Source organism: Pinus tabuliformis, chromosome 3_2, assembly GCF_031772625.1.
Source record: "Pinus tabuliformis cultivar Carrire ecotype Pingquan chromosome 3_2, CPIR1, whole genome shotgun sequence".
NCBI classification, from domain to species: domain Eukaryota; kingdom Viridiplantae; phylum Streptophyta; class Pinopsida; order Pinales; family Pinaceae; genus Pinus; species Pinus tabuliformis.
Genome location: NC_142302.1, coordinates 657,645,157 through 657,717,245, shown reverse-complemented (window position 1 = coordinate 657,717,245; position 72,089 = coordinate 657,645,157). Strand labels below are relative to the sequence as shown.

Below are 72,089 nucleotides of genomic sequence, written 5' to 3'. Positions count from 1 at the left end.
AGACCTCCCACTCGATGACTTATTTTTGTTTCTGTTCTGGGACCGTCCTCGTACAAACAAGGCATCACCATTCTGGATCTCCATATTTTTCCATCTCATTTCCTTCGTCAGCAAGGATGAGACTATTTCATCAAACTGCAAGGCAATTTCATTTCTACCTATTGCAATAACCAGAATATCCCATGAATCTTGTAGAGAACACAACAAACTGATTCACTTATCTTCATCTGAAATTTTAATATCAAAAAATGATAACTTACTTACCACAATATTAAATGTGTTCAGATGCTCTGTCACCGAGTCTCCATCTTTCATCCTCAAGTTATACAGTTTTTTCCGTAGGAACAGTTTATTCACCAAAGACTTAGATTGGTACAAAGTCCCTAACTTGTCCCGTAAATCCTTCGTCGTAGCTTCCCCTGATACATTCAACAATACTGAATCTAAGACACACAATCGTATTGTGCTCTTTGTCTCCTGATCCAACTTCTTCCATTCTTCATCGGACAATCCTGTTGGTTCAGTACCTGGATCTAACATGTGCCACTAATCTTTATCCACCAAAAGATCCTCCATCTTGAGTTTCCATAACTCAAAACTCTGACCATTAAATTTATCGATCTCTATCTTTCCACTGTGCGCCATCTTCTTTCACCACCAGAATCAATCCCACATATCTCCCACTGAACGGGGTCTACCACAAGCCCGAGCGAAACCTCTCAGCAACAAAGGCATCCCCTTGAAGCCAAAACAACTCTGATACCAAATGTAGGTTTTGACCCCGTACAGAAATTACCTACATACGAATTCTAAAACACAGAAAATAAACAATGCGAGAGCATAACACATAAAACACATATACACAAAGATTTTCCCTTGGATCCCAAAATCGGGGCTACTAGCTTGATTTTTCATTATGTTCCTTTCAATGTTACAATACATATTTATACATGTTGAAGCATCTAATACCATGGACCGAAAACCATCACGTCTAAAACCATGGACCAAAAACCATCGCATCCAAAACCATGTGCGAAAAACATGCACAAAACCATAGGTAGGTCCGCCCAACCTAATATATGGTCCAAAACCAAAATTTTCCGGGGCGCTACCCCAGACCCCATAGAGTGGGGTTACCTGCACCCCTCAAACCCCCTGTGACTTCCCCTGCTATGCAATCGGCGCAACGGAGGGGGGTTTCTGCCCCCCTTCTAAACCCCTGGTTAACTACGTGGGCTAGTCGTGGAAAGAATATAACACAACCCAACATGTTTACATAGCATAACAAGACATGGCATTACAACATCTCTTCCAATTGGGCTTAAGAGGCCCATGCATTTGTCTAGTTGAGAAAAAGGAGGTCACTTGACAAAGAGGCTATATCTAATGATGTTGAAGGCCTAGAGAGTGATAATGGTGGCCTAAGGGCATCAATAAAAAGTATAGAATATCTCCCTAATACAATCAAGCATGTTGATATAAGGAGGGAAAGGGGACACGAGGTTTACACATAAGGGAAATATCCACTAACCCTTAAGGAGGTGATAAATATCATCAAATATGTGAATAATGTTATAAATAAACTCAAGTAGTTGTAGGTAGCCCATTGTTTTCGGGGAACTTCACTTAGAGCTCAAAAATACCCTATTAGAGGTTATCCATAGTTTAGAAGGCATCAACATGTGTTGTTAAGAGAGACAAAGAAAGAAGAGGTATATACACCACATTCCTCTAAGGTATAAGATAATGTGACTTCTCCTTAACCTTGTCATGAAGAATATTATGATCTAAGAGGAGAAAAGCTTGCTAACCATCTCATGAATGAGTCATTTTTTCTTGGAGCATCCACTTGAAGTAGAAAAATTAAAAGATGATGTCAAATGGGAAATTGCATGGGAATGCCACAAACAAGCCCCCTAAATTCTCTTTGTGTTGACCATATGCTAGCAAGAGTGAGATGAACCCTTGGCTATTTGAATGTGTATTCCAAGCAAAATTGTATGGTAAATATATGGCTTGCGGCACTTTGTAAGTCTGGTTCCAAAGTGGGAGGTTGTTGTTACAAGTTCTCACAATCAAAGGATTGTAGTCATAGAGTAGATTTGAATAAGGTCTTTAATTCCATCTCTAGATTTGCCATGGCATTTTTCAAGACACTTTGCTTTGAGATTAATGATCACCATTACACATATGGAAGTCATTCATGATAGCCATAGAATTTTGTAGGGTTTGGGCATGTGTAAATCTTTCTTCGATACCAAAAATTGAGGTGACATTTCACACTTAGTCCTTATTTTTGTTCAAACAAAATTGTGGAAAAATGAAAACAATATAATTTCTTTGTATACTTTGTTAATACAACACTTCTAAGCTAATTGCAAAGAACCATTGTCAAATAAAGAAACCACTGCTAAGAAATTCTAGGTAGATATTTAGTTTAAATAATCAAATCATTACCACAATCCAATGTGCATTATAATTAGTGCAACCTCGCTTTAATTCTTGTACAAATGGTCAAAGGTTTCTACTATACCTTATGTTATCAAAATTTAATTTTTGCAAATACCAATGAGTCAACGACCACCAATGATCCTATAAAGAATTAGGGGAAAGATAGATTCCCTTTGAAGAGGAGGCATGGTCTACAGGCACTACCACTTTCACAATGATCCATCTGGTGTATTTTATAAACTATGATATACCCAACATGATTTTCGATTGGCATTTTGGGCACCTTGACCAATCTCACATTTATTGAAAGAAATATCATCACGCCGCATTTTTTGGGGGGTTTATCTATTGTAAGTGTCTCGTTAATGGCCATTTTCTTACCCTCAATAACTTCTTTCCACGCCTTCAACATAGCTAGACAGATATTAAATTTTTCACCTACAGGTAAGGGTTTTCTAGGGACAGATGCAATCCCTCCTTCTACATCTCCCTTATCCTCCATCTGTACAAGCTTAACAGGGCGAAATTTATATTTAGACTAAATGAGTTGTTATGTGACTTAGCAAAATCACAAGACTCCTAAGGATTTAATTGGGTATCACGAGGAGGCAAGACCACTTGGGCACTAACAATTTGTAGTTTATCATTGAGAAAACCAACTAAATTACAATATCTTCATGTGCCTTGTGTCATAGATGGCTAAGGAAAGGTGTCATCAAACCAAGATGCATCCATGAATTACATATAGATCCATATCACTTGGTTTGAAAATTATCAATGTGACAAGAATCGTAGGGATTGATGACAAGCTTAATGACAATGATGATGATGATAATGTTGGGTTATGTCTCTAAAGTCCCACGTTTGAGGAAAGTTTTGATAAGGATGTTATAGGAATTATGAACATGTTCGTTGAAACTTTGTCACAATATGATGACAACGAAGATGAAAATTACAATGACAATAAAAGTGACGTCCATGATGTTATAATTACGTAATGCACCTGGAGTTGACAAGGAAAATGATCATGAGGACAACAAGCACATGATGAATTCATGATGGAAATGAGGATGGTGTTAAGGGCTTAAGGATTAGGGGTTAGAAAATTTAGGTGTTAAGGGGGTTCAAATCTTAGGGATACTATGAGTTAAGAGGTTTAGAGGTTTAGGAATCAAGGGTTAAGGGTAAAGGGTTAGGACTTAAGGGGTTTAGGGGTTGGGGGATTGAGGGCCAAGGGGTTGAGCTCTAGGGGGTTTAGGGGTTAGTTTTTAATGGCTTAGTGGTTAAGGGATTCAAGGGTTAAGGGTTAAGCCAAGGGTTTAGGGGTTAAGGGCTTAAGTATTATGGGATTTAGGTGTCAATGGATTAAGGAATTAGGGGTTAGGGGTTAAGATGTTTATGGGTTAGGGATTAGGGGTTATGGTGTTTATGAGTTAGGGGTTAGGGGTTAAGTTGTTTAAGGTTCGTGGATTAACGATTAAGGGTCAAGGTTTAAGAGGATAAGGGGTTATGGCTTAGGGGGTGAAAGAATTCTAGGTTAGGGGTTATGGGTTAGGGGGTTAGTGACTTAGGGTTTAAGGGATCAAGGGGTTAATGGTTTATGAGTTATGAATGTAGGGGTTAAGGGATTATGGCTTGTGGGTTAAGGGGATAAGGGATTTAGTGGTTATGGTTAATGGCTTATTGGTTGTGATAATGGGGCCCCTAATCCCCTTCCCTAACAATTCCTTTGGGTTGGATTTAGAATGTATCTTGCAATCAATGCATTTTTCGAAAATATTTAGAATTTGAAGCATATTCACTATTGTCCCAAGATTTGTAATGGCTTTATTTCTCCACTCTACAACTTAGATTTGATAAGGAGTGCCCCAGGTTCTCCCCCACAATTATGGTTTCCTTGGAGTTGATTAGTAATAGATATATAGCTAAGGGTTTATTCTAGTTCCATGGTAGAAGTGAGTTGGAGACAACTTCACAACAAATATGGATCTCCATAAGTCTCAATACAAGGGTATTCATGTAATCCAAAGGTCTATTGGTCTAGAGCTATATTTACTCGTCCACACGTTATGGGGGTTAGTACTTTTAAAAATATCCCAAGACCCAACTAGGTCACTTCCCAAGGTTATAAAATGGAGTCAACTTTGGGCACAAGAAACTCGTTTATTCATGTCAATATTCCATCCCTTAAATTATCTTGGATGTTCATAGGTAGGATAGTAAAAAAACCAAACCAACTACTACTACTCAAAGAGAAGAAGGTTCATTTCGACAAAAAATTTCACATGAAGAAAGGTCCATCCTGATGTATAACCCACATATACACCCAAATCCATTACATAGATGAATTAAGCTACCACTTACACCAAGGAAGGGACAACATGTATGACACCATTCACCATTATTATATTCCAACCTCTTCATACTAAATACTAGTCAACAAGGAATTTTCTAACCTCAACTTAGAAAAAATCATATTTGATTTAAAAAATAAAGCAACAAAGAGGTAAGTACACAAGCACATGAAACACAAAACTAGCTATACATATATCCTTTTATACAAATAGTAGATATTAACCATGATGATGGACACTAGCCTTGAAACAGTAACATTAATTTTTCTCACCCTTTGAAATTTGTGTCATATGTGGTCATGCTAGGGCCTAAATTCTATCTTTGAAAACCATTTGGTTATAAGTATTTTTGTATACTTGGGTTTTTTCACTTTTAAGTTTTAATTTTTTAACAAAGGGATAGAATCAAACAAATAATAAATCACAAACCTAAATATCCCCATTCTTCATGGTTCCTAGTGACAAATTCATGGTGTGATTAAAGATCCACTGCACTTCCCTACTCAAATAAACCCAAATAAGTATAAATTGTTAGTTATTGTTGACTTATGCACTTGTACTTGAAGAGTTGATCTTTCCCTGGTTTAATCCTTAGTAAACCCTTTCAATATATTATGATGGTTGTGCATACGACATTGTATGGTCTTGTGTCTACCAACCACAAGATCAGGGATTATAAGTTGGATTTCCTAGCCCTTTTACTGTGTTGTTTGGCCCAAAGCTTGCAATACTAATAGATAAATACATATAGTATCAATTATTTCTTTTTGTGGAAGATCCTCTATTAGACATTAACACAAGTTGGACAACATTGCAAGTAAACACTTGGTGAGTGAAGCCTCTAGGCTCAATCATGTCATGCATTCACTAACCCAAATATTTCTCAAATTATAGGCTTGAGAACAAAAATTCCATGTATGACTACCTCTAACACCTTATAGGTGATATTATATGTCTCCACAAATAATTAATAAAATATAATTAGTGATTTGAGACATGAGAATATTTGATTTATATGTAAAGATGGTTTTTTCATGCATATTTATTTTTTTGATGTATAAATATTCCCATTGTTTATAGATAAATAGTCTTTTTTTACATTATCATAGTTTTTTTTCTTCTATCCCTAAATGGGATGATCATCGAGGAGAATTAGCTCACTAAATCTTGATGTATTGCATTGGATATGATGGCCACATACATCCACGGGGAAGAGCTATTTTAACACCAACGTACCACCCCATGTAGTTCCAATGCATGAGCATAATGAAGAGGTAATAGAGGTCGCAAGTGGAAGTAGCATGAAATACGAGCCATTAATCCTTCCTTTGTTCATGAGATGACATCTTAATTTTGAACATAGCCACTCCCAACGAAATTTATAATTGATAAAACCACAATTTTACTCCAAATTTGGTATTTTGAGGAGGGAGAGATATATGGTATCCTTTTACCCATTCTTCATTTGACTGGTGCAAACTCTCAATCAATACAAGTGTATAAATTATTTTTCTAGTCCTAGAGTTTATATGAAATCATTTTAGAGGAGGTAAAATAGGATGAAAAGGAGAATCATTGACTTGGAAAGTGGAAGAAAGAAGAACATTCCAAGCAAGAAAATCATACCAAGGTAACACACAAAGCTATGGAAGCTATTACATCATACAAAAGGAATATATCACCATTAATCAAGTGGGAAATTAAATAAATTGAAGATAAAATTTAATAACATATATAAGGGATGCATGACCTCCATATTGATGATGATACTTTAGCATGAGTTATAGATTGAGAAAGTATCCAAGCACATGACACTAAATTCAATAGGCAACTTGAGTTGTATTTTCATAAGAAGGTGTTGGTTACATAATCCTCCATTGTAGAGGCAATAGTCTGCAATAACATTTAGAAATAGTTGGGTTCCATGTAGAAACAAAAGATGGATATACAACACAAGATAACATGCATGGAGAATAATAATGATATATTGGCTTGTGATATATGGGGGATTGAATTGCGTATAATGCAAGGCATTGGATCCAACTCAAATCACCCCATTAGCTTACACTCCAATGAGGAATAAGGGAAATCAAAATTTTGGTTTGAAAATTATTTGTTTAAAAAATATTTTCTTTTCTTTTTTTAACGAAATGGATAGATTGCTATTATAAATCCTGGATTGCATCACTAGAACCATTTACATATGGATATACAAAACTTTCTTTTGTTATATTTGTTACTTCAATATTCCAATAGATCCATAACAGAGTATTTTTTACCCTACAAACTCTCTGAGCTATAATTCTACATTGATACCTTCCATATAATCTAAAAAATTGCCCCCCAAAAAAATGTACTTCCAATACATAGGCTATAGAAAATTAAACAACATTTGAGGGTTTGGCTTCATTGGCTCCATTTCAAATATCCTATTTTCCTTTTCTCACTCCTACACAAGCTACACCACCGCCAGAGTGTTCTTGTCGCTCCTTATTATCAGCAATTGTCTCGGCGAACATAAATTCTTGAATGTCTGCGAAGAAGTCAAAGCTTGATGCCTCGATGTTACTAGTCATTAACTCTGCCTCCAACTTTGTGAATTTCCTTTCCACCATTTCCTCAAGACCCTGAAATTTTGCTTCATCCAATCTATCCCTTGCTTCTCTTCCACTTTCCATCAAGTCCAGTCTTCTGGAAAGAAGATCAATCCATACCATTAACAGTTGGAACAAAAGCTCCATCATTTTCTTCCACCTACCCACTTTGGACTCCATGGGCCGATCTCTTCCTGTCACTAACGTTGGACGATCTAGTTGTGCACATATGTGAAGTGAAAACTAGGAAAACTAGAATGAAGATGGAAAAGGACCCAAAGAGGCCTTCTTAAATAGGAATTCCCCATCCTTTCTCCTAAAAATATCCTCCTTCGTCTCCATTAAGACCTGGTCTTCACGAACTCCCAATATGTTGCAGAATTGTCCTTCACAAGGAGCCGAGCCAAAATTCTTCTCAGCAAATTTATGAATAACAGTGGGAGGGGTTGTGATCTACCTTGCTCCAATAATGCAACTAGGAGGAATCTTAAAACACCCATAATCCAAACCATCCAACTGTCCATTGTCTCAATTCTAGAATGTTTGGAGAATATCACTTTGTACGAGAGATTATCACATATAAACCTGATTTTATTAAGGCCTCCAAGTAGTCTCTCCTTAATTATTTTTAACAATGCCTTTGTCGATCCGTAAATCATTAATTCATATGGTATGTTCTATGCTTGCAACAATTACTTCAATGTTTTATCAACATTGACAGTAATTGTAAATAGAACATCAAAAATACGTACAAGAAGATATGAGATGATTTAATTACAACGGATGGTCCCAATTATATACCTAGGTAGGTACCCATTCACGAATGGTCATGTCCTTGGAGACATGACCCTTCAACACTAATTATTAGTTAATTATTCATTATTTATGATTGTTAATATTTATATTATTTTTAGATATATTTTATCCATAACAAACTTCTAAGAAGGGGAATTAGCCCCTAGTTGCACTCTTTAACACTCCCTATCAACTTGGGAGGAATTCCACCTGTCAACATCCATCCATTGTTATTCCATTGTGTCTATCATGTGTCATTTCTGCAACTTTTTTTGTCTCTGCTGAAGATTGAAATCATAGTCCGCTAAGAAAGGATTGAAAGAGGGTGGATAACAAGACCCAGCCATTCTCGCCAAAATAACAAAGGCAGGTCCTCATGTCCAGGGATAGAAGCCATACTAGTCTTGATCCTTTGGTGATCAAGTTGTTGAACATCATGCACCCTAGTCATAGGGAATACAAAAGTACCTGATGTGTCCATCAGTAGTACTAATTAACCCTAACCACTTTTCCCAACTCATTGGCCAAATGGGAGGTACTTCCTAAGACTCCCATACTTGCAAGGGTAGGATGTATGTTGGGGTATCCATAGGAGAAGGTGAACCACTCACCTTGTTCTCATACAGTGTACTTCATAGGGAAAGGTGAACCACTCACCCTGTGCTCATATAACTCCAAGAAGTACCCTAGGCCCCCAAGAGCTCCCAGAGCTCAATGTTTAACCTAATCAAGATCCCTACATATAGGGAATGTTGCTCTCTGAAGGCTAAGAATTTTTCCTTCCCAAAGGCTTTGTGAGGATATCAGCAACCTGACCATACGAATATGGGAGCCTCATTTCTCCTCCCAACAGCATATATATGATGGCACACAACTCACTAAAGAGCTTCTTCAAAACACACTGTCTTACAACTAGCCATTCTAGCAGCAGTGATTTTAGAAATCCTTTGTTTCCTATACATCCATGATACCAAATCAAAATTTATGTTAAAGAAAATATTTAACTAACCTTACTCCCTCTCACTCAAGGAGGCCACAAGCCTAAGCTTGTATAATTCATGAAAGTTCCCCAGTGCATGTTCTTCACAATTTTCTTTCATACGACCAGACTCCCTCTGCTTTAAGGTGCATGGTGTAATACAAAGGATCCACTTGGCAACCTGCTCATCATGGGATCCAATAACCTAAATAATTACCAATCAGCATGCCATTCTTCTAACAGTTCACTTCCATAGGGAAGTACTTTTCTATAATTACCAGGAGGGTTCAACAGACAACTCCCTCTGAGAATGATGAGATAAAACATTCTTCAATTTGTAATCATGAGTCCTACTCATCTTCTTCAAGACTCGAAGGTATTTTCACAGTATGTGCTTCTTAATTATGAACATCAGAAATTCATGCATGGATCGTATCTTCCTTTTGAATACTCTTCATCAATTAGGGATACTTCAAATACATCCTTCTCAATGAAAATTGGAACAAGTTCATCTCTCTGGTGTACTTGATGTTCCAATCAATGTAGGATCACACTGTGTGCACTATCTTACTTCATCATCTAATGTTAACATAGTGATCCAGTCAACTATCCAGGACATATTGTAACTTTTGAGTACGTTAATGACTATAAGTTTTTAGTGTAAGGAGATCTACAAAGTTTGCATAGTGCAATAATCTAGACATCCTCAGTCCTTGCAACAATGTCATTCTTCTTTTCCATATTAGACAATCTAATCATACAAAGGTTCGAATAAAAACACCAGTTATACAGTATGCTTATACTTATGATCTTTCAATAGAGAGGATTACAAGAAGTAGACATCGGACTATTTAGAGACTGTGACATATTATAACCACAGTAGTATAACATAACAGTATTTTGAGTTGTGTTAAGATGGTACCATGATGGTGATCTAAAATATACTCCTAATTGAGATTAATAAGGTTCTAATATGTGTCATTATTAGATTCCAAACTTGTGTTATTATAAGGTTTTGAACTACCTTCAACAAACCATAGAAATCACCAAAAGGGTACCATAGGGATGACTGAGCTTGAGTGTCATGATAATCCTCTAAAAGATCTGAACTTATCTTGTCAATGCAAGGCATATCATTGTAGTATATGTAATTACAAACTTTGCATATTTTAATCATTTCTTTTTACACTCACTCAAGTTGCCCATACCATATACCATGATGGTTAATATGTTACACACCAACAACTTTTCTTGAAGGGTTATTAAAGGATTTCTTTATAACTGCATACAATTTGTAGATCATTGACACAACCCTCTAATGTATTTTCATTTTCAAGTATTTGACACAGACCTTTGGTATATCATAGTATTATGATGCAAGTCTTCAAACTTCTGACAGAGCTTCTCTTATGATGATAAGATATTATCTAAGAATACTTCAAACAAGATTGTAGTGATGATGCATAGCTCTCATTCCAATGGTTCAAGAAGTCATCAATCTTTAAACTTACTTCTCACATTATAGTATGTTATGCATGGAAACATTTATGTAGCTAGGAGCCAAGCAATATGTCAAGTTGAAAGCTATTCAACCTTGTCACCTATTTATTGCCAATGCCACTTAAGGTTAAGAGCATCTTAACCAATCTTATTTGAGCAAACTCACTTCAAAAGACATATCCTTGAATCATAGACTTTCAATTATGCCTTATTCCATATTGACATATATAGTCTTCAAGAGAGTTCAAACAAAAATTACTATTAGCAGATACATACTTTATATTTATGTAATTAGACATATTTACCAGTAGTTATTGCCCCCTATAATTCATGGAATTCTTTGCATTCTTTATATTTCCGGTAATTAGACATATTTACCAAGAATTACTACCCACAATAATTCACGGAATTCTTTGCATTCTTTATATTTAGGTAATTAGACATATCTGCCACGAATTATTTTCCACCATAATTTATGGAACTCTTTGCATTCTTTAGATAGGAGTAAAAAATTAAATATGTATGATGTAAAGATTGTAACAATCCCAAAATTCAACACTACGTTGAGGCATTTCTCCACCACAATTCTAATACCATGTTAATTTTTATGGTATGTTCTATGCTTGCAACAATTACTAGAATGTTTTATCATCATTGGCAGTAATTGTAGATAGAACATCAACAATATGTACAAGAAGATATGAGATGATTTAATTACAACGGAGGGTCTCAATTATATACCTAGGTAGGTACCCATTCATGAATGGTCATGTCCTTGGAGACATGACTCTTCAACACTAATTATAAGTTAATTATTTATTATTTATGATTGTTATTATTTATAGTTATTTCTTTTATGTTTATATAAATTTTATTCGTAAAAGGCTTCTAGGAAGGGGCAATAGCCCCTAGTTGCACTCTTTATCAAGAATTAAACTCCCTTAAACAAATTATCAAGTGACTATCAGTTTTCTTCGATCTAGGATCATTTTCATAGTTATGGCATCGTGGTGAATCCTCCATAATTTACATTAATTTCAATGGCTCCACTTTCAAGCTCCACCACGAAGTTAGCCAATCTCTCTACCTCTCCATTTAGGTGCCTCAAAACGTCAAAGAGAGAGACTTCTTCAAAAAAAATTAATTGGAGTGCAATTCTTCTTACAACAAGAGGATTTAAAAATATTTTCTTCCAAATGATTATTCTCGCAATAAAATTTATTATAATCATCATCACATCAAATTATGAGAGAAATGTTTCATAATACTATAGGAGTTTTAATATACATTGATTTTTATGCAATAAATAAACTATAGGTAGTCCCTTCTATTAATGTGATAATTGAATGGGTGGAGAATAAAAAAATTAATATCCAGTGTTTACTTATACAAGAAAAAAAAAATATTAATTAATTTGTTTTTATTTAGATAGGTTGAAGTTATTTTATAACATAAATAACTATTTAAAAAATTATTTCAATGATGAAAATTATTTTTTTTAATGCAAAATATATATGTAGAAGAAATCAATATTATTGTTTTCTTAAAAAAAAAAACACCATAACACAATTTGTTTATTATTTTATAATTTCAAGTTAAATATAAGTGAATTTGTAAAATAAATTAATCATATTCACCTTTTAATCATTAAATATTTTAAAAATGTTATTATTATAATTAACATAATAATAATTTATTATAATTTTTCTCACATTGATTTGTTTAAAATAGTTATAATAACATAATTTGCAGATTATTCTATAACTCAAAATTAAGCATAAGTGAATTTGTAAAATCAACTGATGAAAAAATATAATTATATAATTATTTATTATATTAACATGTTATTTTACAACTTCAAATTAAATATAAGTGAATGTGTACAGTTCAATTTATTTAAAAAAATAATGAATTATGCAAAACTAATATACCTCTTTCCTTAATTTTAACTTTTAATATACACTTTTAATATACTTGTATTGTTATTATAATAAATTTGATTGATCTAAAAATTACACAGTTACATTTTCATTTATTTTGATTTTATATGTATAATACATATGTATAGATATTAACTTATAATTAATTTGGAATTGTAATTATAAATAAAATAGGATGAATATATAATTTAATATATATATATATATATATATATATATATGAAAATGTATAAATATAATATTTATTGAAATAGGTGTAAAGAGATGAAGATTATATAAGGATATATATTATTTTTTTCAAAATATATGAAAATAAAAATAATATTATTTTATATAAAAAGTGTGAAATAACTTTTATTATGAGTATTTTACTTTATGACTTTAAAAATACTTAAAACACTATAATGGTTAACTATGAGTTTTTATCCACCATTGAGAATGTTACAAGTACCTTCAACTCAAGCAACGCCGCGTTAACTATGAGAGATGATGTCATCCCCTAAAATGTAAGTGGTTCTCATAAAGTGAATTTTAATTGCACATTTGTTTTGAGACTTATTTTTTACCTCAAAATTTCTCTAATACTGAGATATAATCTCAATCGTTGAGATTAGGGATTTCTCTTGAGATTGAGATTTGATATATTTAGTAGGAGGTTCGAGCCAAAGGAGATGCACATTCAATTTGGCATGAGATGGGATTCAGTGGAGTGCAATATTTGGCAAAAAGAGTGAGAAAAGGCTAGATTGAGCTAGCTAGAGCAATATTAGGGCAAAATGAGATCAACAAAATCTGAATTTTCTCTTTCGCTGAGAGGCCGAATTTCTTTGTACATGGAAGTTTTCTATTGGGATATGTGTGTGGGTCATACAAGAGTTGAGTGAGAGAAAAAGGGTTGAGATCTTTTGTTGGGTAGTTTCCAAAGCAAATTCTTGTGTAATAATTATAAGAAAATATTTCTCCTGAAGCTGAATAAGAAGCCCAATGTTAGTTGGTTTTCCCCACACTGGGGTTTCCAGGGTATATATTTACTATTCTATGTTGCATGTGATTGGTTTTGAGTATTTTTGCTTATGTTGTTTAATTGGTTAAAAACCCAAAATATTTATTATTACAAACCAGATCAATTTATTTCACATATGTGATTATTTATTGAGACGGTATATTTGTTAATGGGTTTAATAAAATTAAGAATTAGAATGACTCTCCTCTTTCACAAAAGAATGCCCAATTTGTATCTTTGTATCCATTTACCCAATTTTCTTGTGGAGGTTTGAGAAGAACCATTAGAGGATTGTTCAAGGACATATTTGAAGACCATTTTAGTCTAGAAAAATGTATTGATAACAAACAATTAAGCAAGCAAAAAGGATTCAAAATCATATCACATGGATGCATGACGTAATATTTTTCTACTTAAATAGGATCCCCTTTCATCCTCCCATGATCCCCACTTCTCCTCCCCACCACCACCCACAACCCATTTTTTCTCATTATTGGTTTTATGTATTTTATTGAATGCTTTGGTTTCCTTCATTGAACTAATCAAGTAGATCTTGAAGGGTTTTCACTTGGATTTATGAGTTAGAGATAGAGTTTCGTTACTTGTAGAGTATGAAGGTGTTTAGCTTGTCTTGTGTGCATTATTCTTTGAGTTAGGGCCTCCTTATTTTGCATATTCATTCAACATTCAAAGATCTGTCAAGGAGTGTAAATCATAGGTTATTATCTTCCTTTCTTTACTAAAACCTTAATTGTTTCTTGTTTACTTCACTTAGTGGAAAACAACTTACTTGTGTGTGACTAGCATTCCACTCAATTAGTTAGAGTCAAGTACAACCACACAAAAAAATATTGTCAACTCTTAACAAGTCTAAGGTCATTGCTTCAATACTTCTAAGAACATTGTTGGATTTCAATTTCTATTTGAAAGGGGGAAAGTGGAGACTAATAAAACATATATCTACTCTAGGATTGAATGTGTGACTCTAGATTCAAAATTAAACTATGTGCCTCCTTTAATGCTTGAGCATCAACATTTCCATTTGCATTTTCAAGACTTTGTAATCAAAATGCATCTTTTAGACATTCTCATGAAACCTATGATTTATCATGGCGCCATTATTTGGGTGTCTAATCAATAAATTTCAATATATCATGCTATGGCTCATGATCCATTATAAACATGTACTCCACAAGCCATTATGCACACCGGGTTTGGCATCATCCTTTATGCCTTGAGAGTATTTTCAAAATTGTATTTTTCCTTCACAATATTTGATACCTAGGGGACTCAATGATGGGATGAAAGAGATACCCCTTTTATCCCTTTGGTCTTAAACATGGATTACATTCATAGGCCTATCTAGATGTAGTCAATGTTAGTTCTCAAAGGCCTCTTTGCTCCAATGCATGAAAAATTCTATTGAGGGCCTCCCTCCCTATAGGTACTCTTTCAATGTTGTAGGCAACCTCATCCCCTTGAAAAGGGAGATCAACAAGCCAATGAAGGATGCCAATTGTTGGGAGTACATTTTTCTTACTCGGATCACCACCCTCTCCTGTCCCCTGCCCAACCCATAAAATCTTGATCCCAACATGGGTTTGAAAGTCTTGGTCCCAAGAAGGCCTTTCATGACAAGCATTTTTTGCAATGAGAAGATTGTCTCATTATCCAAACCAAATACATTAAATATCATTATCATGTGGTCTCAAGATTTTTTTTAACTAGTTGAGGGTTCGATCCCATCATTTATATTTCAAGTAATATCACCACATCCCATGGATGGAACTTGAGAGGTTTTGTAAGTTTTTCCTTCTCCAAAATATTTCCACTCAAGAAAACGTTGTATGTAGATGTCCCATATATTACAAGATCCAAGGGGGATGCCATTATGTGTTTAGTTATTTTGGATGGTTTCTTGTCACCCTATTTACCTATGAGTCAATAAGATATGTCTAGCTTTATATATTTGTGAGAAGATCACTCACAAATGAGAGACCTAATAGGGCCTTTACAAACCTTTTTCCACTAGGCTCATCAACTCTTCTATTTTGTCAATATTGGTCATGAGGGGCATAAAGCATCATGTAAGCTCCCCAAATATGCATGAGGATGCATTGATCTATGATACAATTCTCCCACCTACTTAGTAAATGCCTCACCTCTAGGTGGTGGCAAGGTCATCCATTTCTTTACATTGTGTTATTTACCATCCCAAAGTAAGCAATGAGGGAAATACTACCAATTCAACTCCTTAACCTTCGATACTAGGAGGGTATCAATGGATCAATTTTGACCTCGTCCTGAGTTTCCTTAACTGAGCCTTCTTAGTTCCCAATATCCCCCTAGAGGTCATTCATAGGGTTGCATGAGCTCCTTCATGGTGATAAATGATGACAACAATGTTTATAGTCCCTTTCTATTTTTACTTCTATTCATCTCATGTTCAGTGAGTCTTATTTTTTTTATTCACTTATTTTCATGTATTTACTTTTATATAAAAATTTAGGAGTGATATGATACTCTCATATCATTGTAATTTATAAATCCATTAAAATAATGTTACTCCTTTGTGGACATTATTGAATTATCTCTAGTAGACATTAAGCTATCTTTATAGTAAAAATGAAATAAATATTCAAACGAAAAAAACAATAATAATGATATAAAAAAAAATATGCAAATCCAAAATATATGCATATGATTTAATAACAAAATGATTATATGTGTTATTTAATTATTACAAATGTAACTAAGAACTATTGTAATTTCACATTTTGATCTCCAAACATATTATACTTATAACTTCATTTTACATGTTAATTTTTAAATATTTTATGCTTATAATTTCATAATATATTTTGTCATAATATACATCAAATTGATCAAACATCTTAGTTGACTCAAAATGGAGTATTTTAGATCTATCATTTATTTTGTTACTTTATGAGTAAAAAAAAAGAGTTATTGGCTTATAGTGCCCATTTATTTTGTTACTTTATGAGTAAAAAAAAGAGTTATTGGCTTATAGTGCCCATTTTAGGGGTAGGCCTTGTTTTGATGATTCAAAGTCTTAAAACTCTTGGAGCTCATTTGCAAATTAAGTGGTTGTATTTTGGGCCAAAACTTGTGGACATCATCTTTGGATTCTTGATGCTATTCTAAATATTGAGGGTTCTCCAACAGGATAAATATCACCTCAATTAAATTTTGCATGAGAAACTTGTTTCCCACAAGTTAGCCATCATTTTCACCACCATGGTACTTAGTGAATGTCATGTCAATGCCCAATACTTACACAAAAGGAGCTAGTCACATGTGGACTTTCAAGACGATTCTTAAGGGTCCAAAACAAAAACACTAACCCTAGTTGAGAGTTGAGGTATGCAAAATCAGTAACCTTTGCTCTAAAAAACTATGAAAACATGATAAATATTGGGTCACAAGGAAGGAAGGGGGTTCCATTCTTATTGTATTTTTTATTGTTTCATAGTTGAGTAGAGCAAAGGATTGAAATATTGGAATAGAACAGAGGAAATAGAAGACCTTATGGTATCCATAGAGGCTATAATGTTAATGAGAATATATTGTAGAGAGGGGAGTTCACAATGGGTCTAAACAAAGTATTCAGTGTAAATCTTGATGTAGCTAGTAACCCAAACAACACATAAGCTCACACTTTATCCTGATGAGCAGAGCATAGGAAGGATCATTGTATGTGCACATAATTTCTACCCACTAACAATTTAATCAAGGGAGAAACCAAGATATGGGTTTTTCCATTGATTCACTTAAATGTTAAATTGTTGTAGGATGTAATTATCAACAAACATAAGTAATGATGAGACTACACCAACAATCCAACACATTGATGATAGTGTTGTGTATGCAATCTAAACAATTTGATTTGATGAACAATTGCAGGTAAATTTCAGGGAATTACAATCAACAATTGGAATTTATATTGAAAGGTATACACGGGAATTCACCAACCAAAGAAAACAACAAAATCAAAATCGCACGATCCATTATACACCCTAGACAATATCAATTACCATAAAACCTAAATGGAAAAAAACAACAACCAATGGCTTCTTGACTCTTTTAAACACAAGAGGAACACATGTGAGGGGGATACACTCATTCTTGAGCATTCCTACTCACCTTTCGTGATCTTCAAGATAGTTTGCAGCAATCCTAACCATGGGAAAGCAATATCAACTTTTCAACTATTTCATCCTGTAGAACAAACCTGTCATTATTACTGTCTCTGTAATCCTCTCAAACCAAAACCATCAACTTAGGCACTAGTGTTTGTTTCTTTGCCCTTCATTTTGGAATCCATTTATGTGCATGAGTGAAATCACTTGGAATCCATTTAAATAATTCCCCAACAAGGGGTATCTCCTTGAAATAGGTTGCCTTGGAATGATAATCAATGTCCTTCAACAAGTGCTTGATTCATATCGTTGTGGGGTCAACATGACATCAATGAACTATTGTTTTCTTCAATCGTTCAAATCAACCTTTTACATTAGAAGCGAAGAGAGAATATTTTCATGGCCTTTTCAAATCGATTATGTTGTCTAACATTTGTGTTGCATCAAGGCAAGTGACAAAACTATAACAAAGTAACTTGATTCATCTTCTTGTAGAGCCAAAAAGAGACCAATAAATTGTTCACTTCTTCAATTGTTGAAATCAACCTTAGTGGAGAGAGAATAATTCATAGCCTTTGATCAATTTCAAATCCATTTTGGATCAGTTTTGTTGTATAATATTTGTGTTGCATCAAGACAAGTGAGAAAATTATGACAATGAAAATGTTCGTTACCTTAGGAATATCTCAACAATTTACCTCTTAGTGTTGCATGTATTTTAATGACTAAGTGGCATCTAAATTTATGTCACTTTAGCAACATTCCAACCAGTGGTGTCTAATTTAGTGTCATGATACTCCAACATGCAACCAACAATGAAAATTTCAATCTTTATTAAATGTAGACTTATGATACTAACTTTGATCATGTTTCACGGCTTTGTTAATACCTAAAATAGCCAACATCCATGATACTTATCAAATTCTTTAAAACTTTTGATGTATTTCTCCATATATTCTTAGATTGTCTCAAAAAGTGGTGTCTAATTTAGTGTCATGATACTCCAACATGCAACCAACAATGAAAATTTCAATCTTTATTAAATGTAGACTTATGATACTAACTTTGATCATGTTTCACGGCTTTGTTAATACCTAAAATAGCCAACATCCATGATACTTATCAAATTCTTTAAAACTTTTGATGTATTTCTCCATATATTCTTAGATTGTCTTCATCTCCCTCGATAGGAATTATTTTATAATGATTGAGGCTCTCGTCAAAAATAATTGGTAGTCCAAACTATGAATACAATGACATTTTTGCTTACAAGAATTCTCTACCAAAGGTTTAAAGAAATGAATAATTTTATAATGAACTTCAATGATGCTAAAATAGAAATACATTTTACACAATTTACAACATATTTTACATATTAATTATGGCATAAAATTGTGTTGGCCTTTTTACAATATGTTGTGTTGTTCCGTGTAATATCAAGATTAATGATCATGCTTATGCTTCAAATTGCTTGGAAACCTTGTCATGTTGCTAACCAATGTCTTCTTATATCATTTCCATCTACTTGAATAGACATTATTTTATAATGATTAAGCATCTTGTTAAAAATAAATTCATAGGGGTTGCGGGAGGGGGAGGGATTCTCTACAATCCTGAAGAAATAATAGTTGACAAGTATGCTTGGAGATTAGGAAGAAAGTCCAATAATCAAGCAGAGGTTTATGGTCTCTACTTGGGGCTCCTCTTAGCCCAAAAGAGGGGAATTAGAGACATCACAATCCTAGGATATTCTTTTCTTGTCATAAGGAATTTACGTACAAGCTCCACTGCTCAGGATAACAAGCTAAACCATATGCTACAACGAGCTCAAGGTATCCTCTCATTCACTAGCTCTCAAACTTTGCATACCCTAAGGAACCTAAATTCAAATGCAGATATATCGGTAAACAAGGCTTGCCACTTGGAAGAAGTACAAACAAAAATCAATGGTGTTGATTGTTTCTGTCACATCCCCTAACTAGTTACCATGAAGACCCTCTTTGTCAACCCCCCTTCTAGACCTATCCCTAAAAGGAACCATAACATTGTTACCCTTATCCCCTTTATGAATTCCCCTTACCCCTTCGTCCCTCTGATTTGTATCTCCATGACATTGACCCATAGTACCTCCCCTCTCAAACGTATGATGATGCCCTCCCACTTCACCGTGATGCGAGGCGCTCTCAGTAGTCCCCACGTGACATTCTCCGGGAAGGATCTGCAGATAAGTGTGGGAAAATTCTTGTCCTCCCCAACATTCAAGGTTCATCCTAGGTGTCTTCAATGGCTCCTCATGTGAACTCTCTCAACTGGTGAGTTACATTTACTCCCTCTAGATCATATGAGACTGCCCAATTGTTTGAGATTCAGGTTGTGTGAGGAGGAAGTCCCCTCACTATACAGAATGATGATGGAGCCGCCTTGGGATCCTAGTGGCTCGGATTCCACTCTTCATCACCGCACGAGGCATCTACATGGTAAATTCTATAAATCACCTTGGTGTTGTTCAAATTCTCCCATTTTGTTGGATGTTAATAGGTCAGAAGCTAGCAAGGATATGGTTTCACCCCCTATGTGTAGTGATGTCGAGTGAGTCTCATATTAGAGAAACTTCTATGTCAGTTCTTGGTTTTGCCTCTCATATAAGGAGAACTCGCTTTGTTCAAAGAATTTCGCGGGTTGAAACAAAACTAGTAGAACTTGAAATTCCTTAAGGTCGTTTCAATTTTTCCACTCAATTGGTTGCTCATCAGTCCCAGTTTAGCGTAGCTCTGCGGTTTGGTCTTGGTGGTGTCGTCCATCGCAAGAAAAATGGCTTGGTGAAGAGGAGTGCATCTGGGAAAGAGCGTTCATGCATTTCTGTCAAGGGAACAAACAAGATTCTCTGCCTCCCCTTCTGTGTTTTTGTCTCATTTCTGCGACATCCTTTCTTCCTTTCTCCATGGCTTCTGGTTCCAGGGGTCATCGTCGAGCACGCTTGGGTCAGGTGGCGAGAAGCAATTTCAAAATTTTGGTTATGTACAAGATGTATACATACGCTACATCCCTGTTCCCTCTGTCTGTGACCAATGCATTAATGAGCATGCCGAGTTGAGAGCTGAAATATTTGACCTTCAGGTTCTGTTGCATCGACAAAATGAGGCAGCCAGCTAAAATTTAGACATCATAGAAGCTAAGAGCAATCAGATAGCTCGTTTGGAGGATGAGGTTGGGGCACTCTGAAGCATGATAGAGGACCTCCAGTTGCAGGTGGCTAAGTCGAGCACCCCTCCAGAAGAAAAGACCTTGGGCTTTGACTTAAATTGCCAGGTAGATCCTGATGTCTAATCTACAATTGTAATGACTGGTTTTTATTACATCTTACTTTTGTCACACTTTTGTCGGGTTTATACTAGTAGCATAATAAGAGTATTATCGTTTTTTGTGATTAGTAGTGACAATTGAGCATGGCTTGGTTTTCTGTAATTGCCGAAATTGAAGCCTAGTGATGTAGTTGAACTGTAAATCCCTCGTGTATTTGCCGCATCCAGGTGTGGTTTTGATAGAAAAATACTCATTAAAAAAATCATCAATAATTATAATTAAGTATTCTAGCATGTATTGATTAACCCCCACAACCTTGTCTTCAATTACAAATACATCGGTGTTGTCTTTACATGAGAATCATGAGTCATAGCTTCAAGAAAAAAGATACTAAAAAAATAAAAATTGTTCACCATGTAAGTGACTTCCAATCACCCTACATGATTGTGAAAAAAGATTTATCCTAGGAATGTTGCTCACAACACGAGGATTTATGCATAGGTGTATGCAATACAAGGTATGTTTAGGTGGTGCACATGTATGGAAGTGAGATGTGTATGATCTAAGGTCCCCCAAATGCATGTAGTACTATAAGCTTTAATATTAAGTGACCTACCAAATGCTTATCAACTACTCGATGCATGGCTCCATTATCGACAATTTAACATTGCTATCCACACCTATGTAACAATGGACCTCCTATTAAGTATATAAATTAAATGACAATGCAAGCGTCATGAAGCAAGAGATTCATTAAATGGTCCAAATGCAGCTACGAATATTCAGTGGGGTGGTGTGTAATATAAATGTACTAAGTAGATGGTATGAATCTCTAGTCAATCAATTAAGGTGGAAAGGATAAGCATTTGCAAGTAATGTTATGACACATGAAAATTGTTGGGTCCTATAAGGTGGAAATTATGGTGGAAATCCATGCAAATGGAAGTAAGCTGTTGAATCAACTAAGATAGATGGCAATGGTGGAAATTGTGTCCAACTCTAGCAATAGGGTGAAAAAGGACTTGGAAAACAATTCCAAATGAGAATAAGAGGGAGAACTCAATAAAATAAAAAGGCCCAATGCTCATAGCAAAAGTATTGCTATTTTTCATTCAAAGATGGAGGTGATACCAACTCAAAGACAATGTGATCACAACTATTTTAGGAAAACTAAATAAAATAAGTATGTTTTGACAAGAAATGATAGATTAGGAAGGTGAATTAACCAAGGGAGTGGCATAGGCAAGTCATTAGGGCGAGAAATGTGAGCTATAAAATAATGTGACAATCACATTAGGAGGGATGTTATTATTACAAAATGTATGTGGTAAGGTAGGTGGCAAGGCAATAATGCTAACAAGTAAATGCATGGTGCCAACACTAAATATAAATGTAAGGGAGGTTTGGGATTTGATACTCAAGCAAATAAGCAATAAGTGAGACCAACCTAGAGTAGAAAGTCCATGAAGAGATTACATAGTGGTAAATGTGATGAGAAAGCCCACCCAAAATAAGAAGGTTTGGGCATCATAAAAGTGAACTTCTAGGTAAGGATGTATGAACACAAGGAAAAATTCTCACAAGCAATGATGACCATAAATGAGGCCACTAAAAACTTGAATTGATGGATAGAAAGGTACACGAGATGAGAAAAATGTAGAAAAATATAATTAAAAATGTATATATTGGATAAAGGGATCAAGAAGACCTTCCAAAACTATCAATGGTGGCTTGTTGGGTCAATGAATGTAGGCACTGTTATTGGCCCGCTAGGGTTCAAGGCTCTGCTACAACACAGTCCCTGTGCTTGTCATTTAAAATTTTAGGAGTTGTGTTTCACCCATGGGCTAATTTCCGATGTTTTTGGCTTAAAAAAGATTCATCAAATTTATTTTCTTCCTAAAATGAATCATCCAAATTCTATAGGATAAAATCATTATATTCTAATAATCACCAAAATATTCTGGAAACCATATAAAATCCTTAAATTTTTGAATATTTTTATAAAAAATACCGCCAAAATTTGAGGGTTGACATGTTAAGAATTAATAAGATTCATTATGGTTTCTACATTTTAAGAGATAAGTATGGATCCTGAAAATTTCCCTTCATGCTCATGCCTGTGTATGCACCGGTGCTTGCAAGACACTAATGGGGTCAAGTATAATTCCTACACAACTTTAACATAAAATATACACCTAGTCACAACCTCATAGGCAAAGCAAAGCTTTGCAATACATGAAACACTTCTACCACATTGTATATCTCACATTGAATAGTTGTAGTCCATCAAGCCCTTTGATTCTATACAACCTTGACAATCATTAAAATCTAATTAATCCTTCAACCATATTGTACTAATCACTATTAGTTTAAATAGAATTTTATCATGTATATCTGGTTATATTTTCTTTATTCTACTATTCTATAATATATTTGTCTCCAAAAAATATATTATAATATATTGATACAATTATTGACAAGCACTTGCATTTTATTTTAATGTCTTCGTAGACTTAACAGTCAAATCAATGCGCAACAGTGGGTCCTTTGTCCCACAAACAAGTGTCTGGCAGCGGTGGGTCCTTGTCGTGACCCAACAACAACAACAACAACAAAAAAATCTTACTCATATTTTCATATTTAAAAAATTAAAATTAAACAATCAATCAAATCAATTAACCATTGAATGAATCAGGACTAATAAATATTAAATGCTTTCCGCGAAATATGAAAATAATAGATTTATATATCAAAATTCGAAATTTTCCCAAACTCATCCATATTAAATGCTTTGCTCAAAATATGAGCATGCTTTACTCAAGATATCACAATAATAGACTTGTATATGGAAATTCGGAATTGTCCCAAACTAAATGCCACGAGGTGTCTAAACATGGCAATAACATTTTCGAATAGGGAAACTGGGAATTGTCTCGAACTAAAGGTTATGATGTGTTTTTCTATGGATCATCGAAAGCTATAGTTGCTCTTGAATTTTTTTGTGTATCAGATTACTTCCAAAAAACTGCTTGATTGCCATTCTGAACAAACCTTGTTAAAATGTACAAATTTGAAAGGGATGGAAATCCTTTCATCTGGCTCAGGACATGAAATTGATATATTGCGTCACAAAAGCACATGATGTAGCGTTACAAGGCCACGAAGACCTCTCCTTCACATTGAAAGTGTGTGGAAAGCATTTTTAATTTTATTATTAATCCAAAGACATTATCTTATCCATCCACTTCCAAAGAACATATAATTTTTTCAACAGAGATATAGCAAACCCCAATTAAATGAAGTAAAAACCTGCCAAGTGGGAAAGAAGTAGTAATTGAAGTATCAAATAGGGCAGTAAGCATGGCTATCAAGAGTATTTCTGGTAAGCAATCCAAGGATAGAAATTAAAATTTTAGAGAGGCCCATAAAGCACTGGAAATTATCCTCTGTAATTTATGTATATGATTATCTTACCACAGGCAGGAGATTAACCCACAGGATGGCATATCATTAAAGTCTTCACGCCTCAGGATGAGTTTCTCCAATATGATTATGTGGAAAACAAAACCCCAACCCGAGATGATAAGCTCCATAAAATTTGCCATTTACATTTACTAGGTTAGTAAGCACAACACAAAAACAGTTCGTCAGTATGAATTTCCTATCATGGGTGTAAACATATCATGCAATTAAGTTCAGCACACTCGTTCTACGGTACCTCTAGAACTTCTACTCTTCTATTCAAAAAAACCTCAAGGGAAGAAATACGAATACAGTGAGCAGCCGTTTTTCATCTTTAATGAGAAACCTTAAGGGAAGACAAATATGAAAATTCCACAGAAAGACAATCTCAAATATTCTAGTTGTTTGTAACTTTGTATGCTTCCAAATAAAGCTATCAATATTCAACCTCATTGGAGAAAACGTCAATCATCTGCTGAATTAAGAATTGCATCATATACAGGAGTTTTTGGTTTCCAAATATGCAGTGCTTTGTCATAAAATGAGCAAGTAGCAACCAATGAGCATGCTCTTTCATAAGGCCTCTCTTCAAAATTTCTTTTTCCAGATGGCCCATCATCCAAGGAATTTCCTGAATCGATTTGCTGTGCAGTAGCAATATTATTATCCTTTTGTTGCCCGCAGGTTTTTGATGAATCTCTATCATCCAAAAGGTGTTCTTCCTGGTCGAAACTGCTTTCAATGCAGGGCACACCTAACCAACATCTTTCTATCTTGGATACATCCCCTTTGAACCAATCTGCACCATAAGCTAGTGAATCATGCCCTTTGTATTCTTCAACAATTTTGATACCATCATCTTCAAGCCTCACAATTGCAAAACCATTGTGCATGCACGCAGCCAAAACAAGGTTTCCATTGGAAGGATGGAATTTAAGCTTCCAAACCCCTCCACCCAGTCCCACAGATTCCTGTAGTACAGGTATTTCCATCAGTCTTGTATCCCATAATCTCAAGCATTCATCATAGCAGCCTGTGATGATACAATTTTCCCGTGCTGGACAGTTCTGAATGCTGCATATTCCCATTCGATGGCTCTTTGTGTTTCGAAATATTGGTTGATAGGAACTTTCTCGCAAGTCCCAACCACAAAAATTGCAATCATCAGCACCACTATACAAGATATCATGCCGCTGGGAGTCATAAGCAACGGTCCAGACTTCAAACATGTGAGCTTTCCAAGTGTGTTCTATTTGCATCTGAGCTTCGCTCAAACTGACAACTGATACTAAACCATCTGAAAGGCCTACTGCAATATTTGAAGAAAGGCTAGCATCAAACTGGTCCCAATCCACAGTAAGGCACATTGAAGAGCAGCTAATATTCTCACTCACAAGTTCCTTTATCTTAACATTGTCAGTCACCTGAACTGTCAAACCAAGCATAAGTTAGTTTATGTGACTCCCACATTAGCAAGCAAAGCGATCTGTACTAAATATAATTTTAGGGGAGGATGCCAGTCCTGTTATTTAAACCTCCAGATACCCAAAAGATCCAATTTCTGATCCACTTAAGGGATTGGAATTCGTTGCCTTTGCTCTAATCGCATATAACAAAAATAAATCAAACAGAAAGAAACCAAAATGACAAGAAAACTTGAAAGAGGGAAGTACTTCTAAGTTCTTATATTATGAAATGACAGAACACATGGTAAAGGAATGACAAAAACCCTAAACACATAATCTATAGGTGCATGAACATCAAATTGACGTAAATATTGTTTTAATACAACACTAAAGCATGATTTAGACTAGTCAATAAGTGACTTTATTAATATGACTGCGTCTATGGTCTGGATGACCATTATCAACTAGATAACTCGAACATTCCAGAGTCCAAACCTTGTGAAAATTGGCATGATATGTCAAGGGAGTTTGGCTTGTCACATTCTAATAGGACAGCATTTCAGTATCTTATCTTCATATACCATTTGGAGCATGTGCAGTGATTTCCTTACTCATAGGATAGGCAATTCCAAGTCACCGCCCAGTACATTACAGTTCATAATGTAATAATAAATTGTATAATGGATGCCAAAAGATAGCATTCTTATCAAATATGGCTCGAATAACGCATTGGACGTCTGAACCACTCAGAATTAATTGTCATATTCTGACTGTCAAGATGTTCAAAGTTTTCTTAATGCAATAGAAGAAAATAACATGCTGTGATAACTTATAAGAAAGAAAACACATCTAACAGGTCTACAACAATCTTGACGAAAGGTTACCCCCAAATTTCAACGTTTGATATTTCACATCCAAATTTTGGACAATGACTACACTATGATTTACAGGCATAGCACATGTCCTGAAATCGAGACACAATTAGGGCAAATGACAAACAAGTGTTCGGCATGTGTTCTGTGCACAGGGCATGTGTCCTAACATATCCATGTCCAACACGAGGAATATGGGCATACAAGGACAAACGAGCTTCTGAATTCTTTTCTTCAAAAAATTTCAGCTGTTAGTTTAGAAGAGTGAACAATTTGCAGAACAGTGTAGCTTCCGTTATAACTTATTGGATTGTCAAATATTCCAGTGAAGAAATGTTCGTTTGTAATCCTTCCGAGTAGATGTAGAATACAAGGGTTTAATATCCAGTTGTTTATATTGCAGAAGCACTGGTACAGGGAAGATAACTAACCGCCGTAGATGGTGCATACAAATTTGTAGTTTTAGCAGAGGATCATCCTATTGCATATATGATATATCTAGTAGTATGATAGAACTGCTGATAATGACCATTTTAAATTCTTTGCAAACTTCTAAAAAAATTGTTGTATTTAAGGACAGTGTTTTGTTGAAAATTGAAATAGTCATGGACATACGAATGTCTTTTTTGTTGGAGTCACGGACATAAGAATGTCAAGACAGGGGCTTAATTTCACTACTGAATGCCATGGGCATCTGAATATGTATTTTTTGTAATACAGGTTCCTTGGAAAAAAAGGAAGAGGCCTGTAACGGGTTCCCATAGGAAAATGACCCACTTGAGATAAAATCAGCATCTCTTTATTATATAGATTAAATGTTTGTACCATATTTTCCTGTCAAGGGGAAATAGTTGCAATTGGCAAATAGCAGTCAATTAGGATAAGCTCCCTCTGAATTTCACTGATTAGTTAAAACTATAGATGCAACAAAGTTAGAATTTGCATGTAACAGTAAATAACTTTATCTCCCATGTCCAAACTTTGATTTTGAGCATCGATTGGTGTGTTAGAAGATTGTTGAGAAGCCCAATACAAAAGTGAAGCCTGTAGATCAAGCATTGGCACCAAAAAGTGCCCGTTCCAAATCAAACATTTACCAAAGGGCCAAACCCCACCAGCACACCGTTCAGTAAGAACAAAAGAAGAAATTATCAATGGCAAAAGATGAAATATCATTGAAACTCAATCTAAAGGAAGACAACAAATATTCCAACATTTGAAAATTTCGTGAGATCTAGCTGTATGTTATAGACCAATCAGGCATTTTCCATAATTATACAAGAGGGTGTGGAATCAAACAGCAGCTCATTCTGCAGTTGATACTTAGGTGTTTAGCCACATTTTCTCAAGCCTAAAATCAAGTTAGCTAACAGCATCAGTTGTTCTAATTCATATTTCAAAAACAAAACCCAAATTTCTTAGTAGAGAAAAGGAGATAAAGAATAAAAACTTCAATACTATTTTTTTGATATGGTTGTTATCCCCGTGTTAGACATTTCAATGCATCGTATGCGTTCCTTCTCCCTTTTCCTGTGAAACATTATGTCTTGGAAAAAACGACATCCTAGGTTAGTCCAAGTGATGAAGAGCAATCGCTTTCATGAAGATAATGTTGAAATTTGGTACCGGAGGACAGGTGGTTCCCTAAGGCTTTGATCTTTGGCCTAGGGAAAAGTGTCCAAAAGAATTTAATTTTTCTCCTAAAGTAACTTTATAATTTTTATAAAGTTAAATCTAATTTGAAAGTGACTTTAAGTGATAAAGTTACTAAGTCTAATTTTAAAGTGACTTTATAAAGTCAATGAAAAATTAGAAAGGAAAAGTGACTTTGGAAATAAATGACTAAGTGGGTCTTTATTAAAGTGGGGTGAATTAAAAAATAGAAAGTGAGATTTAAATGAACATTTAATCTCAGCCATTGATCTAAATCTATTTCAGCCATTGGATTTAGGGATCACCCAAAAGTCATTTAGGGTTGGGTTAAGGGAGGAAAAGGTGGAAAAGATCATTCAATTCTTTCATGAGCAGATTGGGAGAAGGAGAGCAAGAGAGCAAGGGAGATTTCTGGACAAGGAGGAGAAAGAGGCAGCAGTTTGGCACACACACCAAGGCAGCATTTCAGCAAATCTGAACAGCATAAAGAACAAGCAGAAAAAGGCAGATTTAGTGAGCAAAACAGTGAAAAAATTATTTTTCAGCACAAATATCGAGGAGGCGATTTTCTGCACTTTTCCCGAGGGCTGTCCGTACAAGTCCGTACGGCCGTCCGTACAGTCCGTACAGTCCGTACGTCCGTACATCCGTACGGTCCGTACAGCTCTTCCAGCAGTTTTCAGATTGTCGTGTGGGCTGAAAACAGATAAGTTTTGCTTGCTGGAAAAATTTCTGTTTTGCTGATTTTTTGCTGAAATATTTTCTCTGTAAAAGGCATTTTCCAGAAATAAAGAAGAGCTCTCAAACTGGTTTTCCCCAAGAGTTGTAGGGGGTTTTTCCAGGGTCAAGTTGACCAAAAATCACTGAGTTTAAATGTGTTTTTATGGCTGTTTTAATTGCTGATTTTTTATTTCTGCAATTTCCAGCACTCTGAAAAATTTCCAGAATTTGTGTTTTCAGCAATATTTATTTTTTCAGTCTGTTAAATGTATGGCTATGGGAATGGGCATTTAACTATATGGGAGAAATAAGGTGAAACTGAAAACCGGGGTGGGAAACAGAAAATTTTACATGGTATCGGAGCTTGAGTGCTGAAGGGCAGTTTGGGACAGCAAAAGGAAAAAAATACAGCTGCTGATTTTTTCACTCAGAAAATTCCAGCAAGCTGATTTTTCATAAACAGCAGTTTTATCTTTACCACAGCAGTGCTATTTTTCAGTTTTAGGACAGCAAGATGTCATTGGGATTGAGGGTGGAGGATAGGTTGGATGGGCATACAAATTACAGCGTTTGGAAGGAGAGAATGCAGAGTATCTTTGAGGAGGCAGAAGTCTGGGATATCATGGTGCATACAGCACAGCACCCTGTTGTTGTGCCTACTGATGCTACTCAGTTGGCAGCTTATAATAGAAAGAACAACAAGGGTAAGAGGCTGATTCTAGACGGAATCAAAGACCATTGCATTCCTCATGTGAGAGGAAAGAGCAATGCCCATGAGATGTGGACAGCATTGTCCAATCTCTACCAGAGTACCAATGAGAACCGGAAGATGGTCCTGAAGGAGAAGCTGAAGAACATTAAGATGGGGAATGATAGTGCAGCTGGATATCTCACAAAGATCACCAATGTGAGAGATGAGTTGGCAGCGATTGGAGAGGCCATTCCATCCACTGAGTTGGTGCGTATTGCAGTGAATGGCCTCCCCCGTTCATGGTTGAACTTTGCTGATGGGGTTTGTGCACGTGAGACCCTTCCCACATGGGAGAGGTTTTGGGATGATTGTATACAGACAGAGATCAGGAAAGGACAGCTTGGGGCAGCCAAGCCAGTTGAGCAGGATGAGGACGTAGCACTGATGGCAGGAGGCAAGAAAGGCAAAGGGAAGAAGCAGGCTTCCACAAGCGGTGGTGGAGGCAAAGGCAAAGGTAAAGGTAAACAGGGTAACTCACAAAAGGACTATTCCAAAGTGAAGTGTTGGAATTGTCAGAAGATGGGACACTATGCAGTTGTGTGTCCGGAGAAGAAGAAGAAGAAGGGGAAGACCCAGGATGTGGCAGCGTCAGCTGAGATTGAGGACTTTGCAGGTCGTTTTGACCGGGAGTTTGCGTTCACTACATGTGAGTCCTCTAGTGCAGGATCACCTGCCACACAGGTTCAGAGGGAGCATGCTTTTCCCTCGATTAGCGGAGCATCTACAGGTATCTGGTATGTGGACAGTGGGGCTTCACGTCACATGACAGGAGTCCGGGAGTACTTCTCAGAGCTTTCAGAGAGTGGCACTGATATTGAGGTAGTACTCGGTGATGACAGAGTTGTTAGAGCAGTCGGGGTGGGGACAGTGACATTTCAGAGGGAGTCCAAACCTCCCTTGAAGGTGTCAGAGGTTCTTTATGTGCCAGGGATGAGGAAGAACCTCATATCCGTCTCAGCGTTGGAGGACAGAGGATATGAGGTACTGTTCAGGGAAGGACAGGTGTTGATGTATCCCAGGGGCTCTCCAGCTGATTCAGCTAGAGTGATAGGTGTACGCCATGCAAAGGTGTACAAGTTTGCATTCCAGCCCCCTTTGGCATTGAGCTGTAGTACCGACAGCAGAGCTAGCAGTTCTGAGCTATGCGAGATTTGGCACCGCAGGATGGGGCACATGTCTCATGGAGCCTTGAGGACATTGCGGGAGATCACTACAGGTGTGCCAGATTTCAGTACTGATCACCATGATACTTGCAGAGGTTGTGCGATGGGCAAGTTTGCCAAATCCCCTTTTCCCAGCAGTGACAGCAGAGCGACGGGGATACTTGATTTGATTCATTCCGATGTGAGCGGTCGGATGTCTCATGTTTCCTTGAGTGGATATGAGTACTATGTCTTATTCATTGATGATCACTCCAGGAGGACCTGGATTTATTTCTTGAAGACCAAGAGTGAGGTCTTCAAGCGGTTTCAGGAGTTCAGAGCTCTTGTGGAGACTCAGACAGGTCGAAAGATCAAGTCCCTGAGGTCGGACAATGGAGGAGAGTACACCCTTGGAGAGTTTGTTGACTATTGTGCAGAGGCAGGCATTAGGAGGGAGTTCACTGTTCCTTACAACCCCCAGCAGAACGGGGTTGCGGAGAGGAAGAACAGATCCATCATAGGGGCTGCCAAAGCCATGTTATATGATCAGGGGTTGCCATTGTTCTTGTGGGCAGAGGCCTGCAACACAGCTGTTTACTTGCAGAACAGGAGTCCGCATCGTGCCTTGGGGCACATGACTCCAGAGGAGGCTTTCTTTGGGAAGAAGCCTGATCTTGGTCATCTTCATATTCTTGGATGCATTACATACTCCTATATACCCAAAGAGGAGAGGACCAAACTAGAGCCCACCGCAGAGAAGGGTATCTTTGTGGGCTACAGTGAGACCTCAAAGGCCTTTCGGATTTACATTCCTGCACAGAGGAAAGATGTTGTCAGACGGGATGTGAAGTTCGAGGAGGACAGGGCCTTTAGGAGGTCACGGGAGTTAGAGTATCTGGATCAGCCAGACCCTCAGCAGCAGTTGAGTCAGTCGCAGGGATCCAGTGGGCAGGGATCAGGAGGATCCGGAGGTACATCTATGAGGATGTCAGGTCCATCAGTGAGCAGTGGCTCGCCGAGCCAGAGGGGTGGTGCTCCGGGCAGCATACAGAGCAGTTCACAGAGCAGTTCACTAGGGAGTCCACTGATGGACAGTTCACACGGTACCTCAGCTTCTACAGGTTCAGGTGCAGGCAGGAGGACAGCAGACAGACAGTCAGGAGTTCAGGCTACTGATGGGGATGAGGAGGAGGAGTTTCATTCTCCTATGGGAGAAGCATGCTCAGGGAAGAGGAAGCCCAAGTGGCTTCAGGACACCTTGAGAGATGCCACATCTGTTGCTGAGCCGAAGAGGCCGGTCAGAGAGAGTAGACCACCTGAGAGATTTTGTAGCTATATGGCGATGGTTACCAGCATCCTTGACTCTGAGCCTTCTAGCTATGAGGAGGCAGCTAGCCAGCAGGTCTGGAGAGAGGCCATGCAGGAGGAGTATTCTTCTATCATGAAGAATGATGTTTGGGAGGTGGTGCCGAGGCCTGAGGGCAAATCCGTGGTTACTTCCAGATGGCTTTACAAGGTAAAGCATGCTGCAGATGGCAGCATTGAGAAATTCAAAGCAAGGTTTGTGGCTAGAGGGTTCTCACAGGTAGAGGGAGTTGATTATGAGGAGACCTTCGCTCCCGTGGCTCGATATACTTCGATCCGCTCCATTATATCGATAGCAGCAGAGATGGGTTGGAAGATCCACCAGATGGATGTGAAGACCGCATTTCTCAATGGCTTCATACAGGAGGAGGTGTACATTGAGCAGCCACAGGGCTTTGAGGTGCATGGGAAGGAGTCCCATGTGTGCAGATTGAAGAAGGCCCTTTATGGCCTGAAGCAAGCTCCCAGAGCTTGGTACTCCAGGATAGATGCATACTTGCAGGGGATGGGTTTCACAAAGAGTGAGGCAGATCCGAACCTTTACTTTATTGTGATTGGTGAGGAGCCTCTCATTCTGGTGCTGTATGTGGATGACTTGATCATTACAGGTGCAGAGAGACTCATAGAGCACTGCAAGAGAGATCTTGCAGCGGAGTTTGAGATGAAGGACATCGGCTTGATGCATTACTTTTTGGGTTTGGAGGTGTGGCAGGAGGAGGGGCATTTCTTCCTGGGGCAGGGGAAGTATATTGTGGACATCCTTAGCAGATTCCACATGGAGGATTGTAGACCCATGTCGACACCGATGATCACCAACTGGAAGAAGCTTCATGCTTCGGATTCCGAGTTGGTGGATCCCACATTGTACAGGCAGCTGATTGGTTCCTTGATGTATTTGGTCAACACCAGACCAGATATCTGTTTTGCAGTCAACACGATGAGTCAGTTTATGTGTGAACCTAGGAAGGTTCACTGGGTGGCTGCAAAACACATTTTGCGGTACTTGCAGGGGACAGTGGATTATGGTCTGGACTACAGGCAGGGAGATGGAGTGAGATTGGCAGGATACACTGATTCTGATTGGGCAGGTTGTGCTTCTGATAGGAAGAGCACTTCAGGGTGTTGTTTTGGGTTGGGTTCAGCAGTAGTGTCATGGTTCAGCCGGAAGCAGCAGTCAGTAGCACTGAGTTCAGCGGAAGCAGAGTATATGGCAGCCAGTCTAGCTAGTTGTGAGGCCATCTGGCTTCGCAAGATGTTGTTTGGCTTATTTGGTCAGCCGTTGAGACCTTCAGTGATTTACTGTGATAATCAGAGTTGCATTAAACTCACGGAGAATCCAGTATTTCATGACAGGTCAAAGCATATCGGGATCAGATATCATTTCATCAGAGACCATGTTCAGAAGGGAGCTGTAAAGCTTGAGTATATTTCCACTGATGAGCAGGTTGCAGATATTCTTACCAAAGCCTTACCACGGGGCAAGCATGTCTACTTCAAAGACAAGATGGGTGTGGTGAGGAACACCTTCCTCGGTAAGAGGGAGTGTTGAAATTTGGTACCGGAGGACAGGTGGTTCCCTAAGGCTTTGATCTTTGGCCTAGGGAAAAGTGTCCAAAAGAATTTAATTTTTCTCCTAAAGTAACTTTATAATTTTTATAAAGTTAAATCTAATTTGAAAGTGACTTTAAGTGATAAAGTTACTAAGTCTAATTTTAAAGTGACTTTATAAAGTCAATGAAAAATTAGAAAGGAAAAGTGACTTTGGAAATAAATGACTAAGTGGGTCTTTATTAAAGTGGGGTGAATTAAAAAATAGAAAGTGAGATTTAAATGAACATTTAATCTCAGCCATTGATCTAAATCTATTTCAGCCATTGGATTTAGGGATCACCCAAAAGTCATTTAGGGTTGGGTTAAGGGAGGAAAAGGTGGAAAAGATCATTCAATTCTTTCATGAGCAGATTGGGAGAAGGAGAGCAAGAGAGCAAGGGAGATTTCTGGACAAGGAGGAGAAAGAGGCAGCAGTTTGGCACACACACCAAGGCAGCATTTCAGCAAATCTGAACAGCATAAAGAACAAGTAGAAAAAGGCAGATTTAGTGAGCAAAACAGTGAAAAAATTATTTTTCAGCACAAATATCGAGGAGGCGATTTTCTGCACTTTTCCCGAGGGCTGTCCGTACAAGTCCGTACGGCCGTCCGTACAGTCCGTACAGTCCGTACGTCCGTACATCCGTACGGTCCGTACAGCTCTTCCAGCAGTTTTCAGATTGTCGTGTGGGCTGAAAACAGATAAGTTTTGCTTGCTGGAAAAATTTCTGTTTTGCTGATTTTTTGCTGAAATATTTTCTCTGTAAAAGGCATTTTCCAGAAATAAAGAAGAGCTCTCAAACTGGTTTTCCCCAAGAGTTGTAGGGGGTTTTTCCAGGGTCAAGTTGACCAAAAATCACTGAGTTTAAATGTGTTTTTATGGCTGTTTTAATTGCTGATTTTTTATTTCTGCAATTTCCAGCACTCTGAAAAATTTCCAGAATTTGTGTTTTCAGCAATATTTATTTTTTCAGTCTGTTAAATGTATGGCTATGGGAATGGGCATTTAACTATATGGGAGAAATAAGGTGAAACTGAAAACCGGGGTGGGAAACAGAAAATTTTACAGATAATGAAGATTCAAATCTGATGAGGGTAATGTTGAACTTATGCACTACTTTACTTTAATAGGCAAATCAAAACCAGTATGACATCATCAAAAATATCAAATAGAAAAACAAAAGGAGATAACAAAATTTAAATATAAGCAAGGTAACTTCTAACCACGCACCTTCATCTTCAGACATCATCCCTGAAGTTTCTAGACAATAAGTTGTCAAGTTACCATCTGAATCAGCTTGTAGAAGATGAGGCTGCATGTTCCCTTTCCCTGGTCTCCATTTGATATCAAAAATTCCTGAAGTTTTAATCTGCTGAAGAAACTTGAGGTGTGTTTTGTCATGAATTGAGAACAGAGATAAAATTCCAACACGACAAGGCTGAGAACTTTCCTGTAATGTATAGGTTGCTGCTGCTAAAATATGTTGAAATGGATAGTCAGGACAGAATTCAACTGCATCAGCATTACCATCTAGATGAATGCATGTTACGTCCATTCTGTCAAAACAATAAAAGAAAGGTCAATGACATACCATATACATGTACGATGTGATAACAAATGTGAGCTATATGGTATGTGGCAAGATGTGTATGTTCAATGTTTAGAGAATATAGATAGCAATTCAAATACAATCCCTCTTGCAAGTGAAGGAAATTTACCAAGAATCTATCTGGATTCTGTATTTATATATTTCTTAAAATTTCTGGCACAGAACAAAGTGAAAAATCATAGAGAACTACCTTTACTGCCATCTATTGAGATAATGTCCATCTTTTTACAATCAGTTGTTAAATCCACTTTTCACAATCAAACTAGCTAATTTACTCTGATGCCCAATCAAAGAAGATGGAACAAGTACTTGCCTCCACCTATTTGTCTAGCTTGGTCAGCTGTTCAGAGTTCACTAAATGATATGGCAGACAATTTTCTCATACCCAGATAGTCCAACAGTTTCCTGTTGCTTCATATTCTAGTGTTAACAAAGAATGAGAATCTATTCTCCAAGGCAAAGAAAGAAGAATTACTGATTGAACTGTTTGGCAATGTGAAAGAATCAACTTTTGTTATTCAATGCAGTATGATTTTGCAATAAAATGCCTTTAAAATAATAGTGTTGTCTCCAGAAGTTGTGTGCTGACAACTGGGAGTCGGTTGCTTCATTATGACAACTCCATTTGGTTTGATTTTGTAAATATAGTGAAGGAGTGAAAACACTTGACAGGTTCTCAAGGAAGCATAGAGAAAGAAGCAAAATCATCAGCAATGGTTCTTTCTCTCTCAGAGCCAGCTCTCAAGCTAGATATAAGATTAATGCTGTTTAAAGGCTTGATTCTCCCAAAACCACACCTATACTTCTGGTGATTCTCATATTTAGAGTAGCTTATGACTTGGAGAAAGCATTCTAATTCAATGCCATGGTCATTTTTAGATACATCAGATATTTGTTGGACACAGTGTTGTCATTGATTGGCACCTGTGATTGGTCTTGGAGATTGATATTGTGCAATCATTGATGTCAAGGGCAGCATCAAGCTCATTGTTTAGGTCATTTGTATAGAACCATCATAGTAGTAGAATTATTGAAGAATACTTAGAAACAATATGATTATGACTAGTGGTTGCATGGTTCAGAGACCTGTTTGTTGCAGACAGTTTATGGGCAGAAGATCAAGTTGAATGCTCCCAAGAATGCCTAGATGGATAGCCCACTGGAAGACCTTTCCAACGATATATCACACGTAGAAAATCTCCTAAGGGTCGAAGAGATATTGTATATTAAATTCAGGCAGTCGGTTTTTGGTTGAAGAAGTTTGGAGGTCCGGGCCATTTGAGAAGAAAATAAGGAGTGCGCGGCAGAAAAAGCCAAACTCCGCACTAGTTTGGGGTCATCAGGCTGTTCGGGGCAGTCAAGCCGTTTGGGGGTGTAGGTGCAAAGGGAGTCCCGAAGTTGATCTATTCAGGGGTGCAGGTGCATAAGTGTCCCAAACCCGAACTCATAAACAGAGATCCATATGATGGCGAAGTTCCAATGTCGATTGGCCATTTGGCTCTAAAGGTTTGTTTGAAAGGAAGCACAAGAATAGCACCCGAACCCGACTTTCCTCTTCATACAGGTTGATGACATGGCACAAAGATGTGGCCAGTGAGGTGGCACTGACTAGGCATGGATGATGACATGGCGCCTTGTGCAAATGACATGGCAGGAAATTTGGAGTTTTCAAATGGCCAAATGAGCCAAATCCATGTGACACATGGCACCATTTGGAGGACACCATGTGGCAGGATGATGTCAACATGACAAAAGAAGCGTCGTCAGTTGATGATGTGGCATAACATCAGGAATTGTGCTGGCAGGTTGCGTTTGTGGAAGATTATCTGTGTTATAGAATTTTCAGAATTCTACTGGAGTTGGGAAGTGGTCTTGAAACTTGAGTTGTTCAGTAGTTCAGTCATTGAGATGGTTTGCTCAAGTGCAGCGACAGAGAAGGCCCAAACCTGAATAGGAACATAAGCGCATCATGTGGTAAGGCCTTGGTCACAGTTGCAGTCATATGAGAATGGAGCTCAACTCATGAACAGCTTGGATAGTTAAGAATTTGGTGTTGAGATCAGTTATGAAATTAAATGATTTCGTTGCATTGTCGGACAGCAGAGGATGGGATCTGATTTGTTGATGAGAAGTGATGCACAACCACTCATAGAGAATGCAACAAAAGATTGAGCTTGCTAGTTGGTGCAATCGTAATTGAAGATAGAGAAGCTTTGAATGGAAAGCACAATTGGTGGAATTAAGTATAGAGCTACTTGGAATTCCAAGGTGGAGGAACAATGTGTCAGAGGAGATCTATAGCAAACTGTAGCTAGAATGAACTGAAGAAACTCCTTGAGCCAAATAAGAATTAATTGAAGTACCTATTCTCGAGCAGTGCGTAATCAGAATGAAAAGGTAGAGAAGCAGAGATGTGAATGTACATGTGAGATAGCCAAAGTGAGTGCACAGTGTGAAGAGAACACAAATTGAAAGCAGTTGAACCTAATAGCGAGTTCGTTGTAGAAGAACAGTGTTGTAGATTACATCTCTGCATGTGCCTACATAAGAGCGAAGAACCTGATAAGCCATGTGTGAGTTGCAAAAGCCGAAGTGGTTGTGTGTGAGAAATGATAACAAATTGTATTTAAATTAAAGAACATTGTTGGAAGTCTCAATTTGAAAATCCTATGAAAGAGTAGATCTCACTGGTGCCGATCTGAGGTTGGTGCCTCTCAGCAAGTCGATGCTTGCTGATCTGAGGGGGTTGGGGCCTCATATGAGTGGGTGCTCACAAAATAATTGATGTAAACAAAGTGGGTGCTTTGAATTTACATCATAATAAAAACAAGCTTTGGTGGTTTTTCTCCCGGAAGGGTTTCCACATTAAAAACATTGTGTACAATTGTGAATGCATTTTTGTTGTGTGATTGTGTGATATTTGTTTAAAGAAGCAAAGATTTATAATTACTGATTCACCCCACCCCCCGCTGGCCCCCAGTAATTCATGATTCCCAACAATTGGTATCAGAGCGGGTTCCTTCAAGAACAGTTTAATCGTTAGCGGGTAGATCTGCAAGGAATCATGGCAAATCAGGCAAATCAAGATATCTACACAAGCAGAGTATCAATCTTTGATAGAGTTAATTATGTATTCTGGAGAGTCAAAATGGAAGCATACATCACTTATCTTGGAGTGGATGTATGGGTTGTAGTAGAATTGGGATACATAATTCCAACAACTCCACCTATAGATCTTGATGAAAGGAGAGCGTACAACAAAAATGCAAAGGCCAAGGATGCAATTGTAGCTGGTCTTAACCAGTCCGAGCTGGTAAAGGTGATGCACTACAAATCAGCAAAAGAAAACTGAAACAAGCTCAAGAGCAACTACAAAGGAGATGAAAAGATAATGCAGGCCAATATTCAAACCTATAGAATGAAATTTGAAAGTCTTAGAATGAATTAGGAAGAAAGCATTGTTGAATACTTAGGGTTAATGAAAGGAGAGCATACAACAAAAATGCAAAGGCCAAGGATGCAATTGTAGCTGGTCTTAACCAGTCCAAGCTGGTAAAGGTGATGCACTACAAATCAGCAAAAGAAAACTGAAACAAGCTCAAGAACAACTACAAAGGAGATGAAAAGATAATGCAGGCCAATATTCAAACCTATAGAATGAAATTTGAAAGTCTTAGAATGAATGAGGAAGAAAGCATTGTTGAATAGTTCCTTAGGGTTAATGAAGTAGCCAATATGATTAGAGGGCTTGGTGAAGACATTAAAGAAGGGGCAGTTGTCCAAAAGGTTTTAATATCGCTCCCAATGAGATTTAATGTCAGGATCTCAGCCATAGAAGAGATGACATAATCAAAGACTCTAACAATGGAGTAGTTGCATGGAACCCTCATTGCCTATGAGATGAGAATTAGACGAGAGAAGTCAGAGCCAAAGGAAGCAACATTCAAAGCCTCAAAGAAATCAAAAGAGCACAAAGGACACCAAGATTACTTCAACTATGACTCAGATGAGGAGATGGCTCAAATTGTAAGGAAACTTAAAAGAGGCTCGGGCAAATATAAAGGTAAGGTACCTTTTAAGTCTTTTGAATGTGGTAGAATAGGACACTTTGCTTCTAAATGTACAGATAAATCTGAGAAATAAGACAAGGAGATGGAACAAAAGAGTCGAGATAGAGCTTAGAAATATAAGAAGAAGAAGGCTCAGAAGAAAGAGAGCTTTTACTCCAAGGAAGATAGTGAGTCATCTGAGGCAAGCAATTAAGAATCCTCTGAGGGAGAACAAGAGGAATGCACACTCGTGGCATTTGAATCTGAGACTAAGTTTGAAGACAAATCATATTCTAGAGGAGTGGTGGACCTCGAGGTAGAACTAGTCAGTGCACTGGAAGAGTTGAAGAAGACCAGGAAGAAGAAGAAGTCGTTGAAAGAGCAACTTTTGTGAGCTGAAGAAGGTATATATAATTCTGATAATGAAGATTATAACCTTCAAAAAGTAATGTTAGAAGAGACTCTTAAGCTTAAGGACATTCTAGTTCAGCAATTATTGGACAAACAAAAGAGTCATGATAGACTAGAAGATGAAAATGAAGCCCTGAAGCTAGAATTGTCAAAAATGCAAGGAAAGACTATTTGGATACATATGATGGAGATATCATCTCTCTGAAAACCCAGCTTGAAGAAGCCAGGAGAAAAGAGGAGCTTCTTATGAACCAAGTAGTTGAATGGGAAAAGAACTGCCAAGAGTTGGAGGTAGAAGTTGTATCTCTAAGAACAGATCTCGTGAAGATCAAGTCCAAGATGGATTTACACCTCATATTTACTAAGGTTTCAGAAGCATTGGATGATCTCCTCAGCTCTCAAAGGCCATCAGCAAGCAAATTTGGTCAAGGATATGAAGAGCCTCACCAGACTTCGAAAGGAGAATCAAGTTCCACATCCCCAAGAAACAAGGAGCCTCAGAGCTATGCAGAAGCACTTAAAGGAAGAGCTGATAAGGATGAAAGGGTGACAAAACCAAAAGAAAATCAAAAGGATGTCAACCCAACCAAGACCAAGACTGCACCTTAGTGCGGACCTGCCCATTATCAAGCAAGACAGCAAAATTTCAACAAATCTACCTGACCTCAGCAAAAGCATTATTTCAGGTACCCAAAGCTATTCTATGGAAATTGTTTTATGTGTCATCACTTTGTTATAAAGTTGTTGACTATAAGGTTGTTAAAATTGAAAGAGATGAAAATTATAGATCAAGAAAATTCTTTGATGCACAAAGGAACTCATTCTCACCCCTTATGAATGACATTGAGGGTTATGTCTGCCATAACTATGGGCACAAAGCTAATGAGTGTGGGAGTAAACTGTTTAATCCTACAAGACAACAGAAGTACGATTTGCCAACTCCTCAAAAGAATACAAAAAGGTGGAAACAAAAGATAGAAAACGAGGAATGCAGTGTTGTAATGTTTGTGCATGATCAAGAGGAAAAGTGGTATGTGGACAGTGGATGCTCCAAGCGCATGACTAGAGACAAAAGCAAGTTCCTAATTTAAGAAAATGATAAAGGCAGTGTAAAGTTTGGGAACAATGCCCCAGCCAAAATAAAAGGGAAAGGAATAGTCAGCCTAGATAAGAGGACTAAGGCTCATAATGCCCTATATGTGGACGACCTCAAACACATTCTTCTAAATGTTAGTAAGATTTGTGATAATGGTTATGATGTCATTTTTAGATCAAAAAATTGTGAAATCAAAAGAGAAGAAAATCGAAAGCTGGTTGGGAAAGCAATCAGAACTCCCAGTAATGTCTACGTCTTCGATGATTCCAGAGTGAAGTGTTATCTAAGCAAAGCTGATGAGACATGGTTGTGGCATAGGAGGATGGCTCATGTTAACTTTGACAATTTGGTGAAGGTCAGCGAAACAAAGGCAGTAAGGGGCTTACCAAAACTATCAAAACCAAACAATTCAGTATGTAAGTCCTGTCAGTGTAGTATACAGACAAGCGTGCAATTGAAAACAAAGGAGTATTCCACATCCAGACCTCTAGAATTGGTTCATACAGACATTTGTGGTCCAACCAGAGCACAAATTCCAAGAGGTGAAAGGTATTTCATTTTGTTCATTGATGATTTCACTAAAGCCAAGGTATTTCATTTTGTTCATTGATGATTTCACTAAAGCCACGTGGATCATGCTATTAAAAGACAAATTAGAAGCCTTGAGCAAATTTAAAATGTTTAAATCACAGGTTGAGAATGAAAAAGATCTGAAGATCAAATGCCTACGGTCAGACAAAGGAGGTGAGTTCACTTCAAAGGAGTTTGAAGAATTTTGTGAGGAGCACGACATTAGAAGGCAATACTTTGTTGCAAGAACCCCTCAACAGAATGTAGTTGTTGAACGGAATAACAGAACCATTCAAGATATGGTTGGAGCCATGATGGACAAAGGAAAAGTGGCGAACACATTACGAGGTGAAGTCGCTCAAGTTGTTGTTTACTTGGCAAAAAAACTCAACTCAGACTGAACAGTGATAAGACCCCTATGAACTGTGGAAAGGAAGACAAGCCTTAGTGAAGCACCTCAAATTGTTCGGGAGCAAGTGTTAGATCAAGAGGAATGACACGAAGCTTGGTAAGTTTGACTCTCGTGCTGATGAAGGCATTTTCCTAGGATACGTGATCAAAAGAAAAGGCTAAAAGTGCTATAACAAAAGGACTAAGAGGATTGAAGAATGCATAGATCTCAGAGTGGATAAAGATGTACACCATACAGCAAAGCCTCGCCTCAGGAGAAATTAGATGTGTATGGTGGTTCTATGTACAAATATGAAGAACCTGAAGAGATGGAGGAAGAAGAAGATGAAGATTTACAAAAAGAAGAAGATGAGTAGCTACCAAAATCATCTCATAGATACAAAACTCCATCCAGATATGTGCAAAAGCAACATCTAGAGAGCCAGATAATTGGAAGTATAGATCTTGGTGTGTAGACAAGAAGGAGATTTATAGGCAATCCCAGACAAGCAAACTTTGCACTACTATCACAGATAGAGCCCAAGGATTTCAGCTAGGCAAGTGAAGACAAGTGTTAGATTAAGGCAATGGACGAAGAACTAGGTCAGATAGAGAAGAACTGTATGTAGGAATTGGTTCCTAGACCGAAGGATAAGAATGTCATTGGCACAAAATGGGTGTTCAAGAATAAATTGAATGAAGATAGTTAGGTTTGTTAGTTTTTGTAGCATCGGAAAGGAGTTCTAGTCTCCACTTTGGTCAAAGAGGCTAAGGAACACAAGAACTCTAGAACCCAGAAAAAGTTTCAGGAGAAAACACCAAGAGATGGCTCAATTAAGTTAATTAGTCAATAATTTAATTTTTCCTAAGTCTAACTTAGGAAAAGTGATTAATTAACAAGAATTAGTTGAGAAAGGTGAGATTTCTATAGAAAATCACATGGATCAACTCATAAATGATCTTGGCCATTGATGAGGACTTAATGATGGTCGTTGGTGAGCCAACGAGAGATTATAAGACGAGGTCGATGAGTTTGGAGCAAAATATACTAGACAGGTCGATTTCCTTGGAAGATTGAACTATCCAGTAGCAGCAGTTGAATCAGGAAGAGAAGTTCGAGCTAGAGGGGAAGCAGAGGCAGTGAGAGGCAGAGATAGTGATTCCAAAGAAGATTCCAGTTCCGGATAGTCAGTTTCAGGAGGGCCGAGTTTTCCTCAGTGAGGTTGCGCAGGCAACTTCAGAGGAGTTCTTCGATTCAGCTAGAGTGAGGGTCAATTCAATTGCTGGAGACCGAGAGAAATTCTGGAAGGGCTAGCAAGTCATTCTCAGAGGCCAAGTTGAGCTAGATATCTTGATCAGGGCATCTTCCAAGCAGTGCGAGTTTGGCCTGCACAGAGGCCGATGCAGGGGTTTTGAGCAGCCCAGTTTGTGCCAGATTTGGAGTTGGATCAGTGTCGGGTGAGGCAAAATTTGTCTCACTAATTTTTGTGACTAGATTACCTTGTAGAGGATTGCTAATTCTGGGCATCCAGATTGTACTCAGAATTTCACTGTTGCATAATTATAAAACCCTCATCTGCTACACCGGTTTTCCCACAATGGGTTTTTCTGGGGACATTTTTCCAAAAATAACTGTGTCAAATTTGTGTACTATATATGTCTCAGTTCCAGTTTTAATTTTCCGCGGCGTTTTTATTGTGAAGAAATTGCAGTTTAAATTATTCGTTGTTTGTCGTAACAAATAAACTGCTTAATAATTAACCAATTAGAAAGATAATTTTCAGTGGTTGCATTTCAAGGAATTTTCACATGGTATCAAAGCATTCTTGATTAGATCGAATCTCAGAAGCGAGAGGGAGAAACTCGCAGTTCAAAGGGAGTCTACAACACTATTTCTCTAGATTTGCGTAGAGCTAGTCATGCAATTTGAACTATTGTGCAAAGGATTCGATTTTCTAATCCAAGTGCCAGGAAAAATTCGCGAAGCCCATAAACAGTTCCAGCAGGCAGTGGTGAAGCCGGGAAGTAGTTTCAGTAAGCAGATCAGTGAATTCGCAGAGCAGATCTGGGAACAATTGGTTTGCAACAGTATTTGCAATAGCAAATCAGTGTCGGGTGGAAGAGAAATTAAACACACAATTGGAATTTCCCAGAGGGTTTCCAGATCCAAGCTTATTGGAGGAAATCCAAATTTTTCCAATTGGAGAAGGTGTTGAAGAATGTAACTAGGTTCGGTCTTCATAATTGTACTTGATGTGAAAATTCCTACACTCAAAGGAACCCCTACTGTAGCAAATTTGAATCTACTTCACCTACTTGATTTTTAAATTACATTCATCAAGTTATTCTTTTGAATACTAAACCAAATTACTTCTGTAGCCTACACTAATTAAATATTTGATCTCATGAAATAGAAAACAAAGCAAAGAACAAGATATATAGGACACACTTATTTTTGGACACAATAGTCCCCGGAAAAACCCAATGCGGGAAAACCAGTGCAGCAGTTCTTAGGGTTTATTATTATGCAGGAGAAATATCTGAATACAAATCTAGGATGCTCATCTAATAATCCTTTACAGAGAAAATACTGGCCAAAAATCTGAGTGATTTTTACCTCACTTCACCCGGCAGAATTCCAGCTGATCCGGCACAAGACTGGCTAACCCCGGCTATTTCTATGTTAGCCCTGCGTAGCCTTCTCTACCGTCTGCGTCAGCTCTCCCGATTGTTCCAGCAGTTCCGACAGTTCCTGGCAATTCCAACAGTTCCTGGCAATTCCGGCAGTTCTGGGTTCTGCGTGACATGCAGCTTTTTTGCATCAGCTCTCCTGACTACAGCGTTGCCTCTGCTTCAACTCTCTCAGTTGTTCCGGCAATTTCCGGCAGTTCCGACAGTTCCCGACAGTTTCGACTATTCCGGCAGTTCTGGATTCTGCATGACAAGCAACTTTTCTGCGTCAGCTCTCCCGACTACTGCGCTACCTCTCTACAATCTTTCTCTGCCTCTTTGTTAGTATTCTCCGAAAAGACCTTCTTTCGGATTCTCACTACCCCTCTGCTGCAAGATCTCCCCAATCGATTTTCCTCCTGAGAACTTCTCACCTCAAAAAATCGATTTCCTCAATCTCTCTGTGTGTTTCCAAATGAATCCCAAGCCTCCATTTTATACTTTTCCTGTTGAGTCTTCAACGGCTGAGATTAAGTCTCTAATCAACGGCTAAGATTAAAACATGACTTGATGCGTCTTCTAGATCATTCTCGCCCATATTTTGATCAATACCCATTAATATTTTAATTTCCCTAAGTTTAGACTTAGGAACTCCATTAAATTATTTTAATAAAATACAATCCGGGTGGAATTTCACCAAACGATTTCTGGGTTCTTTAGAACTCATGTGCCTTAGCCTCTCCACGAATTTTCAAGGCTAGAGCACTTCCGAAGCTACCAAAAACTAACACTCCCTCTTAGCGAGGAAAGTGCTCTAGCAACAATGTCCATCTGCATGCTGCTCTGTTTTTGAAGCATCTCCTTTCTGCATTGTTGTTGCCACCAACACTGTGTTGTTGCTGCTACTGTACTGCTGCCCATGACACTGCCATTGTAACTGTTGCATCTGTATTACAGCTCCCTCTCAAACGTTGCATCTGTTATGCTGCTAGCACTGCCACTGCTAACACGGCATCCGTACTGCAACTCAGTAGCTGAGAGAAGCAACTGAAAAACATCCAAAATTAGTTGAACCAAACTGTGATCAGTATAATACAATGAATGTTGGAATCTGACTACTGTTGATTCTGACCCTCTGAATCTTCTGCGCTACTGCTGACTCCTGCACTGTGCCAATTGCACTGCTACCAACCTTGCACTGTGTTGATCAGTCTTTGGTCCCCAGCTACTGCATCTGTCCTCCAAACACTCCACTACATCATCTGACACTAAGTCCATCTCGCTACTGCTAAATCTTGGGCTCCCGTAGCAAGGAATTGATCCAAGAGGTGGACTCCTCAAGGATCCTGCCCATGTGTAGTCCTCCCGACTACAGCTCAATATCACCCCATCTCCCTCCTAGAGATGCGTGGACACTCATAGCAAACTCATCCTCGTCAATCTTTGCTGAAGCAGCCTTAGGATCATGTTTTGTTAATTTTAGGTATGTTCTATGCTTAGAGCAATTCATTTCAATTTTCACAGTTAGCTCAATATCTTTTTTAGATTAACAATCACATTAGCATTAAAGCAAATTGTAGATAGAACATAAACATAGATCGCAGAAGACAAGCCAAGACAAGAGGACACAAGATGTGGCGCTAGCAAGGGACAAACCCCAATGTGGGGAAACCCTTGATCAATTCTTCTTATATGTTTTTCAATAGTTCAACAGAAAGAGAGAGAGATAGTACATATACAATAGAAGTCAACACTTTGACTTATCTAAATAAGAGCATAAATCATCTCTAAGAAGATGACACATGAGGTAGCAGAACTCTATTGAAGACATGTTGCTTCAACTGATTCTCCTGAGTGACTCCATCACCATGCTGCACCTATCATTGTGTTGCTCCTCATCATCATGTTGCACCATGTTGCACCCATCATCATCATGCTGCATCTCATCAAGCTTCACTAATCATCATTGTACCCATCACTTTACTACATCATGTACTTGCTCTCCCATGTACCATTTGCTGCACCATGCTATCACACTGCTTGTCCCAATGTTTAGCACTGGTGTACCTTGCTACCACACATGCTGTCTCAATGTTTAGTACTGTTGTACCTTGTTGTCCCAATGTTTGCTACACCAAGCACCATTGCCTAGCTGTCCCATTTGGCATGTTGTACCTTGTTGTTGTCCTAATGAGTTTGCAACACCATGCTAATGTTGTTGTCCCATTGTAGCCTTGTTGTACCATGTCATCATTGTTTTAAAAAAATGCCGAGTCGACTCTGACTCGGCCGAGTCAGACCGAGCCAATGCCTGGCCGAGTTGGCTCAGTGGCCGAAACAGAACGATTGGCCAGGTTGTTACCGAGCTAGTCATTGACTCGGTCGACTCAGTAACAACTCGGCCGACTCGGTAATGACTCAGTCGGCTCGGTAATGACTCAGTCGGCTCGGTAACAACTCGGTCGGCTGGGCTCTTTGACAAAAATCTTGAAGCACATTTGTCAAAAGTTGTTCTGCCTCCTACATATCAATGGTTGGGTTGTTGTTTATTGCATATTTATAGCCCTAAAGTAATCTATCACTGTGAGAAAGTTTTGAAAATTACAAGGCCGGAGTATGGTTATCCTAGTGGCATGAATTAGAAAATTGAAAGAATACATTGAGCCATACAATGTTTTTAAAAAGCCAAACATTCTGGCAATGGACTAATAAATACATATTTACCTCTGATTGTTCTGGAGCTTGACTAGAATTAAATCAAGGGTTTTGAGACTTCATTAGGGGCAGAGAATTGGTATTATTGTTGTTTTAGTCTAGTGATTGTCCTTAGGCTGAGGCAGAAAAGAATCTTGGCATTGGTGGCTAAGTATGAACTTTGTATTGGACAGTGCACTGGGTGCCATTTTGATATAATGGATATATTCATGAGCCTACTTTGATCATATGTTGTCCTCTCTCTATATTCTAAAGCTTTGTGTTTGGAAACATGAATGAAAATCTTTCAAATTATGTTTTTTTCCAAAAAAAATATTTAATGCATTTTTTACAACGGCCGAGTCGATACCGAGTCGGAGTTGGAGTCAGAATCGACCCTCGGCCATTTCCGAGTCGGAGTCAGAGTTTTAAAACATGGCATGTCATAGCTTGTTGTCCTATCACTTTCTCCACCAAGTATCATAGCCTTGCTGTCCCATTTGCTTTCTCCGCCAAGTGACCTTGTTGTCCCATGTATCTAGCTGCCAACACACCATACAAACGTTGCTCCAAACAGTTTATATATTGTTGTTCGTGATTGTTCTGATTAGGGCACTAGGGCAGCCCCAAATTCCACACACAATCCTTGAACAGCCCTCTGGAAAACTGCGGCACACCCTTAAGAGACCTCTCCTTTGCTACGTTGTTGCCTAGGGTCAATATCAACCCTTAATCTGCCCCTATGCAAGCCTTGCTATGGTGCTAAGGCCTGCAGCCTAGCACACAGCAGTCCTGTAGCCTTAGGTCCCTCAAAACAGTGCCTAAACCAACAGCGTTTAGCCCTTAAGGGCTTGGCCTAGCACACTGCATACTCGGCCTCTATTACAGCAACTCGGACCCCAAAACAGTCCTCCTATTCCACACTGTTCCAGCCTCCTTATGTTGTGGCTAGGGCATGTTATAACCCTCCTTGACTGCAGCTAGGTAGCTGCGTCTAGGGCTGTGCTAGCACTGCGTCCTCTAGGTTACTAGGGCTATGCTAGGACTGCGTCTAGGGCTTGTTTAGGACAGCATTAGGGCTTGTTAAGGCCTCCTCCATAGTTGTGTTAAACTTCTTCCATGAGCTCCTTTAGGTCAACGTAGATCCCTTCCATAGCTTCGTTGGCCTGTCTTCTTTGTTGCGGCTAGGGCAACCTCCTTTCCTCCAACGTCTAGGGCTTCTTCCTCCTAGATTTCTCTCACACTAAAACCCAAGACAAGTGGAGAGAAATCAAGAGAAGTGTGTGTGAAATGACTCTCAAGTCATCTCCTTTTATACTAAAACGTTGAGCACATGTGGGGGTTATTTGGTTGTTGGCCGACCTTGACGAATTGTCTTATAACACAAATAAATTCATAACTCCATGAATACTTATCGAAATCGGATGATCTTTAGATCAATCCTACACCTCTCGATGAGAGGGATCCAAGAAAATTACCAGTTGCCATAAATAAGATGACCCACATGGAGTTTGGCCCTAGTTGCCAATTTTAACATGTTTCTCATCATCGTCCTTTTTCTTCAAAGGACATTGGGATGCATAGTGGCCCAACTCGCCACAACTGAAACATTTCACCTTCGAAATGTCCTTCTTTCGCTTCGGCTTCTGTTGTCCCTTCAATGCTAGAGCTGCGTTTTCCTCCTCCTCCTTCGTCTTTGTGCCACTCCCACTATTGCCATTGAGGTTGACCTTCACTAGGTCCCTCCTTAACTCCTCCTGTTGAAGAGCTGCCCACATCTCCTCCCATGAAGGTAGTTTTTCTCTACCCAATATGCTTTGGACGAAAACTTGCCATTCATCTAAGACTCCATTCAGGGCTATCCTCACCATCGCGGTTGGCTGAGGAGTGGACCCCACTACAACAAGTTGGTCTCTAGTGTCCTGAAGACGTTGAAGATAGAGGTTCACCCCTTCTCCTTTCTGCATCAAATTTCGCTGCAACTTCTGCTCTAAATACATCTTCCGTTGTTCGGAAGAGACTTCATACAAAGAAGACAAGGCTTCCCACATCTCTCGGGCGGTATCGTTTCCATGTAAGTGTGAGACCACATGATCTCGAACTCCATCGAGAATAAGCCTCTTTGCCTTCCCCTACTCGGCTTTGTACTTCTTCTTTTGATCGTTGTCAGCATGAACAGCTACAACACTATTGACGTAGGCCTCGAGATCATATTCCTCCATAACAACGAAGATTCTGGTCTTCCATATGACATAGTTGGAAGCACCTTCCAACCTGTCCTGATCTCTGAGCCCATGCGATGCCATTTCACCCAAATGTCGAACTGACTCCTCTAGTCACTGCTTAGCACTGCTCAGCAAGTGAGAAATTCGAACTTTCTGGCGGAAAATTCTCTGAGGAGCAAATTCCCCTTCTGCGTGTCTTTGTTCTTTTCCAGCGGATTTCTGCCCCGGCAGAAAATGTGCCCTTCAAGCACTACGTTGAGGCTTTGCGTCACTCCCTCTGCCTCTGCAAACTCATGAACTGGAAATCATACCTCTCTGTTGTCTCACTAAGAGAGAGATTTCCTCGGATCTGCTTCCTGGCAAGGACTACGCAATCCCTTCAAGGGGATTCGAATTGATGCCAAGTGTAGCTTTCAGCCTCACTACTCAACATTGGATCTGCTCTTCCTATTCCAAAATCAATCCTCTGATACCATGTGAAAATTCCTACACTCCAAGGAACCCCTACTGCAGCAAATCTGAATCTACTTCACCTACGTGATTTTTAAATTACGTTCATCAAGTTATTCTTCTGAATATTGAAGCAAATTACTTCTGCAGCCTACACTAATTAAATATTTGATCTCATGAAACAGAAAACAGAGCAAAGAACAAGATACATAGGACACACTTATTTTTAGACACAATAGTCTTCGAAAAAACCCAATGCGAGAAAATTGTTGCAGTGGTTCTGAGGGTTTATTATTATGCAGGAGAAATATCTAAATACAAATCTAGGATGCTCATCTAGTAATCCTTTACAGAGAAAATACTGGCGGAAAATCTGAGTGAGTTTTACCTCACTTCACCCGGCAGAATTCCGGCTGATCCGGCACAAGACTGGCTAACCCCGGCTATTTCTGCGCTGGCTCTACGTCAGCCCTGCGTCACCTTCTCTGCCCTCTGCGTCAGCTCTCCCAACTATTCCGACAATTCAAGATTCTGCATGACAGGCAACTTTTCTGCGTCAGCTCTCCCGACTACTGCGCTACCTCTGCATCAGCTCTCCTGGCTATTCCGGCAATTCTGGCAGTTCCCGACAGTTTTGGTTGTTCTGGTAGTTTTGGATTCTGCGTGACAGGCAGCTTTTCTACGTTAGCTCTCCCAGCTATTGCGGTGCCTCTCTGCAAGCTCTCTTCACCTCTCTGTTAGTATTCTCCATAAAGTCCTTCTGAATTCTCACTGCCCTCTACTGCAAGATCTCCCCAATCGATTTTCCTCCTGAGAACTTCTCACCTCAGAAAATCGATTTCCTCAATCTCTCTATGTGTGTTTCCAAATGAACCCCAAGCTTCCATTTTATACTTTTCCTGTTGAGTCTTCAACGGCCGAAATTAAGTCTCTAATCAACGGCTAAGATTAAAACATGACTTGATCCTCCTTCTAGATCATTCTCACTCATATTTTGATTAATACCCATTAATATTTTAATTTCCCTAAGTAATAAAATACAATGCGGGTGGAATTTCAACAAACGGTTTCTAGGTTCTTTAGAACTCATCTGCCTTAGCCTCTCCACTAATTTTGAAGGCTAGAGCACTTCCGATGCTACCAAAAAACTGACACTTGAGTCAGAATGAAATATATATTTCAAAAGAAAGAAAAAGAATTTTTATTAACAATTAAATTGACTTATTAAAGCATGGGTTTCATGCTTGGGTCAACTATCATAGGACAAGCCTCCATTGTAGGCTTTTAGGATTTTTAAAGTCCAAGTCAAAATCTATTTTGTTATTTTAAATGCTTCCTACATCAAGTCACCTTGTTGTCGGCCTCCAAATTCATATTCTACAAGTCGGATTCTCAAACAAACTCATGTCGGCTCATTTTCAGTAGGAAACAAGTATAAATAGGCATGTTGACTTCACTCAACAAGGTGAGATGAGATATAAGTTCAGTGAATTGCAGTCAAGGATATTTCGATGGTGCAGAAGGTCGAAGGGTCATTGCAAGACCGGAGTTTAGGGCTACCACCACAAGACCGAAGTCTGGGCTACCACCACCACAGGACCGAAGTCTGGGCTGCCACCGCGAACTAGGGTGATGGCCATGATGATAAGGGGTAGAGCTCATGTTTGGCTTTTGCGCACACACTAAATTTTTATGTCCCAACCATATTTTGCATTTTATGGTACATTTCCTATTGAGAGTGTCCAAATTATGCTTTTTACTTTCTTTTTAGTTGCATCAACCTCAAGGGCATCATTCCAAGCCCGACAAAAAGTGTGGACAAGGGGAAGGGGAGACTAACTCCTTATGGACCCTGTTGTACCCATTTTGTCACAAGTCCAAGGAAGCAATGTACAAAAATTTTCAAAGTTTAGAATCATCAGCCAACAAATTGTTGTATCATTGTAAACCCAAATTCTCAAATTGTAATGTAAATTACTAGTATGACGTTTAATTTTGTAACAACACCTAGGCAAGCCTCATATTTTGGCGACGAATTTCATCCTAGGAGGTTTTTTAACCTCACCAAATTTTGTGTGTTTTTAAACATGGATAATCGACAGTTTTTCCCTCCAGCTTAAACCCCAAAGCTAGGGTGGAATTCATTGACAAGGTCTTAAGTGAGTCCTAGTGTTATATCGAGTCTTTGTAAAAGTGGTTTGGGAATAATTTAAGCTGTTTGGCTAAATTATTTTATTACAGATCACTTGGTCTATACTAGATCATATTGTGTCCAAAATTCGGTAATATCATGAGGGTCTATAATGAATGTGTATTCCCCCTTTGAGGGTTGAATTTGTAATATCTGATGTAAAAAATATTTCAGTGCATTGTCCCTCGTATTTAGACACCATGGCTAAAACATTTGAGGGCAGGAAAAATATGGCTAAAATACAATTATATCCTAAGCCAGAAAATTAATTAATTTAGAGTCAAAAATAATTATAGAGAAATTAAAATTTCTCCAAGTGGAAAATTCGTGGGTCAAATAAAAGTCAAATTTTGGAGGTCCCCCACCAAGGCAAAAATGGATATTTTAAGAAAAATTAAGCCCTTGGACCTTGGTGGTTAAGTCAAAGTCAAATTTTTGAGGAAATCAATCCAAAATATTAATTTTTGAATTAATTAAAAGTGGTTTTTAAGAAAATTTCGAATTTTCCTCGAAATAAAGATATTCAACCATGGAGATTAAAAGATGATCAAGTATTTATCGATGGTCGAAATTATTTTGATAGGGATCAGGCCAACTAGCCATTATTTTCCACTTGGAGGGATTTCTCTATAAATAGAAGCCATTTTGTTTCTCATGTCATGATGAAAATTATGGTCTGGGCTATCAGTGGATGATGTAAATTTGTAACATTGGTATTGAGCCATTGCTCTGTTGGGAACATTTTGATATCATAATAAAAAGACATTGGGGTTCAGTTCATATTGTTCTTGCTCCATTGATCCGTGGTACGTGTTGGTTATGTGCTAATCCTATATTGTGCTTCATGATTATATAAATTGTTATTTCATTTGTGAATGATAGGAGCATTCTATTGGTAAAATTTGGTCTTATCTTAGGTGATCTAATTCATCATATGATCTAACGATTTGGTTTGAGAAAAATTATAGAGATCTGTAGGTACACTAGCCCTTGGGCTCAAAGTTCACAGACTGTGGAGAAAGGCCAACCTTGTTTGGGCTCTAAGAAATTTTATATGGTGTTTTAACTTCGCTAAAGGGTGTGGCCAATATTCTAGCTTTCGAAAATACATTTATCCATTACCATTATTCAGAATTTATTTTCTCAAAAAATATTTTATTTACAAGCATTGTATATTTGTAAATATTGTGTTAATATTTTGTAGAATAATTTTGTAAATTATTTCTAACCCGTGTTTTGCAGCTATTGGGGTTTTGGGGTTTATTTTAAATTTTGTATATGTTGGGGTTTTGGAAAATTTTATTTCATTTGTGCAGGGGACATTCAAGTTAATCAAGAAGCTTTTGTTGGGGTTTTGAGTTAGATCTACGCCCTTGAAGGTAAGATCTAGTCTCCATTGTGAATTTGAGGTCCAACATTCAGTATTTTTCGCAGCAATTTTGTGGAGAAAATTTTGTTGCAGGGTATCGAAAAAAAATTTAGAGCCTTCCAGCCCTAGTCGTCTCATCTTAGGCCCTCTTAGAGGCCTCAGCCTCCTTTTTGGGGAGACACCTGGCCCTCTAGAGGCCTCGGCCTCCTAGCGGTAGCCCTTAGGGCTAGGCCACAGCCTCTAAGAGGCTTTTCCCTTTAACCGCGGGCCTATTAGGCCTTGCGACTGCCTTTCTAGGGCTGCTTAGCCCTGGCCGCATGCCTTAAGAGCCTCCTCCTGCCCTCCGTGAGCCCTCTCCCTCTCGGCAGCCTCCTTTCCCTTGACAGCAGGCCCTAAAGGTCTCATTTGGCTAGCCGCAGGCCTCAAAGAATTTCTTTTCCCTTAGCCGCTGCCTCTTCTTGGCCTTCCATCCCTCATTGCAGCCCTATCCTTGCCCTCCTTGCCGCTTCAAGCCTCTACAATCCTCCACAAGTTTTTCTTTAGGCTGCTCCAACTCTGCCACACCTAGAAAACCTAAATTCCTTCTAGGTCACTGCACTTCGGGCCAAGTCTTGGTCCACTCTCACGCTGCCCTCCAACAGACCACGAGCGTCCAATACATAGCAAGTCAAACGTCAACAATAAATCGACATACCTCTCTATTAAAGCATCTGCTCACTGGTAAGGGCATCCAACACCTTTGATTACCCTTCCTCTTGGCTACTAACAGACTTCACAAACTATCCTCTTCTAGGATCTTCTCATCCACTAACATCCAACCATCAACAAGGATCCATCTACAACTCACTATTGTTGTCACCTTCACCTCAATTTTTGGGCATCCACAAGACTGGTTAGGGCACACTAACAGCCCTAAACCACTACTCCAAAATCATTGTTTCGCTTGTCCAAACTTCCACCTATTTCGTCGTCCTTTCCTTGACCTCCAAGACACCTTGGGCTCCTCCACAAGGCTCTCAACTATCTCGGACTCGGCTCCACCTGCTCTCTCATTGACCATTAGTCCTTCAATGCATCAACACATCAAGACTCCTATCGAGTTGTTCACAACTCCATTTGTGAACAACTCTCAATTGCCCACTGCTCCTCCTAAGCTATTTTGGGACTTTCTTCCCACTAGTGCCTTCCTGTGTTGCCCAATGAAGACACACTTAAGGTCAGAGGGCTTCCCATTATCATTGTCAATTGTCCTTCTCTAACAATGAACTTAGGGCATAGAAGATTGCCCAACTTCTGTTGTAGATGTCCTTCTCCACAAGGCAAGTCTAGGGCAACTCAAACTGCTCCCGAATGATCAGACCTACGAGTGTTTCTTCTCCCACTTCTAACAACCCCTTAGTCCTTCAAGGGCCTTCGGGCTTGAAGCAAGCCTCTACAATCCTCCACAAGTTGTTTGTTAGGCTGCTCAAACTCTGCCACATCTAGAAGGCCTAAAGTCCTTCTAGGTCACTACACTTCAGACCAAGTCTTGGTCCACTCTCACGCTGCCCTCCAACAGACAACAAGTGTCCAATACATAACAAGTCAAATGTCAACAATACATAGACATACCTCTCTGTTGTAGCATCTACTAAGTGGTTAGGGCATCCAACACCTTTGATTACCCTTCTGCTTGGCTGCTAACAGACTTCACAATTTGTCCTCTCCTAGGATCTTCTCATCCACTAGCATCCAACCATCAACAAGGGTCCATCTGCAACTCATTGTTGCTACCACCTTGACCTCGATTTTTGTGCCTCCACAAGACTAGTTAGGGCACACTAACAGCCCTAAACTACTGCTCCAAAATCACTATTTCACTTGTCCAAACTTCCACCTATTTCGTTGTCCTTTCCTTGACCTCCAAGACATCTTGGGCACCTCCACAAGGCTCTCAACTATCTCAGACTGCTACAGCAAACTAGGGTCGCCTCAAGGCACAAGAGAAACATTGTTCGAACTCTCCTTGACCCCTGTACACCTGCAATGGCTTTCCTAGAGGTTGTGGCCTAGAGAGACCTTACTCCACAAGACCTCACCGCCCTCCAACCTTCTCCAAACACTTGTTGTTTGCTACAGCACTCTCCGGCCACCTGTAAAGAGATTCCCAACAACGCAATGCACAGAAAATCACTCTAAAATATACCTCAAGTTTGTGGTCTGGTCTGCAAGGAATTCGCTACACTAAACAGTCAAATCAACCCCCCAAACCTCCTCATTGGTTGCCTCAAGCCTCAGACATCTATGGCCTCTCTCCCACAAGGAATCTGCACCTAAACAGAGACAAACTTCTCCACAAACTCGTGCTAGATGCCTCCTTGCCCTTGCCTCGGATCCACTGCCCTATTTCAGAGATATCCTTGATGAAAGATGCACTTAGGATGAGAGGATATAACCTCACAACTCTCCCTTATTTATATCATTCTCAAGGGCTCCAACGAATTTGTCAAGAGGGCTAAACTAACCCTAGCCGACCTGCTCTCTTTGACAAATTAACCCACACATAATTTCAAAAATTCATAACTTCATTTCTAGACCTCGGAATTTGATGATTTTTGTTGCCCCCGGTTGCTCTAGAGGTCCTTTATCATCTCCATCGGTCAAACCATCAATCCTCATCACGGTTTCACACCACATCCTTGGGTGCAAAGCCCACATGCTTGGGTTCTTAGCCCACAAGTCACTTTTGTGTGCCAATTCCTCCAAAACCCTCTAGCCTAGGGTTTGGAGTACCTCCCAAGCTACAAATCTCAACAGTACAGTGGACAGGGAGAGCACTTAAGGGTGTTGCTTCATCATGGGATCGGGAGTTGTCTCTTGGTACAATAAGAAGCAGAAGCCCATGGCACTGAGCTCTGCAGAAACGGAGTATATTATAGCAAGCATGATGACATGTGAAGCCATTTGGCTTCAGAAGTTGTTAGTATCCTTGTTTGGTCAGAGGGTGGAGACAACAATGATAAGAAACAAAGACTATTGTAGCGAGCATGACGACCTGTGAGGCCATTTGGCTTTAGAAGCTATTAGTAGCCTTGTTTGGTCAGAGGGTGAAGATAGTGATACACTGCGACAATCAGAGTTGCATCAAGTTATCTGAGAATCTGGTGTTTCATGGCAAGTCTAAGCATATAGAAATTAGATATCGTTTCATCTGGCAACATGTACAGTGCGAGACAATTCAGCTACAGTATATACCTACAGATCAGCAGGTAGCAGACATCTTGATGAAAGCCTTGGGGAAGGCAAGATTCACCTTCTTCAGAGATAAAATGGGTGTTGTGCATAACATCTTCCTTGCTAAGAGGGAGTGTTAGATCTTGTAGCTCAAACAGGTGTTCTAGTCTTAGGAGGTGTCAATGAGGCTAAGAACACAAGTGGATTAATTATCTCCAAGCCCAGTTTATTTTTCTAAATGAAAATGTTTTAATTAGATTATTAACCAATTTTTAATTATTTTCCTAAGTCTAATTTAGGAAAACAGGGTAATTAATCAGTATTAATTAAGACAAGTCGATTTCTCTCTATTGACTTCTAGATAAGTGACTTGATGGAGTCAAGATGATCTTAGCCAGCAATTGAGATTAGATTTTGGTTGTTGATTGTTCAACGAGAGATTATAAGAGGAAGTCAATGGGGCATCTTGGAGACACGATTTGATTGAGCAAGGGCACAGTGATAGCGTGGGACACCAGCAGAGGTTCCAGCAATGATTGAGGATAGATTTGCCCGAGAGATTTCTTTACAGTGATCTCCAGTTTCTCAGTGACAAAGGGAGGTCAAATTATTCTGCAGAGGGTTGAATTTATCTAGGTGGTGTGAATTACCAAAAGGAGGTTGATTTGCCAGAGAGAGGACTTTGCCAGAGAGGTCGATTTGCGAGAGGAAAGTTGAGTTTTCCAGTAAAGCGATTTTCCAGTGGAGGCCAAATTATTTCTCCAAGAGGCGCGAGTTGTTAGTGGAGGCCGAGTTATTCTCCAGGCCACACATGTGGGTCGAATTGAGGCTGTACAGGAGGGCCGAATACTTCCAGGAGGTCGAATTAGCTTGCAAAAGTGAAGAAAATAATTTACCGCAGCATTGCCATTTTACAGCAAGCACTTTATGTAATTTTCAATTATAGATTTGCTTAAGAATAATAAAACCCTCATCTACAAAAATGGTTTTCCCCTCATTGGGGTTTTTCCAGGTAAAATTTGTCCAAAAATCTCGGTGTCTATTTTATGTGTTTGTATGTGCTTGGTTTTCTTAGTTCCTGTGGTTTATTTAATTGGTGAAACTTGCAATTGTGTTTTTATTCAGTATTTGTAGTAAATTAATTTGCTGGGACAAATAATTGTTGAAAGGTAGGTGAATAATACTAGATTAATTGGAATAGTAATTTCACATAATCATCTTATTAGTTGTTCGACTCCAGTGCATCTTTATGTTGTGACCACAACCACCACCCTATTAAAACCTGCTCTGGCAGCAAATTTTAATGGGTCCCCTAGAAGTTTGATCTTTCATTTCTCCGAATGATAACTCTCTGAATGATCTGTTTTTATCCCAGGGATTTCAACTCTGTGCTGAGTCAAATCTTCAATTCTTAATGGTTAAGACCCCCTGAATAAATCTCTGCGGCATGATTCATTTATAACCCAGTCTAGCCCTTCATTCATGTTCTGTCATTGGGACTTTTCTCAATCCTCATAAACATTCATGGTACTCTATGCCCGCACATATAATCACCCCCACTCTTTACTATGGGTGTTGCGGACTCAACCCTCAAAAACCTTCTATCGCGTCCTTATCTCCATATCAATGCTTTGATAATAGAAATACTCTGCGAGCATCCTTAACTTACCTTTTCCGTGCTTTTTCGGTCTTTATACATCTCCCTATGCCTGCCTTTATCACTATCACAATATCACAATTTCCGCGGTCACGCTACGCATTCCCCTCTTGCATCCGATATGCGATGACCTTCCGGACCCCGAATGCAATTAATCACATCTATATCCTATCGAGTCCACCGTTACATCGCTTATCGCAATCGCTTGCCCGCCCCCCATCGCATATCGCAATCGCGCTTCATTGAAACCCAAGGTCCATTCACTCGCCATTGAAACATTGCGATGCGATATTTGTTAAAGCTTCTCCACCATTGATCAGAGAATATGATCCAACGGTCAACCGATCGCATCGCATATCGCAATCGGCAGAACCCGAGGCTCATACATAAGGCGTTCCACGATATGGCGGACCCACCGGGATCATTAACCGCAGCACATATATTTTCGGGTCCGCTTCCCCAATCGCAAATCGCAATCAGCAGAGTTCAGCGTTTATATATAAAGCGCGATGCGATATGGCGGACCCGCCAGACTATTAAGCACAGCGTATATATTTTCGGGTCCGGCCTATCGCATATCGTAATCGGCAGTCGGCGAAAGTAAAGCGACATGCGATATGCGAAGGGGCGATGAGCGGACCCGATGATAACTATAGACCGGGTGCATAGTATTTGAAGTTCGGCCTTATGGTTCGGCTGAGGGTTTTCCCGTGTATTCCCATGTGTCTCGATATAGTGTTGCGGTCTGGGTTTTTAAAGGAAAATCTGATAAAATGAATGGTCCAGGTTCAGCGGCTTAATAATTACGATTGCTCTGCATTGTGAGATTAAATAGAAACTTTGACTGAAGACGAGGTTTGTTTGTGGGCATGTCTGTCATATTCTCTCATAATCATAGCTAATATGAACTGTTTCTGTAGGTGAGCATCAAGAGAAGAAAGGCGAGTTCGAGTGGACCCGATAACGGATAAATGCGATTTATATCAAGACGACACCTCTGCGCCACCGATGTCAATATTGCAAAGACATACTCTGTAAGAAAGGGATACGAACTGCCATAGTACATAATGGAGGCACGCTCTATGTTCAGTGGAAGCACTCATGACAGCGTTGATCCATCAAGATGTCATTACCTCTAGATACACCTTAAAGCATGCCAGATGTGGGATGATGAGCGCAGTGTCTTCAGTTTCCTTTAGGAAATGATAGGGAATAACGTCCGCTCCATACAGGTGCAGAGAGATGACACGCAGTCACGCTCTCTTAATCGACATCCTTTCATTTTCCCCAGAAAATAAAAACGCCCCAGCAAATGTAGCCTCAAGGTGTCGGTAGTTTGACGGACCGTTCTACATCCGTATATTTAATTTGTATATTGAATAAGCCGGGAAGATGGAGGGTCAGGGGATACAGAGAGTCAGTTTCTTCCTGCATAAGTATTACCTCTGGAGATGGAGGGAGGACTTTTTTTGGGCAGAACAGCTTTTGATTTTGTGTTAATAAAGAAGACTGTTTGGTCGAGAAAGAGCCTTTTCAGATTTACTTTCCTTTTCTTTCATGTGTTTAGAATCAGGGTGTTGTCGCTAGCATAAATATAAATATGTTTTGTTTTTGTGCATATTGATAACAGATAGTTCGTGACTAGTCTTGGTAATTCAAATATAATTTGTTACCATGGTTAATTCATGAGCGGTCGCTGATTCGAAACCTTGTTAAACATCAATTGCAATTTTTATTTGTATGGAAAGGAATGTGTATTCTTGTATGAGTGATTAGATTGCAATTAAGATATAATACAGCCTTGTTTATCTGTGAACCAGTAATTGATTCATTTGGACTTGGAATCTATATATGATGTTTAATCTCCTTTTGTTATGCTCCTACGAGATAGATTAGAATAGTTAGGATTAGCATAAGTAGTTAGAATTAGTGTAGATAGGATTTGATACATATAGGTTAGTTGTTTTTTTTGTTGTTTTAATTGAAGTCTTCCTCCCAGAAGAAATCTTTCAACACCTATAACAATGTATGGGATCCTTTAAAACCCGTTGGAACTAGCCATTCCAAACAAAAGCGGATCTAATTGGGGTTTGTGATCGGGTTAGTTCCCCTTGTTGGCATAGCGAACATTCGCCGCATCAACACTTTCACAGCTGGTGATTTGTGCTTGTACCTTGAGGCCCATTAGCCTCATTAGTGGGTTCTTTCATGCTTGCAGGTGTTTTCCTCATTGATATTTGACCACCCTCTCTCCTTATCATCCACTAGGAGTAGCGTACAGGTTATGTGGTTGCAGGGTACACTTAAAGTTGAGCATGTGTATGGATTAGAACCCCTTTTAGCCGATTAGCTAGGGATCCATAGTTTTAGCCGATTAGCCCTCAGACCCGACTTAGCAAGTCTTATCTAAGTTGATGGAGGTCTTCCTTTTACAGTGCAGCCTCTTGGGTTGTGTTTCATGAAGCACTTCCAAAAAGAAGATAAACACAACTGGTGCCATGAAACCAAAAGGAACTGGAAATTATCACAGCAACAATAAACATTCTAACAGTTACTTTCAGTAAAGCGATAAGGGCTTGGAGCCCGTATTACAGAATTCCTAGAACACAGAAACAAATTATGTAATCCAAGCAATTAAATACATTTGTAGTATAAAGAGACGCAGGTGACCATTTTGGGACGGATTAAAATCCACTTTTGTTAAGTTTTTTGAATTTTAGATGCCATTAATTCCCAAAATCATCTTCATATCGCAATCAGTGCTATAGTGTACCGCGAACCAATTCTTGTCACTACTGAAATTGTCTACATCTCAAGCATTATGAAAGTACACAATACATGTTTCTTTGATAGGTAGTCCCAACTGGACTCGCGGGCATTCTCAAAACGCCAGTGGGTTGCATTTGACAAGCAGGACAAACAGTGGTGAGGGATAAAGTCTCGTAAAGGCCATTGAAACTACAGATTAAAATGATAGGACTGCGCTCAACAAGCGATTCAAATAGTAAGCCGAATCAGCTGGACAATGAAAGCATAGTGAGAAAGTACCTTGATGCCAAAAGTCCTCGCCCAAAATAATGATCTTCCGTTACGACGTTAATACGCCCTCCTTCTCTGTGGTCGTCGGTATCAGATGGCCCCGAAACTCAAAACCCATAACCTGCAGAGCATAACTGAGCCCGGAAACGTTGTCTCTGATACGACAATGCAGGTCGAGTCCAAGCGGCATACATATCACCAGCAGTAACGGATGATCCGCGCACCATGACCTGGGAGCATGTTCGAGTTTTTAGTTCATATGTCTGTGATTCCTGGCTTTTACACCGTGAGGAATTGGGTTGATTACCGTGGTGAACATAAGATTTATTTATAACTTATTACGTATCATTAATATTGTGATGAATATAAATTTATTTAAAGCTTATCAATTCGCTGGCCGGTTGTATAACCTTAGATCTATTAATATTAAAGGTAGAAAGGATCCACTCTTTTTCTTGAGTGTAAAATTTGAGGAAAGTTTTGCACCTCATGAGATTTGATATTTTTGGGTGCTTGATAGATCTAGGGTTAAGATGGATCTAGATTGATTTCAATTGTGTGTAGTAATACAAAATTTGTTGAACATCTAATTATTTTGATTATTTTAAATATGTTAAATATGTTTAAGATTAATTTAATCATTGTAATTTTAAATTTGTTCAATTACCTTTGTTTGTTGAGATGATAGAGATTGTTAATAATTTGAATGATGAAAATTCGATAAAATAAAAAAATTTGAACGTAAAGTGACAATGTAACATTGTTAAATGATAGACAATGTGAATAATAAGAATGTAATCAATTACAAATTGTCTTCATTGTGATCAATCTTGAATTATTTTCTTCCATTATTCTTATTGTTGCACATGTTAGTTTTAGCATTTTTCATATGCAGTTGAAATTGTAGACAATTAATCTTTAACTCAAGTTATTGTAGTAAATGTCATAATTTATCTCTTTTATTCTCTAATATTAATAGTAGCTTTCTCCAAGGTCAATGATTGTGACTTATGAAGTGTTAAACCCCATATAAGTTTCAATGGTAAGTGTTTTCTATTACCTGGTTTGAATACAAAGTGACTAACAATGTTGAATGATGGAAAATAGGAATAATAAGAATGTAGTCAATTATAAATCTTTTATAGTTTCAACAAGAAAACATTTCACGTAAGTGAACATTTTATTTAAGATGAAAATTCAAGTATTTTATTCGTGGCTGAATTACTATAACACATAATCAATGCATGTCGTCAATGATTTTTTTGTGTTTACACTGAAATCAATGCACAATGTTAATCTAATTAATTTGAAATTAATGTATATCATACATCTAGTTACATCAAATTAAAAATCAATATCTACATTGAAATCAATGTGTTTGGTGCAAGCAATCAAATAGGATTATAAATCAACATCTACACTGAAATGAATGCATCTAGTGCAAACAATCAAATAAGATTAGAAATCAACAACTAAATTGAAATCAATGCATCCAATGCAATCAATCAAATAGGATTAGGAATCAACATCTACAATGAAACCAATGCATCTATTTCAGTGAAAAAACAAAATATTCATGGCTTTCTAATCCAACTTCTTTTACCTTTTGTGAAAACCTTTCATCCTCTCACTCTATGGTTAATAATGTTAAATATTATAATAGTACTATATAAGATATGCATTTGTCTTTGTGTGTCTCTTTATTCTTCCCTCTCTCTCCCCCTTACATCTTTGTGTCTATCTCCCTCCCTCTCTCCTTCTCTCTCTGTCCTCCCTCTCTCCCATCCCTTTCCCCGTCTTTCTCTCTCTCCACCTCCCTCTCTCCCCCCTCTCTCTCTCTCTCATCTACATCTATATCTCCCTCTATCTATCCTTCTCTATCTCTCTATCTCACACCCCAAACACACACGCTCTCTCTCTCTCCATATCTATCTATCTCTCCCCCCTCCATCTATATCCTTATCTCCATTTATCTCTCTATCTAACCCCCACACATATACACTATCTCTCCTTATCTATCTATCTCTCTCTCTCCCTCCCTCTTCCTTTCACTCTCTCTCTTCCCCTTCTTTTGTCCTCTCTCTCTCCTTCTCTCTCTCCCCTCCGGCTCTTCTCTCTTTCTTCATTTTAAGAGCCTTAAAAGATTATATATATATATATATATATACACACACACACTTTTTACCTTACTTGTCGAATCTCTCTTTCGTTCCCTCTTTTGCTCAATATTTGTTTCGTCACAATATAACCAACTTAGATCCATCTTAACTTTGGATCTAACAAGCGCTAAGAGGGAGAGGTTTGCATGTCAAAACATTTGATCCCTCTCGACACTTGGTGTTATGTGGAAAAATCCCTCTTGCAGACAAGAGAAATCTCCTTAGACTTCAAAGAACCCTAGTAATAAACAAACAGGAATTGCTACCTTTCTCTAGACTCTGGTTGACTAAAAGAAAATACAATGATAGAGACCTCTTACTGATTTAACGTAATGATTGATGAAGTCCCTCAACGCTTTCAACCACTTGCTCTTTGATGCTCAAGATGTCCTCTCATCATTCCCAATAGATTCCCCGCAATGTCCTGAAAGAGATCTGCAAAGACAAAGACAAACAAGATATCAAAGCATACAACATATAATCAAATAGATAAATGGACTAATTAACCAATTATATATATAAATTGATCAATTATGCAACCAAAACCTATGTAGGTGATCAAGGAATCCTACAAATTAAATCAATGAAGACGTAACTGAGAAAGAGCAATTGCTTATATTCATAAAACTGGAGAAAATCCTTGCAGCCATATAGCCTTGATGTTGCAAGCCCCTTCTACAATCTCCAACCCTCTCCCTTGCAAGAAAAGCCTTCCAACCTAATCTCAACAACATAAACCTACTTCCAACAATCCTCTCTCAACTCTCGGACCTGTGGTAGCTTTATATGCCAATAATGGGAAGTTTTGGATCCATTCTCCAAGCGATGAGATCCACTATTAATGGGATAGAGGTTCCACAAAGGAAGGGGAGTTACTCCATGATAGGAGGGATCTGTACTAAATAGGCACCCATTCGAAGCTTGTTGGTTGAGATAGATGTTACCAACAATGCTTCTAGACTTCACTTTTTATTCTTACATATTTCAAGTCATGTTCACAGGTCATAGTGTAAGACAGTGCGTACTTACGCGCAGATATTAATGGTCTTCTCTGCGTCTGCATAGAAATCAACTAAAGTATTGTGCAGGAAGCCAAAAATAAGGTTTTGCACCATGGGATCCAAGAATTCCACTTTTTTGGGATGATTTAGATTCAAACTTTGCAGGGTAATGCTCTGTGACACATTTGCGGATAGCGAGAGATCCAAACCAATGGTCATTTGCCTAATGTGACAAAATGACGTGTAACAGATTTCTCCCTAAAGCGCAAAGTCAGAAGAATATTTTTATGGCTGAAGTGCTTTATCATGCGAAGGTTTGGGTTAGAGACTGCAATCAAATACCTGAAACAAACAAAGAAATGTTATAATGCAATATATAGTATCATCGTTGAGGTAGGCATTCCCATACTCATAACACAAATGTCTCAAAGCACAGTACAGAAATATAGCTGAAGATGCATGTCAATAGACAACACAGTATGGACGCAACCATCAATGGATCTATGTTTACAATCATGAATATTTAATAACTCCACGCGGGCTGGATGGATGAAACTATATCCAGGGTCTTGATCTCGATCTCTCTATTTGTAGTATGAATCTGGCCATGCGAGTGAATGTCTCGTAGTCGAACATGGTAGAAACCACTTGATTATCGGTCAATGATGTGAACCGTTAACAAGTGCGAGAGAAACCATCAATAATGACAATGGCTCTCAAGGTACTTCCAGTACAATCTATGAAGCGCGAATAGATGTGTTAATGTCGAACACTCATAGAATCGTTCGATCAAAGTTCAATAATGAGAAACTATTGTCGAAGGCGAGAAACCTGCCACTAAGGCATGCATACCTTAAGGTACTGAAGGTTTCTAGATCAACTTCCTAGATAATGAGTTGAAGTCAATAGGAAGCAATATGTCGCAGGAGGGCCTACGACACGAAACTCAAGTCAATTTTTGAAGAACATTAATTTGGAGTAATCCAGGACTAACCCAGGGATGGTCTATGCAACTGGAGACTAAGATTAACAAAGTAATTTTGATTGAGGTTGAACTACTCTTGAACATATCAAAGACATGACATGATGACTTGGCAGCATTTGACTCAAAAAATAAAACCCAAACCAACTAAAGACTTTCAATAAGGTATGGTCAACTGTGTAGCAAATGGATTTCCCAACCCGGACATGAAAAGTGATGGAGTGTCATGTTCAAGAGTGACTACCACCTTTTACAAATATAAAACAAATATTCTTTCTCACTTTTCCCCCACCATTACTGGCAAGTACCTATTTATTTTTTACAAGCTTGAGGAGGACAACATATGCTTGTCCTGTAAGCTCATCCTTCGGATGAGTTCTCCGAAGTATTTTTAACGAACCTTAAGAAGGAGTAGTTCGGTCTCATCATGCTTAATGATTCCTATATTGTTTAGTTTTTACGAGTCCAGTAAAGGAGTAACTCGATGTCATTTTCATGTTTAAAGAGTTTGAAAAGACACAAAAAGAAAACTCATTCAGGTCTTTCAACGTAAATTTTAACTAACCCGAGGAAAGTAAAGCTTGATGTTTTTCAGTTTTAGGGAGTTAGGAGAAAAACATAAGTAAACTCCAGTGCTCTTTTTCGTAAATTTAGTCCTCAAGCCCAAAAAAATGATAAAATAATGCAGGAGAGAACTCTATTGACCATGTTTAGTCAATGTATACATTTTTCGTAAATAGTCTGGTTCAGCCCATAAAATGGGTAAACTTATACTAAATAGATGGTTGTTCATTTACTTTTACGAGTTTGAACAATCAAGTACTCGACAATATTTTCGTTTTTAAGGAGTCTGAAAAGGGTGTAAAGAGAATTCCATGGTGTCGCTTTTTCGTAATTTTTAATGAGTTCGAAAAAGCAATAAAAATATACTCAGTACCAAAATGATTTGTTTTCATAATTATCCTGTAACCTGCACACTTAAACTTGAAATAATTATCTATGCTCAAAAATAAAATGAAAACATTTATAAAATTGGATTTTAAAAAGTCAATAGGCAAAACATATTATTTAATTAGCCCTAAAAACTTATAAAAAGCCCAAAAAGTAAAAAAAAAAATCCACCATTTGCATTTTTACCCTTTTGAGAGTGATAGAAGTCATTTTTTACCAGAAACTTCTAAAGTTGATTTTGGGAAAATTGTTGGATGAAATCGCGAGTTGTCTTGTCGAGGTAAATGGTTTATCCAAGCTCTTCATTTTCATGCCATTTATTTAGCTTTTCACCGTAGATTTAGGTTTTTTGGGGGAGGGTTTTCAAAATGTTTTTCACCCTCGATGTGCGCATGTACCCTTTGTCAGCCCTGCTCACATCGACTTGTTTTTTAAAGCTATGTGTGTAGTTTATAGGAAATAAACCGTGCACATGTGCACTGTCTTCCAAAGTTGGTTGCACACAATGTTGAGGGCAAGATAAATAATATAGAGAACTCTCATTTTTTTTGCTAAATCTCTCCATAATTCGTTCTAATGATATTTTATGTTTGATTGCAAGCTTTTGAACCACAAACATGGAATGGATAGAACGTGAGCACGAAGAACAAGATATAGTTGTTCTATATGATCAAAAAACCATAGAGGCCTTGACAAATTGTGGCTTATACAAGTTTTTCACCATTCCGGGCATGAAGGCCCAATTAGACTTGCTAGAATGGATGGTGGGCAAGTGGAACGTTCAGGAAGAATTTTCATAGCCGGAGACCATAGACTTCTCATTGATGTTGATGATATTTACTTCCTGATTGGACTTCCACGCCATGGAGTGGAAATCAAATTGTTTGGGCATAGGTGCGGTGGCAAAACCAATGTTACATATTTGATACAATATTGTACTAATGGGTCTGCTCTCAAAGATGGTCGGATTGATATCAAGAACTTAGCACAAATTCCTTTGAAATCCACTAGGTTTACTGTTGCACAGTTATGTGGTAGTGCAACTATACATTTTCTCACGAAGGCTTAGATGCAAACCACTGCGGATTTTTTTCGGGGTACCATATTTAACTAGAGTAAGGTTGTAGTTGCCAATCTGAAGGGGCAACTAGCCAAGGTCAGAGTGAACAAACTCAAAAACTTTGGGTATGGAACCTTCATTTTTTCATTTTCTTTGGAGTGAATTCTTCTTATGGCTCCACAGGTATCTATAGAGAGAGGAGGACCTCGTGACCCTCGCATGCTAAAATGGTGTACAATTATGGCACGCCATGGAGGTGGCAAAGGAGCAACAATCAGATTTACTCATGACTTCTTCGAGTGGCTGGAAAGCCAAATCATCGTGATCGAAGACTTTCCATACGTAGGGATGGACTACACAGGAGATCCGAACATGCCACTGCCTCTTGGGATGCAATGGTGTGCTATAGGTAAAACTTCACATTTTGGTTGATTTTTTGATATTTTTCATTTTTTGTCATTTTTGGCATCCAAAACTAATTATCTGAAATGATCATGTAGATGTGGCCCCAGTGAGACTAGCTAGATTACGCATATATGATCGACGTGGTGAGCAGGCGGTTCCTCCTATAGTACAGAACCCGGATACTACAGAGACACTGACAGAGATAGAGCACAACCTTGAGAGGTTGACTTTGGACATCCCATATGCCACTATAGATGATTTGCCTCTCCGCTACCAGAGGCATACTGCAGGGGTTCCTAGACCTATTAGTCATTTGCTACGACGAGTAGCATGTGCTATTGTATGCTACCATGATCATCATCATGCGTAGTCACTAGTTTGAGGGCTAGATTTTTTATTTTTGATGATGTATCAACATGTTCAGAAAATAAAGGTCACAAGGCCTCATGTCTTTGGATGACATATTTTGTAAAAGCCACACTATTTATAGATTTTTATCTAATGCAAACTAATACTTCTATTTCTATCTATCTCGTACAATATATGAATGAATATTGTATTAATTTCTTTACAAAAATGTTAAAAGTGCCAATCTAACACATAATTAGCTAATGCATCTATTAATGTGTTTAAATTTCTCGGAATATGTTGATACTCAATATAATAAAATTCTCTTTCCAAGAGACCAACCCGCAAAAACATCTTTAACATGGCAACACTTCTAACTGAATAAACACCATTCAAATATAATACCATGAGTTGTGAATCTAACCTAACGATCAACCGACAAATGCAAAATGTAATGGCATTAGATAATAGCTCAATCACCGCGCTATATTCTACAATATTTATCCGTTGTTCGACCAAGGCATATATCATGAATAGAAACTAACTCGTCTGTGGGTGAATAAATGACCTAGGTTGCGGAAGACAAATTTTGAGTACTACAACTAGTGCCATCAACGAAGCCAATGTAAATCTGAGGGAATGTCAACATCTGCAAATCAAGTGTAACATAAGATGAGCATGAGAAGTAGTGAAAAATCGTAAAAAGTTGCTAAAAATTGTCACACATAAACTATGGTACAATAATATACAAATGTTTCACCAAACAATCTAAGCATAATATTTCTTTAGGTAAAGACCATTTATGGGCTTTCCCAAAGGAATTTCATCATAATCCACTAGTTCATAGGCCCCTTTTTCCAGTGCACATTTTACAATATAAGGGCCATGCCACATAGGATCGAATTTACTAGTGCCTAACTTATCATGCTCCTAACCATAAACAATGTTGAGATTGCAACAAGATGATGGAGCTTAGTGAAAAGAGTCGCCTTCACTAAGTGAGCCCGCAGGCAAATTATGGCGCAAGTTCTATTTTTGATCACAGTGTGGATGATCACAGTGTGAGTGATCACAATATGGGTGACCAAAGTGTGGGTGATCAAAGTCTATTTTTAGACTGGCTGTCAAAAATAGAAAAGTCAAATATTATTGTCTCATAATAATATTTGGACTATAAACTTGATCTTATTCTCTTGGAGCACTTCAGTTTGAGCTACAGATGTGGCCCATGCAGCTGTCAGAAGGAAGTACACTTTTCTTATGAGTCGGTTGAGTTGTTGCATGCATGACTTCAGTTAGAACTCAATCAGTTGAGTTTGGTGGAGTTGATGGAGTTGTGTTCAGTTTGACTTGGTTAAACTAGTTGTAGTTAGTCTAACTGCAGATAGACTAATGATGAGTTGTTAAACTAATTATTAACTCATAATACAACTATAAAATACATCAGTTAACTCAGTTGCATGTCAGTGCATGTTCAGTTCAGCAGGGACAAGTGTTAGAGAATTAGATTGCTATCAGTTGTGACTATAGTTGTGCATAAGATCTTGCACAATCAAAGGATTGAGTATGCCAATGAGTTTGCTCATGTATTTGCCCAGTTTGTAGCTTCTGCTCACGTCTTACACCTTGTGAGTGATTCTTTGGAGGTGAAATACGAGTTTGGTAGACCATTCTCATTCATTCTTGAGCAGGTATTGAGCAGTGGAGGCAGGCAAGCAGTGGAATAAATTTGGAGATCAGATCTGAGCTGTACTGGATTGCTTGTGATAAGAATTGTACTTTGTAATGTTACATGGTCTCAATCATTAATATACAGATAGAGTGGGGTTTTTAGCGAGATGCTTTCCCCGGGTTACATACTGTGTTAATGTGTGAATGCTCTTGATGTTTTATTGTTATTGATGCTGCTATATTGATGATCAACGGAGAGGAGCTTATGTATTGTGTATGTATTCCGCAATAGTACATGATCAGGATAATCTCTGTTGAATATGTGTTAAATTATTCAAAATTTCTACATGGTATCAGAGCGAGCTAGATAATTGTAGAAAAAGTTTCTACATGGTATCGGAGCTGTTGATCATCAGATCTACTATTCAGGAAGTGTTTACATTCTATTTCTTCAGGCAGAGTCTGTAATCGAGCCAGGTAGCCTCTGGATTCATCCTTCCTTTGGAAGGTGAGATATCCGGTGAATGCCCATATAGTCAATCTTTGTACGAGAAATATTGTGTTCTCACGAATCTTAGATCCGAGGCGGTTGAGTTGGTTGTTGGTGGAATTCGAATTTGCAGCAGTGTTTTCTTGGTGACAACATAGCAATGTCTTTCAACGGATTGCGATTGGAGTATGCTCTTGAGGGCAGCTCAAACTATATTGCATGGAAGGACAGGATGGAGGCAGTATTGGATGATAACGGGCTGAAGGAGTTCATAGATACGGATATCCCAAAGCCTACTGATGCTGTTGAGGCGGAAGTTTGGCAAAAGAAGACTGCAAAATGTCGAAGGATTCTGTTGGAGGGCGTGAAGGATCACATTGTGTCCAGCCTCCATGGAAAGGCTACTCCATATTTGATGTGGAAATCATTAACAGAATTATTCCAAAGCAAGAGCGATCAGAGGAAGCTGGCGCTCAAAGATAAACTCAGAAACATCAAATGCGAGAAGGGTGACAATATTCCTAAGTATCTCACGAAGTTCACTCAGTGTCGAGATGAGTTGGGAAGTGTTGGGGTTACTATCGATGATGACGACTTGGTGAGCTTAGCTCTCCTTGGTCTTCTGAAGAGTTGGCATTCCTATCAGGACTCTGTCAATGGTCGGGAGAAATTGCCAGGATGGGAAAGACTATGGTCAGATCTTGTGCAGGAGGAGATCAGGCGGAGTACCAGGGACGGATCTTCGTCAAAGGGAGCTGATGAAGAGAATTGTGCTTTGGCTGCCAAAGCAAAGAAAGGGAAGAGCAAGAAAGCTTCTCAGTCTGGTGCGAAAGGCAAGAAGCAGGATATGTCCAAGGTGAAGTGTTTTCACTGTCACCAGCACAGACACTATGCCACTAATTGTCCGCAGAAGAAGAAGAACAAGCAGGCTGCTGGATCTTCAGCAGGAGAGGCTCTAGCCTCATAGTTTGAGCTTGATTTTTCATTGATCGCATGCTTGGTTTCAAGTGTGATGGGATCAGTGTGGTTCTTGGATAGTGGTGCGTCTTTTCACATGACAGGAGATAGAGATTTGTTCTCTAATATGGAGGACAAAGATCTTGGAGTGCACATCGAGATGGGCGATGATGGTAGATACAGTGCGACCGGTATCGGTACCATTTCCTTTGAGAGGGAGTCTGGTAAACCATTCGTATTGAAGGAATTCATGCATGTTCCAGGATTGACGAAGAATCTCATCTCAGTGGCAATGTTAGAAGACAAGGGGTATGATGTTGTTTTCAGCGAGGGAAAGGCTTTCCTGCGCAGCAAGACAACTAGTGAGACCCGGAAGATAGGGGTTCGA

The 72,089-nt window shown here is 38.5% G+C and overlaps 1 protein-coding gene across 2 annotated transcripts; it reads right to left on the bottom strand.

Annotated features, from left to right (window-relative positions):
- Positions 1–24,914: 24,914 nt before the first annotated feature.
- Positions 24,915–61,995, bottom strand: LOC149182381 (Transducin/WD40 repeat-like superfamily protein). 2 transcript variants are annotated; one of them, XM_089416825.1, is made up of 4 exons: positions 61,687–61,995; positions 38,077–38,193; positions 35,275–35,600; positions 24,915–25,973 (listed from the first exon to the last, which is right to left on the bottom strand). In XM_089416825.1, exons 2-4 carry the CDS (start codon positions 38,187–38,189, stop codon positions 25,009–25,011), a joined length of 1,404 nt encoding a protein of 467 aa, XP_089272951.1. In that variant the 5' UTR covers positions 38,190–38,193; positions 61,687–61,995; the 3' UTR covers positions 24,915–25,008. The 2 variants fall into 2 exon arrangements, with proteins under 2 accessions (XP_089272951.1, XP_089272952.1); XM_089416826.1 differs by lacking the exon at positions 38,077–38,193 and having other exon boundaries at positions 61,687–61,993.
- Positions 61,996–72,089: the final 10,094 nt, after the last annotated feature.

Bases quoted from the DNA above. Each gene is read 5' to 3' on its own strand.
- LOC149182381 (XM_089416825.1), bottom strand. From the start codon at position 38,189: ATGCAGAGATGTAATCTACAACACTGTTCTTCTACAACGAACTCGCTA. The intron at 35,601-38,076 runs GTACATTCACAT...TTGTTTTGACAG, and splicing joins TCACTTTGGCTATCTCACAT to AATGGACGTAACATGCATTC. The intron at 25,974-35,274 runs GTGCGTGGTTAG...TTGGTTTGACAG, and splicing joins GATGATGTCTGAAGATGAAG to TTCAGGTGACTGACAATGTT.